Below are 72,040 nucleotides of genomic sequence, written 5' to 3' on the forward strand. Positions count from 1 at the left end.
TCGAACATCTCATTCCAAAATCATGGGAATGAATATGGAGTTGGTCCCCCCTTTGCAGCTATAACAGCCTCCACTCTTCTGGGTTGGCTTTACACTAGATGATGGAACATTGCTGAGGAGACTTGCTTCCCTTCAGCCACAAGAGCATTATTGAGGTTGGTACTGATGTTGGGCGATTTGGCCCGGCTCGCATTCGGCGTTCCAATTCAGTCCAAAGGTGTTTGATGTCAGGGCTCTGTGCAGGCCAGTCAAATTCTTCCACACCGATCTTGACAAACCATTTCTTTATGGACCTCTCTTTGTGCACAGGGGCATTGTCATGCTGAAACAGTAAAGGGCCTTCCCTAAACCGTTATCACAAAGTTGGAAGCATAGAATCATGTAGAATATGCTGTAGCGTTGAGATTTCCCTTCACTGGAACTAGGGGGCCTAGCCCGAACCATGAAAAACAGCCCCAGACCATTATTCCTCCTCCACCAAACTTTACAGTTGGGACTATGCATTCGGGCAGGTAGCGTTCTCCTGGCATCCGGCAAGTCCAGGTTCGTCCGTCAGACTGCCAGATGGAAACCCATTTCATGAAGCTCTCAACAAACAGTTATTGTGCTGACGTTGCTTCCAGAGGCAGTTTGGAACTGAGTAGTGAGCGTTGCAACCGAGGACAGATGATTTTTACGCGCTGTGCGCTTCAGCACTTGGTGGTCCCATTCTGTGAGCTTGTGTGGCCTACCACTTCGCGGCTTTCCACAATAACAGCACTTACTGTTGACCGGGGCAGCTCTAGCAGGGCAGAAAAATGTCCTTACTGACTTGTTGGAAAGGTAACATCCTATGATGGTGCCCGGCGATTTCACCCGGCCATTCTAACGCCAATGTTTATCTATGGAGATTGCATGGTTGTGTGCTCGATTTTATACACCTGTCAGCAATGGGTGTTGTTGAAATAGCTGAATCAACTAATTTGAAGGGGTGTCCACATACTTATGGCCATGTAGTGTATATTGTACTTTGACTTATGTTGTATTCATCCTTTTCAGTGCTTTAATTGTTGGTACTCTACTGTATTTACTGAGGTAAAAATTAAGTATGTGTTTGGTAAAATGTAACTGTTCTCATACCCACTGTCAAAGCCTGTTGCTTAGTGCTCTCCTGTTGGGCTTGGGAAACTAACAGAGATTTAGACATCCTCCTGACATTCAGAGAACGTTCAGAGAACACCCTTTAGTACAGTAGCATGTTCACTCATCATGAGCAGTACCTTACCCACTGGGCACAGACATCAGTTCAACATCTAGTTTTGAGTTACATTTGGTTGAGTTGTCAACTAATGTGAATTCCACACCAAATCTCACCATGTCATTGGATTTAGAATAAAAGTTGGGTGAAAAATCCACTCAGTTTTCCACGTTAATTCAACATCACGTGGAAACAACATTGATTTAACCAGTTCATGCCTACGTGGGTACCCACTTTGCTCAACGTTGAGAATTCTAGAAATTGTCTGGGAGGTACTCAGATCCAGACTCATTGAAATAAACTAACGTTTGAGGGCATGGCGTTGCGTTTGGCTGGAGCAAAGGGTTTGGGTAGCCAGGCAAGAAAATCTCCACAGACCTGCGACATTTGCATGCTAACTTGAACATGCACACTTTTTATGATTACATAAGACATTTGTTGTTACAGTAACCTCAATGTGGCCAGGGATGTGATACTCATTTTACTGTATTACAAAATAAATATAATTGTTTGGTTGACAATGCAAACAAATAAACATTTAAAGGAAATATCTGCTGCTTGTATAGTTCCATCTGAGCCATTGGCTTAAATCTATTCTCTAACTTCTATTTTCTGTTGACATGGAGACCTGAATCACACAATTAATTTGTTAACTGATCGACAAGTTAATAGGATATTTACTGTATTGCAAAAATATTTAATTGTGCTTGGTTGTCAACAACCAAAAATAGACATATGAAGGAGATGTGTCCTTAGTTTCATCCGTGCCACTATCTGGCTTTAATTCCAGTTTGTCTACAAATGTATACTTACAATTTGAATTAATAGGGCTAAATCAGATAACATTAAATGCACTTTAAATACAATTTGATTTAATTTAGTCATTGTTTAACTTACATTTTCGGTTGAGATGGAGACATGAATCCAACTTTATATTTTACTAACTTGTAGATTCCATTTGAAATCAACCAAAGCTTGAATCGTGTGTTGAATTGAAACAATAGCGGTTGATGACTTTAAATGCTATATAGGCCTAAATATCATCATTGATGATATATGGTCATATTTCATTTGCTCTGTTAAACCTACCCTTGACTTTGATAACGGTGAATATATCAACAATCATTCTCACAATAGGACATTAGTAACAGTTGATGACAAATATCAAAGTTTAGCAGGGCATGGTAAAAAAAAATCCTTAAGTGCGTCAATCTAATTAACAAACAAAAAAAATCCATCAGTTTCTGTTTTTTTGCATCTCTATCCGCCTATGTCTGCCTCCCGCCACTGCAGTAGAAAATGGCAGAGCTACGGTGCTGTTTGTCAGACCAGGACACATCTCAGAAATCTGTCTTCTTACAAAAACGTCTGAACGGTTTGGCTTACTAAGGAATATAACAACTCTATGGAAAGATTAAACACACTGGTTTTGCTCTATGATCCCCACAAGTGTCACAGGACTGGTCTGAATGTAAACCAGTACCAGTTTTAAAAAATGAACAGAAGGTTGGAGGTAGTTTTGTGCCAACAATAATAGGGGTTAAATGTGTGTTGAAAAAACAAAAATATTTCCTGAGCTTTCTTATATCTCCTATAAATAGAACAGACACATCAAAACCTTATTCCTTATGTCTGTTTTCCCACGTATGAATGCAATACTCAATGCACTATAGTGGTGAAGGCCAAAATCAAGGGGGGAAACCTACAGGGGTCCTAAAATTTCAAATCAAATAGTCAAATGATGGATCATTTAGCTAACTTAAAACAATTCCATATGTTCGCTTAGTAGAACCACCCCCTACAGTTGTTTTCTTATAGTGGATATTACGTTGAAGATCTGATGTTTCAAAAGGTATAAATTCAACATATTTTGAAAATTGGTTATGATATATTCCTGTGGTTGAAATTACAACAGTTGATTACTTTTTTCAAATCCAATGTATTTTCCACATCACAATTCGTTGACTTAACCAATTTGTGCCAAGTGGGTACAGAGTCTAGTGGTTATGGTGATACATGCGTGCCCACACAAAAAACGTCAGTGCATTGCAAAAAGAAAGTGTCAGAGGTGTTTCATGGATGCAGAGACAGACAGACAGAAGCCCTCCCTCTCAGTGTGTAAGCTTGGCTCAGGAGCACATTGTAAAGAGAAATCATACTCATCTTACTTTCAGTCCTATTCTAGTTTCATGGTGGAACTGTTATTGTTGTTGTAACTTTACACCGGTAAAAAAACATTGCAAAATAAACAAAAGTAGCATAACTTTACACTGTACAGTACGGTATAGACTGGAATGTAGGCAAGTTAATTTGAGAATCACATACGATAACATGATTTGATAATGAGAGACGGGGATGGTAGGAGTTTGAGAGTCTCTTCCAATTTCCGTCGGAGTGCTGAGCTTTACATTGAGATGGTTTGACCTCTCGGTGACCCCTCCCCTTTGAACCTTCTTCCTCAGTCTGATAGAGTCTCTGGTAAGGAGGGTTCAGAGGGTGATACCATAGTCCCATAGTCTGTCAGGGAGCTCAGTCCCTCAGTCCTATTATAGTCCCACATTTACAAGGAGAATCCCACTGAGTTATACGATGCAGAGGAACACATGAGGTTCAGCAGAGGGAGGGAGAGAGAGACAGCTTTGTTAGATTTGATAAAATATGGTAATTATATAGAGTAGCATAAACTATCAAAGGAACCTTAAATGGGAAGGAATTAACCATAAAAAATATTTGGAGGATGAAAACAAACCGGTTTGGTCATAAGTGCATCGCTTAATTAAACTCAAGTGCTCCGTGACAAACGTGTAGCCATCTAGAGGATGTCATGGTAGAGGAAACTCCAGGCCATTCTCGGCTATCCACGTCTTACGAAAAAGGTCATTTCTTACAACTGAATTACTGTATTACAATGCAGTTTTTTTTGTTTGTCAATTCACTTCTCTAGCTCATAATATGGTTGGGAACTAACATGCTTTCTACCTAAACTCAGATTCATTGGAAGACACACTTCGGACGCGAGTGTCACAAATTATACACTTGTTTGCACTTACATATGCAGTGTTTAGTCATATCTATTTGGTTTATATCAAGTGTCTCTAGATTGAACCCTAGAATGTACATAATGTATCACCTCATACCAAAAGTTCACCTTAGTCTTCCATTTCCTTTAAGCCTAGAGTTCACACAACATTCCTAATTTGATTGCCTAGAATTACATTAAGTAAATAAAAATAAAATATAAATATAAAAATAGTTGTGGACGTACACTTTTCATTCATCCCCCATTCAGAAACACAGTCCGAGCACGGTCAACACTTTAAAAGAGAAAGAAAAGCTGACAACACTATCAACAGATTTGGGGGGGGTGACCACAGCAGTGTTAGGCTTACCTGTTGTTGCCTCCTATGATGGGTTCTGAATAATGATTACATTTAAATGACATGGACTTTATGGCTATATACTGAAAATATACATTCCAATATTTATATAGAACTATCTTAAAGATACAAATGTGCAAAATTTGTAAACAAATGAGATCCTTGGTGTAATTGGTTGGAGGGAGCTCAGTCACAGCCTGGTGGGCTCCTCGTCACTGTCGCTGCAGTTCCCACAACAGTCCTGACAGGGGGTGATACAGAACAGATTTATCAGCAGGCCCAATAAGAAGTTAATGAGGGAAACATTAGAGCATAGATAGACAGGACACCAATATGTATGCTTCAGGAGCATGATGTACTACAGTACCCATACTGCTCGGTGTGAGATCTTACACGGTGGGTGCATGGTGGGTTATGTAGTACATAACAAATGCTAAAATAGGTGTATTCTGGTTTATTTAAAAAATCGCAGTCGTCAATAAGAATACATACACTTACAGCCAAAAACATGGAGAGTCAATGACAAACAATACTGTGGCTTTCTGTTTAATAAGGTTGAGAAGCTCACCTGTCTCCCAAAGAGCCTCTGCAGCAGCCCTTGTTTAGGTGGTGGCGAGGGCTGTCCTCTCCAGTCCAGGTCCGGGGGAACTGTCCCGTCTGTGTGAAACACATTGAGCTCCTGAAAGCACTCAGACTCGATCATCTGGAAACAGAAGAAACAACATTGATTGCAACGTCAAACCTAAAATCGTTTGATAAAGTGGCATATCAGGGTAAAGGGGACTTTGAGATGCGTACCAAATGGCACCCTATTCCCTACATTGTGCACTAATTTTGACCAGAGCCTTATGAGCCCTGGTCAAAAGTAGTGGACTACATAGGGAATATGGTGCTGTTTGGGGCAGAACCCAAGTGTTTTTTTGCCAGGCCACTGACCAGCACATTAGTATGATAAAGGTGAAGGCCATCTTGATAGGACAGGGAAGTGAAAGCATTTAAAAATAGAGCTGATTTGCCCAGTGTCTTTGTCTGACATAGCTGATAGGAAGATAAATAAATAACTAAAAGTGTTTTAAAACAGGCTGATGACAAATCAAACCACGGCAGTCATTTTTCCTTTTGGTGCATGCGTGTATGACCTCTGACCTCCATTTGCCAGGGGATGGACACGCTGCCTGTGGACACTTTACAGTAGAAGGAGTCATCTTTGGGCTCCAACTCCACCCCCTTGACCGTGGAGAACTGCTCGATGTCCAGTACGTCCTTACAGTAAATGGCCTGGGGCTGGGGAAGCAAACATTGTATGTCTACTGTATGCACTGTACATTTATGTGCTCTGACAATGCCTTCATTACTCTTGAGCGTATTAATGTCACATGGTATATACAGTGGGTATCATAAGTATGAATCTCCACTGAATTAACATTTATGTCAATCTACACAAAATACTCTGTATACTCTGGAAGATTGTTTTTTTAAAGGCTAATGAAAAATACAACACTAATATACAAAAGTATGTGGACACCACTTCAATTTAGCAGATTTGGCTATTTCAGCCACACCCATTGCTGACAGATGTATAAAATTGAGCACAAGCCACGCAATCTCCTTAGACATACATTGGCAGTAGAATGGCCTTACTGAAGAGCTCTGACTTTCAATGTGACAGTCACCTTTCCAACAAGTCAGTTCATCAAATTTCTGCCCTGCAAGAGCTGCCCCGGTCAACTGTAAGTGCTGTTATTGTGAAGTGGAAATGTCTAGGAGCAACAACAGCTCAGCCGTGAAGTGGTAGGCCACACAAGCTCAAAGAAAGAGACCGCTGAAGTGGGTAAAAATCATCTGTCCTCAGTTGCAACACTCACTACAGAGTTCCAAACGGCCTCTGGAAGCAACTTCAGCACAATAACTGTTTGTCGGGAGATTCATAAAATGGGTTTCCATAGCCGAGCAGCTGCACACAAGCCTAAGATCACCATGCACATTGCCAAGTGTTGGCTGGAGTGGTGTAAAGCTCACCGCCACTGGACTCTGGAGAAGTTTAAATGCGTTCTCTGGAGTGATGCCAGGAGAACGCTACCTGTCCGAATGCAGAGTTTGGTGGAGGAGAAATAATGGTTTGGGGCTATTTTTCATAGTTCGGGCTTTGCCCCTTAGTTCCAATGAAGGGAAATCTTAACCCTACAGCATACAATGACATTCTAGATGATTCTATGCTTCCAACTTGGCAAGGCCCTTTCCTGTTTCAGCATGACAATGCCCCCGTGCACAAATGCAAGGTCCATACAGAAACGATTTGTCAAGAATGTGTGGAAAAACTTGACATCCCTAGCCGCTTCCTCAGAGCAGGCGCAGACCAGCTGGCTGGTGTGTTTATACAGACATATTCAATCAATCCCTATCCCAGTGTGCTGTCCCGACATGCTTCAAAACGGCCACCGTTGTTCCTGTTACCAAGAAAGCAAAGGTAACTGAACTAAATATCGCCCTGTAGCACTCACTTCTGTCATCATGAAGTGCTTTGAGAGACTAGTCAAGGATCATATCACATCCACCTGACCTGTCACCCTAGACCCACTTAAATTTGCTTACCACCCCAATAGGTCCACAGACGATGCAATCCCACTGCCCTATCCCATCTGGACAAGAGAAATACCCTATGTAAGAATGCTGTTCATTGACTACAGCTCAGCATTCAACACCATAGTACCCTCCAAGCTCATCATTAAGCTTGAGACCCTGGGTCTCGATCCTGTCCTATGCAACTGGGTCCTGGACTTCCTGACGGGCCACCCCCAGGTGGTGAAGGTAGGAAACATCTCCACTCCACTGATCCTCAACACTGGGGCCCCACAAAGATGCGTTCTCAGCCCCCTCCTGTACTCCCTGTTCACCCATGACTGCGTGGCCATGGACACCTCCAACACAATCAACAAGTTTGCAGACGACACAACAGTGGTAGGCTTTATTACCAACAATGACGAGACAGCCTACAGGGAGGAGGTGAGGGCCCTCGGAGTGTGGTGTCAGGAAAATAACCTCTCACTCAATGTCAGCAAAACAAAAGAGATGATTGTGGACAGGAAACAGCAAAGAGAGCACCCCCCTATCCACATCGACACGACAGCAGTAGAGAAGGTGGAAAGTTAAGTTCCTCTGTGTTCATATCACAGACAAACTGAAATGGTCCACGCACACAGACAGTGTGGTGAAGAAGGCTCAACAGCGCCTCTTCAACCTCAGGAGGCTGAAGAAATGTGGCAAGTCACCAAAAACTCTCACTCACTTTTACAGATGCACAATTGAGAGCATCCTGTCGGGCTGTATCCCCACCTGGTACGGCAACGCCCACAACCGCAAGGCTCTCCAGAGAGTGGTGTGCACAACGCATCACCAGGGGCAAGCTACCTGCCCTCCAGGACACCGACAACACCCAATGTCATAGGAAGGCAAAAAGATCCAAGGACAATAACCACCCGAGCCACTGCCTGTTCACCCCACTTCCATCCAGAAGGCGAGGTCAGTACAGGTGCATCAAAGCTGGGAAAGAGATTGAAAAACCGCTTGTATCTCAAGGCCACCAGTTTGTTAAAAACAGACACCACCAGCACAGAGGCAGCTGCCTACCTACAGACTTGATATCATTGGCCACTTTAATAAAACGGAACACTAGTCACTTCAATGCCACTTTAAAAATGTTTACATATCCTGCATTACTCATCTCATATGTATATAATGTATCCTTCACTATCTATTCTTTACCATCTATTGCATCTTAGCTGCTCTGTCACTGCTCATCCATATATTTTATACTTATATATTCTTATCCCATTCCTTTACCAGATTGTGTGTATTCAGTTTTGTTGTGGAATTGTTAGATACTGCTGCACTGTCAGATCTAGAAGCAATGACATCTGCTAACCATGTGTATTTGACCAATAAAATTTGATTTGATTTGACTAGCCTGCACAGAGCCCTGATCTCAACCCCATCGAACACCTTTGGGATGAATTGGAACGCCGGATGCGAGCCAGGCCTAATAGCCCAACCTCACTAATGCTCTTGTGGCTGAATGGAAGCAAATCCCCACAGTAGTGTTCCAACATCTAGTGGAAAGCCTTCCCAGAAGAGTAGAGGCTGTTATAGCAGCAAAGGGGGGACCAACTCTATATTAATGCCCAAGATTTTGGAATGAGATGTTCGACGAGCAGGTGTCCACATACATTTGGACACTTACAGTGATTAGATAAGTATTCACCACCCTGAGTAACATGCTAGAAACACCATTGGCAGTGATTACAGCTGTGAGTCTTCATGGGTAAGTCTAAGAGCTTTGCACACCTGCAATATATATATATATATATATTCTTTTTCAAGCTTTGTCAAGGTGTTAGGGGTCATGCACCAACTCTGCACTGAAGTCATTTACCAATAAGACTGAATGTTCCTGAGTGGCTAAGTTAGTTTTGACTTAAATCTGCTTGAAAATGTCTGTCTTATCAAAATGAAAAGAATCAAATAAATACATTTACTCAATAAAATTGCATGTTTTAAATTGGCTTTCTCAAAAACATTTGTATATATTCCCATACAATAATCTGTTTTCTTAATATTCTTTTGTAGTTGAAATTTTGCTAACCCCAAAGCAGTTCTCCTGTCGCAAATCCCGACTTTGAATAACACTGCTTTGGAGAGACTGATGGCGTCGACGGAGATGGCAGCATCGTGACTAGCTCTTAGGAGACTTTGCAGTATTTTGTTTTCTTATGTACCATTTTTTTACGTTATTAGCTCAGGAAATGTGTCATACTACATACATGAAGGGCGCTTTTTGAGATTTGCTGTATGATCGATGAGAAACTCCATATGGCAAATGTACGGTCCCTTACTAGACGTCCACGAATGTTTGTAAAACAAGGCCGTGCACCGGGGCCAGATCTTCCGGAAAATCATCGAACGAAGTCTCTCGGACCTTCGGTTTCCGTTTGATACTTTTTTCAAATTTTGGTCATTTTTCCACCAGATGGCGAATGGAATCTTATTGCAAATGTACACAACATCACCAATCACGAAGTGGCTATTTCTCCTAAACGGAAGAGGCCTCGAAGACGAAACTTGGTGAGCATAGGTTTGGACTAATGGGCTGTTAGCCCCGAAAAAGATGGCGTCGAGGACTCAACGCTTTTTGAGTTAAGGCCATTTTTCTGGGATTAAAGGTCAAATGAAAATAGAACGCTAATTTGACTGCTTCACATCAAAGTACATGAACCAACGGTGTCAGGAAAAAAAGAAGCAGCCATTTATCTATTGTAATTTAAAAGAGAAATCGTACAATGTACAATTGGTGATGCTAAAAAAAATGTTCCCCCCCCCCCCAAAAAAAAAAAACTTAGATCCAGTTAGGCGTGTTCAGACGAATCTGTTAAGGTGGGTTTCGGAGCTCTGCGAGATTTCTGTGATTTTCTGAAATCACACTCATTCAACCCTCTGTAAATCAGTCAGTTAATATAGACTTAAAACTCAAAATTCTGTAAGAGCCTACCCCAAAGAGGATATGTGTTCACTTTCAGCTTCCTGTGTCAACCGGAAGTGCCTTAAATTGGGGTCATCGGGGCTGTTTCAAAGGGTTAAAAAGGTCACATCTTTTCAAAACTTCATGTGTGATTAGGCAACCCTCGAACTGTAAATCAGTAATTTCTCCCAACAGATGTCAAAGAAAAGCTCTCACACACAAACACAAAACAGCAAGGATGGAGTGACACAGTGAAGGGCTTAAAAGACACACAGAGGCTACAATGACATTACCATAATCTCTCGGCTGAGCCGAGTTCAACGAGATGCCCCGCTTGACCGTAGCTCGCTCGGTCTGAAGGCAGCGACCGTGAAAAAGTAGGCCCATAATGAAGCCTGGCTCCAAATGTCAGGTGCTTTTGGGTGACAGCGGGAGAACCGTTAGGGTTAGAAGCACAATTCAACCACAGGAATGTTCCTAAGGTCCTCCCGATCTGTGCAAGCCTAACCTTGACCGTGTGGCATATTACAGATTACAGATTACAATGACATCTCACCCCATAGGAATACATTGCCTGCTCCCTTAAATTCAACCTGGAGCCTAATTGGGTTATGAATGTCGTATGAACCTGTCTTCGATAACAATTCATCAGGCCACTATGAGCTCTACCTACGTTGATTCTAAGCTTCCTGGAGCAACCGGAAGTGGTTAAATTCACCCCGAAGGTGTTTCGATATACCCAACCTGCATATTCTGAAAACACTGCATTCAACCCTGTGTAAATCAGTCAATTCTTAACGTAAAGACTTTCACCAAATTGTCAGTCTGAAATCAACACCAACAAGCGATGGAGAGAAACCAGAATCACTGCCCGGCCATCCAGAGTTCATCGGGACAGTCAATTTCGCATTCCTGCAGGATTTTTGAGCATGTCAAATTCGTGATGGTAAATGCCCATTGAAACATATTGCAAATGGACAGCCGTGCGCCTGGTGAACGGAACAGATTACCAAGAGCACATTTAAAAAAATGTTTTTAAAAGAATTGCCTTTAGGGGGGTGCAAGGGGTTCATGGTTGGGTAGGTAGGTAGCCCCCAATAGGGGGCGCCCCTGGTCATTTTGTACGTTTTTCAAAAAGTAATAAGTCCCAATTCTCTCATGTCACCATCGAGCGACGGAGAGGAACCACTATCACTGCCCGGCCATCCCGAGTTCATCGGGCCAGTTAATTTAGCGTTTTTGAGCATTTCAAATTCGTGATGGTAAACGCACTTTGAAATGGACAGTACATTTGCAATAAGATTCAACAGTGAAAAAACATTACCAAATGGACATGACAAAATCAACCCAACGAGCGATGGAGAGGAACCACTATCACTGCCCGACCATCCTGAGTTCATTGGGCCAGTCAATTTTGCATTTATGCAGTATTTTTGAGCATGTCAAATTCGTGATGGTAAATGCCCATTGAAACATTGCAAATGGATAGCCGTGCGCCTGGTGATTAAAAATGTGCTCCTGGTAACCCATTACAAACCTTTTTTTAAATGCCTTTAGGGACGGGGTCTACGGTTTGGTAGGGAGCACGCCACACCTTTGCCCATCCAATAGGGGGCGACCCTGGTCATTTTGGACGTTTAAAAAAAAAAATCATAAACAAAACAACAGTCCCACTGCTCCCTCATCATACATGACAATTAGACCATCTAGGTTGATTCAAGGCTTAACATAGTGCTATATATCATTTGGGCAGTATACATGCCATTTGGACATGGTTCACTGACCTTTGGGTTTGTAAACTGACTTCCTATGATCGTACATGGCAAATGGACATAACATCCTGATTTGGCACTTTCAATACTTTCCTATTGCATTTGGACATTTATGGCATTTGGCAATGGTTCACTGACTTTTGACTTCCTATGAAATCATATTGCAAAAGGACAAAACATATGTCTTATGGACAATTAAAAGAAATATGACAGTATGTTCATACAGTTTTTATACATGTATAATTGACCAAATAAATAAAAAAATCAAAAGAATTTCTAAAAATGGTCCAGAAAGCACTTTAAGAGCAATAAGTTTTAGATTTTTTCTTCTTCTCAATTTTACCCTTTGGTCTTGACTTGATGTGCATTTGGAATATGAAAATTTACCGTGGAGCGCGCCCGCCATCTATTGGATTTTTGCTGTGTGACACTTGGCATTTGCAATAAGTTTTTGAATGAAACGACGTCCATTTGAGTGGTATTGTACATTGTGTATATGCTTCGTACGGTGCCAATAAGTTCCCATTCACTTTTGTCTATTTCATGGGAGTATTCCCTTACATACAGCCGGGAAGAACTATTGGATATTAGAGTGGTGGTAACTCACCAGAACTACCAGCATTATGATTTGAATGACATACCGCTTTCCCGAGAACAGGCTCAGATCCCTGTCATTTGCGTGAAGAGAAGGCAGAGAAAAAGGGTCCGGAGGGCCTTCTGAGAATTCATAGGCGATTGAATAAACCCTCACTGCCTTCCATCCTGCTAGCAAACGTGCAATCTTTGGAAAATAAAATCTATGACCTATGTGGAAAACGGGACATTAAACTGAAAAATCTTATGCTTCACGGAGTCATGGCTGAACAACAACATTATCAACATACAGCTGGCTGGTTATACGTTGTATCGGCAGGATATAACAGCGGCATCTGGTAAGACAAGGGGTGGCAGACGATGTAAATAACAGCTGATGCACAATATCTAAGGAAGTCTCAAGGTTTTCACCTGAGGTAGAGAATCTCATGATAAACTGTAGACCACACTATCTACCTAGAGTTTCTGTATTTTTCGTAGCTGTCTACATACCACCACAGACTGATCCTGGCACTAAGACCGCACTCAAAGAGCTGTATTCCGCCATAAGTAAACAGGAAAATGATCACCCAGAGGCAGAGCTCCTAGTGGCGGGGGACTTTAATGCAGGGAAACTTAAAGCCGTCTTATCAAATTTCTATCAGCATGTTAAATGTGCAACCAGAAGGAAAACAAACTCTGGACCACCTTTACTCCACACACAGTGACGCATACATTTGCAATTTGGCAAATCTGACCATAATTCTAGCCTCCTGATTCCTGCTTACAAGCAAGAATTATAGCAGTGACGAGATCAATCAAAGGTCAAATGAAGCAGATGCTAAGCTACACGACTGTTTTGCTAGCACAGACTGGAATATGTTCCGGGATTCCTCCAATGGCATTGAGGAGTACACCACATCAGTCATTGGCTTCATCAACAAGTGCATTGATGACGTCATCCCCACAGTGCCTGTACGTACATACCCCAACCAGAAACCATGGATTACAGGCAACATCTGCACTGAGCTAAAGGCTAGAGCTGCCGCTTTCAAGGAGGGGGTTCTAACCCGGAACCTTATAAGAAATCCTGCTATGCCCGCTGATGAACCATCAAACACGCAAAGCGGCAATACAGGACTAAGATTGAATCGTACTACACCAGCTCTGATGCTCGTTGGATGTGGCAGGGCTTGTAAACAATTAGACTACAAAGGGAAGCACAGCCGAGAGCTGCCCAGTGACAAGAGCCTACCAGACGAGCTAAACTACCTCTATGCTCGCTTCGAGGCAAATAACACTGAAACATGCATGAGAGCACCAGCTGTTCCGGAACACTGTGTGATCACCAGCCGATGTAAGAAAGACCTTTGTACAGGTCAAAATTCACAAGGACGCAGGGCTACCAGGACGTGTACTGCGAGCATGCGCTGACCAACTGGCAAGTGTCTTCACTGACATTTTCAACCTCCCTGCTCAAGTCTGTAATACCAACATGTTTCAAGCAGACCACCATAGTCCAAGAACACTAAGGTAACCTGCCTAAATGACTGTGCTTCCTCACCTGCATTGCTTGCTGTTTGGGGTTTTAGGCTGGGTTTCTATACAGCACTTTGAGATATCAGTTGATGTACGAAGGGCTATATAAATAAATTTGATTACTACCGACCCATGGCACTCACGTCTGTAGCCATGAAGTACTTTGAAAGGCTGGTCATGGCTCACTTCAACACCATTATCCTAGACCCACTCCAATTTGCATACCGCACCAACAGATCCACAGATTATGCTCTCTCTATTGCACTCGACACTGCCCTTTCACACCTGGACAAAAGGAACCCCTACACTGCCATTCAAAAGTTTGAGGTCACTTAGAAATGTCCCCGTTTTTTAAAGAAAAGCTTTTTTCCCCATTAACCTCTCTGGGATCGTTCGGGACGCTAGCGTCCCACCACGCCAACAGCCAGTGAAATTGCAGGGCGCCAAATTCAAAACAACAGAAATCTTATAATTAAAATTCCTCAACCATACAAGTATTTTACACCATTTTAAAGATACACTTCTCATTAATCCAACAACAGTGTCCGATTTCAAAAAGGCTTTTCAGCGAAAGCAGAACATATCATTATGTTAGGTCAGCAACTAGTCACAGAAAGCATTCAGCCATTTTCCAACCAAAGAGAGGTGTCACAAAAAGCTGAAATCACTAACCTTTGACGATCTTCATCAGATGACACTCCCAGGACTCAATGTTACACAATACATGCATGTTTTGTTCGATCAAGTTCATATTTATATCCAAAAACCTCAGTTTACATTGGCGCCATGTTCAGAAATGCCTCCAAAACATCCGGAGAGCCACATCAAATAACATAAATTACTCATCATAAACTTTGATGAGATGTTTTTCATTTTTCACTTGTTCTTAATGCAACCACTGTGTCAGATTTCGCAAAAGCACAATATTGAATCATCTGCGAACAGCGTTCAGCCACGAATGCAAGCCATACAGTTACCCGCCAAATTGTGGAGTCAACAAAAGTCATAAATAGCATTATAAATCTTCACTTACCTTTGCTGATCTTCGTCGGAATGCACTCCCACAAGAAATGTTTGTTTTGTTCGTGCGTTTAGTTCACTATTCCAAAGGCACAATGCTCGAGCACCAAATCCAGACAAAAAGTCAAGAGTTCCATTACAATTTGTAGAAACATGTCAAACGATGTTTACAATCAAGGGGCAATCAAGACCCTTAGACTATTTTTTATAATAAATCTTCAATAATATTCCAACCGGACAATAGCGTATTCATTAGAGGAAAAAGAAGGCACGGCGCACCCATGTGACCACGCAGTAAACAACTGATTGGCCTCAGCCTAGTCCACTTAGCTCTTATTCGACACCCTTCCACAATAGAAGCCTCAAACAATTTTCTAAAGACTGTTGACATCTGCTGGAAGCCTTGGGAAGTGCAATTTGGTCCCATAGACACAGCATATTGGATAGGCAATCAAGTAAATGAAACTACACTGCTCAAAAAATTAAAGGGAACACTAACATAACACATCCTAGATCGGAATGAATGAACTATTCTTATGAAATACTTTTTTCTTTACATAGTTGAATGTGCTGACAACAAAATCACACAAAAATGATCAATGGAAATCAAATGTATCAACCCATGGAGGTCTGGATTTGGAGTCACACTCAAAATTAAAGTGGAAAACCACACTACAGGCTGATCCAACTTTGATGTAATGTCCTTAAAACAAGTCAAAATGAGGCTCAGTCGTGTGTGTGGCCTCCACGTGCCTGTATGACCTCCCTACAACGCCTGGGCATGCTCCTGATGAGGTGGCGGATGGTCTCCTGAGGGATCTCCTCCCAGACCTGGACTAAAGCATCCGCCAACTCCTGGACAGTCTGTAGTGCAACGTGGCGTTGGTGGATGGAGCGAGACATGATGATGTCCCTATAAGCACAACCCCCACCTGTGGACGTCGGGCCCTCATACCACCCTCATGGAGTCTGTTTGTGACCGTTTGAGCAGACACATGCACATTTGTGGCCTGCTGGAGGTCATTTTGCAGGGCTCTGGCAGTGCTCCTCCTGCTCCTGCTTGCACAAAGGTGGAGGTAGCGGTCCGGCTGCTGGGTTGTTGCCCTCCTACAGCCTCCTCCACGTCTCCTGATGTACTGGCCTGTCTCCTGGTAGCGCCTCCATGCTCTGGACACTACGCTGACAGACACAGCAAACCTTCTTGCCCAAGCTCGCATTGATGTGCCATCCTGGATGAGCTGCACTACCTGAGCCACTTGTGTGGGTTGTAGACTCCGTCTCATGCTACCACTAGAGTGAAAGCACCGCCAGCATTCAAAAGTGACCAAAACATCAGCCAGGAAGCATAGGAACTGAGAAGTTCACCACCTGCAGAACCACTCCTTTATTGGGGGTGTCTTGCTAATTGCCTATAATTTCCACCTGTTGTCTATTCCATTTGCACAACAGCATGTGAAATGTATTGTCAATCAGTGTTGCTTCCTAAGTTGACAGTTTGATTTCACAGAAGTGTGATGGACTTAGATGTTACATTGTGTTGTTAAAGGGAACACTTATTTTTTTTGAGCAGTGTACAAACCTCAGATTTCCCACTTCCTGGTTGGATTTGTCTCAGGTTTTCGCCTGCCATATGAGTTCTGTTATACTCACAGACATCATTCAAACTGTTTTAGAAACTCCAGAGTGTTTTCTATCCAATACTACTAATAATATGCATATATTAGCATCTGGGGCAGAGTAGCAGGCAGTTTACCCTGGGCACCTTAGTCATCCAAGTTACTCAATACTGCCCCCGTCACCAAGAAGTTAAAATAACAGCAAATTGTTTAGAAATACAGTGTAGACATTGATAATGTTGTAAATGACTATTGTAGCTGAAAACGGCAGATTTTTTATGGAATATCTACATAGGCGTACAGAGGCCCATTATCAGCAACCATCACTTCTGTTCCAATGGCACGTTGTGTTAGCTAATCCAAGTTTATAATTTTAAAAGGCTAATTGATCATTAGAAAACCCTTTTGCAATTATGTTAGCACGGTGAAAAGAGAAGCAATAAAACTGGCCTTCTTTAAACTAATTGAGTATCTGGAGCATCAGCATTTGTGGGTTCGATAATAGGCTCAAAATGGCCAGAAACAAAGATCTTTCTTCTGAAACTCAGTCTATTTTTGTTCTGATAAATGAAGGCTATTGCATGCGAGAAATTGCCAAGAAACTAAAATTCTCGTACAGCGCTGTGTACTACTCCCTTCACAGAACAGCGCAAACTGGCTCTAGCCAGAATAGAAAGAGGAGTGGGAGGCCCCGGTGCACAACTGAGCAAGAGGACAAGTACATTAGTGTCTAGTTTGAGAAACAGACACCTCACAAGACCTCAACTGGCAGCTTTATTAGATAGTACCCGCAAAACACCAGTCTCAATGTCAACAGTGAAGAGGCAGCTCCGGGATGCTGGTCTTATAGGCAGAGTTGCAAAGAAAAAGCCATCTCAGACTGGCCAGTAAAAAGAAAAGATTAAGATGGGCAAAATAACAGACACGGAAAGAGGAACTCTGCCTAGAAGGACAGCATCACAGAGTCGCCTCTTCACCATTGACGTTGAGATGGGTGTTTTGCAGGTACTATTTAATGAAGCTGTCAGTTCAGGACTTTTGAGGCATCTGTTTCTCAAACTAGACATTATATTCTTCGCGTCAGACTCATTAAAAAACAAATCTTCGACCAGGTCGATGTGAGTAATCGCTGTTCTGATTTCCAGAAGCTCTTTTTGGTCATAAGAGAAGGTAGCATCAACATATTGTACAAAATAAGTTACAAACCATGCAAAAAAAACACAAAATAGCACAATGGGTTAGGTGCCCGTAAAACGGCTGCCATCCCCCCTCCGTCACCATTCTTCAGGTTGAAACTACAAGATCTGTACACCTGTATTTGAGGATTTTCTCCCATCCTTCTCAAGCTCTGTCAGTTTATTTCCCACAATGAGGTTATGAAATTGTGAAAATGATAATGTTCTTTTAGTGGAAGAGTGGATTGTAAAGACCACCTGAAATGTAATTCTGTTTTGGTGGGATGGAGTTTTGGCCTGCCTGGCGACATCACCAGGCAGTATAAATTAATAGACCAATAAAAGAGTTTCCAATAACAGCTTGTTTTCAGATTACATATCCCTCCCATAATCTTGGCCAATTAAGCCCCTCAATCAGGCCACTCCTGGCGAAATTCTTGCTTGAGAAATTGCTCTTTGCTAATAAGCTATTTGTCTCTTTTTAACCATTTAAAAAAATTAATTAATAAACAGTAAGGACCTTTATTGTTACCGAGATAGAAATTGCTGCCTTTAAAAGAGATATTCAATGACTGATTTGATCTACCAATCACTGCCCTTTATGAGGCTTCTGAAAAGTTCTCGGGTCTTTGTAGTTTAGTCTGTGCTTGAAATGCATTCGGAAAGTATTCAGACCCTTTGACTTTTTCCACATTTTGTTATAGCCTTATTCTACAATTGATTAAATCATTTCCCCCCCTCATCGATCTACACAAAATACCCAATTTTGACAAAGCAAAAACTGTTTTTTGGAAATGTATTTTTTTAAACTGATTTTTACATTTACATAAATATTCAAACCCTTTACTCAGTACTATGTTGAAGCACCTTTTCAGCGATTACAGTCTCTTGTCTTCTTGGGTATGATACTACAAGCTTGGCATACATGTATTTGAGGAGTTTCTCCCATTCTTCTCTGCAGAGCCACTCAAACTCTGTCAGGTTGGATGGGGAGCGTCACTGCACAGCTATTTTCAGGTCTCTCCAGAAATGTTAGATCGGGTTCAGGTCCGGGCTCTGGCAGGGCCACTCAAGGACATTCAGAGACTTGTCCCGTAGCCACTCCTGCGTTGTCTTGGCTGTGTGCCTAGAGTCATTGTCCTGTTGGAAGGTGAACCTTTGCTCCAGTTTAAGGTCCTGAGCGCTCTGGAGCAGGTTTCCATCAAGGATCTCTCTACTTCGCTCTGTTCATCTTTTCTTCATTCCTGACTAGTCTCCCAGTCCCTGCCGCTGAAAAACATCCCCACAACATGATGCTGCCACCACGCTTCACCGTAGGGATGGTACCATGTTCCCTACAGACGTGATACTTGGCATTCAGGCCAAATAGTTACATTTCTTATTTTATTCAACCTTTATTTAACTAAGCAAGTCAGTGAAGAACCAATTATTATTTACAATGACAGCCTACAACAGCCAAACCCGGCAATCATGGATTCATCAGACCAGAAAATCTTGTTTCTCATGGTCAGAGTCCTTTAGGTGCCTTTTGGCAAACTCAAATTGGGCTGTCAATGTGCCATTTACTGAGGAGTAGCTTCCGTCTGGCCACTCTACTATTAAGGCCTGAATGGTGGAGTGCTGCAGAGATGGTTGTCCTTCTGGAAGGTTCTCCTCTCCACAGAGATCTCCACTGGAGCTCTGTCAGAGTCACCATCGGGTTCTTGGTCACCTCCCTGACCAAGGCCTTCTCCCTCGATAGTTCAGCTCTAGGAAGTCTTGGTGGTTCCAAACTTCTTCCATTTAAGAATTATGTAGGCCACTCTGTTCATGGGGACCTTCAATGCTGCATAATGTTTTTGGTACCCTTCCCCAGCTCTGTTCCGCAACACAATCCGGTCTTGAAGCGCAACAGACAATTTCTTCGACTTGTTGGGTTCTGAGAATATACTTATTCATGTCACTGATGGAATGCTGAGGTTGAGGGTTTTTACATCAGAAGTGAATAGTTATCTCTAGGAGCCTGATGGCGCTGGGTGGACAGGAAGAAGACACAGGATTGCTATAGGGGAAATGGGTGGACATCTGTGGATTAGGCAAATGAGGTGTTGAGGCCAGGTCAGATCCCCTTAAGGGAGAAATTATGGTTTATTACCCTATTACTTTGTCTTCCTGTCGAACCATACTAGATGTAAGGATTGGAGAGAAGGAGGAGTGTCTAAATTGGAGTATATATATACTTGTGGTGGTGGAAACATGTTTTGTCTGAATGCAGCTATATTGACCCACTGGGCAGAATAAACTTGGTTAAGCTTTCATAATGTCCATTGAGTGTTTTACTCTTAGAATTGGAACCTAATAGACACCATAGCTTGGTTTTTGCTCTGACATGCACTGTCAACTGTGGGACCTTATGGTGTGTGCTAAATTTTGAGTCTCATAGCAAAGGGCCTGAATACTTATGTAAATAAAGTAGTGTCATATCCAAGAAGACTCGAGGCTGTAATCGCTGCCAAAGGTGCTTCAACAAAGTACTAAGTAAAGGTTCTGATTTCAGATTTTCTTTTTGTGCACAAATTTCAAAAAAGCAGTTTTTGTATTGTAGATTGAGGCAAAATATATATTTTATCCATTTGTAACATAACAAAATGTGAAAAAAGGGAAGGGGTCTGAATACTTTCCGAATGCATATGGCATTTAGTAACTGCTTTTATCCAAAGTGACTTGGGGTCATGCGGGACCTTACAGATGTTGTATGTATGGCAGACAGAGTTATTTAATTTGTAAAAAATATATATATATATTTTCACTTTTAAGGGATACCTTGGGATTTTCTCAATGAGGCCATTATCTACTTCCCCAACTCATGGATACAATTTTTGTGTGTCTGTGTCCAGTATGAAGGAAGTTAAAGGTAGTTTTGTGAGCCAATGCTAACTAGCATTAGCGCAATGACTGGAAGTCTATGGGTATCGGCTAGCAGACTTAAAAATGGTATCCACAAGTTCATCTGACTCTGGGGAAGTAGATAAAGGGCCTCATTGTAAAAATCCTGAAGTATCCCTTTGACATTATGGAGTATTTTGTATAGATCAATGACCGAATTACATCTATTTCAATCCTACTTTTTAATGCACTAAACACATGCACGCAGTCACATCAAGTGGAGGCAGCTCATTCATTCTAACCAAGACGACTACCATATAAAGACAAAAAGGCTAGATGTTTCATGTCATGACAGCATCACTACATGTGCCACTTAATCTAAATGATGCATTATGAAGGATGACGTCTGTACAGTGAACAGATTGGACCACAGTGTGTTTCCTTACATCAGGGGTGAAGGGGGCCTTCAGCCTGCCAGCCTTCAGCCTTTTAAAGTTGATGGATCGGAAGATGTGGTGGGCCTTCACCTCTGTAGCACCCTCCCCCTGGCAGCCCAGCCTCTCACTGGGCTCTTTGGCCAGCAGCTGGGCGGAGACAAGAGTGAGAGATAGCAGTGTTACTTGGCAACAAAGTAAATATGTTATGCTGTTAAATTGATGAATGATTGACTGATCTGCTGTATAGACCCAGTCGGTAATAGATACAAATGTTGCAACCATGCCCATCTGTGGGGAAAACAACACCTAAGTTACCCCATTGGCTCACAGCAAAAAACTTGACATTTTCAAAGCAATTTTCTTGTCTGCTTGTTTTAGTTCATTAAAAAACTACATTTAAAGAAAAGTGTGTCTAAAGATTCAACATTGCCTGCTCCCTAGCATTCTCCCTACTTAGAAAACCGTAATATTGTACGGCTTCCCTCATGCCCCTTTTCATGACGATGCTAGCAGCCACTTGAGAGTGTGAGTGCTAGTTAGCTACCGACCGGAACATTAGAAAAGCCAAGACCAACAACACAAACAAACGGACTATACAGCTACAAGTAGTGAGTGGAGTTACAAACGGGCTGTACAAGTTAAATGTCTTACCTGTGATTAAATGTTTTCCACACACACACACACATAGCTACGTGTAGCCTACGCATCCCCACATTTACCACACCGAATAGCCTCAAGCCACAGGGCTCTTCTCGCAGGCTCCATTTCCTTACATGGGAGCATTGCAAACTATGGGTTGGGATTTTTGACCTGTTTACATGTACATTTGAACAACACAGCAGCTTCTCGGCATATTTGGTTGTTTCTGTATAACATCGACGACAAAGTTGCCTCTTACAATGAGGGTCAATAGGAAAGAATGTTGGTTTTCCCCAATTTATGGGCATGGTCGAGGAAAATTCCTTATTATTATGTGGATACTGACTGGGACTATGTGTTTGGAGTTCGTTTTCAAATCATCAAAGACAACCTTCTGTGCTTATATTAGAAGTCATAAAAAAACGGAATAAAAGCGTCCTTCATCCACGTACGTCACGAATGCAAATGTTTTTTTAAACATGACGCTGCCTTCACAAATAAAAGTCACTACTATAAAGATATATTTTGATATGCAAAGCAAATGCCTGTGCCAACAGACAAAGCATGATCTCATGTTGTTGATAATATGTCCGGTACCATTTTGCAGAGGGACTTGGTGTCCTCTGAGAACTTGTCTGAGTACTCCTCCTCCACGTCTCTGACCAGCCTCTCCACGTCCTCACGTTTAATCTTCTTCTTGCGCTGCTGGAAGGGAGACTGGCCCTCGATCATCTCATACAGCAGACAGCCCAGCGCCCACCAGTCTGGGCTGAATGTGTAGCGCTCATTCTTAACCACCTCCGGAGCTGACACACACACACATTAGGATGACAGGCAAGCATACATACGTATGCGCACACAAACAGACACATGATTACAAATCATTTTAGAAGCATTTACGTAGTACTTATGACTTTATGAATGTCGTTGTTAATTTATACTGAACAAAAATATAAATACAACACGCAACAATTTCAAAGATTTTACTGAGTTACAGCTCATATAAGGAAATCAGTCAATTTAAATAATTTCATTAGGCCCTAATCTATGGATTTCACATGACTGGGCAGAGGGGGGGAGTCATGGGTGGGCATAAGAGGGTAAAGGCCCACCCACTTGGCATTCAGGCCCTACCACTGGGGAACCAGGCCCAGCCAATCAGAATACGCTTTTCCAACAAAAGGGCTTTATTACAGACAGAAATACTCCTCAGCACAACCCCAGCACCCCTCAGACGATCCCGCAGGTGAAGAAGCCGGATGTGGAGATCAAGGTCTAGCGTGGTTATACGTTGTCTGCGGTTGTGAGGCCTGTTGGACGTACTGCCAAATTCTCTAAAACGAGATTGGAGGCAGCTTATGGTAGCAACAGCTCTGGTGGACATTCCTGCAATCAGCATGCCAATTGCACTCTCCCTCAAAATTAGAGACATCTGTTGCATTGTGTTCTGTGACAAAACTGCACATTTTAGAGTGCCCTTTTATTGTCCACAGCACAAGGTGCATCTGTGTAACGATCATGCTGTTTTATCAGCTTCTTGATATGCCACACCTGTCAGGTGGATGGATTATCTTGGAAAATGCTCAATAACAGGGATGTAAAAGAATTTGCACAACATTTGAGAGAAATAAGCTTTTTGTGCGTATGGAACATTTTGGGGATTTTTTATTTCAGCTCATGAAACATGGGACCAACACTTTACATGTTGAGTTTTTTTGTTCTGTGTATATTGGTACTGTTCATTATACAGTACAGGAACAGTATATGAAAACAATATGTTGAATATCTTTTATTGAATGTTGTTGAATGTACTTACCCATGTACCCAACGGTGCCAACCCGACCCTTGATAGTCTCTCCCTCGGGCACATGGACAGCCAAGCCCAGGTCTGATATCCGGATATGGCCTAAAGGAACACAACACACACTGTGTTACAGTACACTGCCTAATGCTGGAACAGTTAACCTTATGTCAAATGACATGCTATCCCACAGACGATGCATACCAATGGAGTTCCCCGGGTACGGCCAATCACGACACAACACAACAAGACACATACAGTATTACTTAGCATACCCTTCAATCCGATGTCATTTGACAGGCTATCTCCAGTCTGGAGTCTGGACAAGAGACTATGTATATCAATAGAGGGCTTCCTTTGGTCAAAGCAGATCTCATGAAAGCTATGTACTGTGGAAACCTTATCTATTTTGTTTTGCTAAAGAGCACCATTCAGTGGTAGCAGGCTTCACTGACAACCTTGAGAAAGCAGGAGCCCCTATCTTGAGACAAGTCTTTTCATAGACAATCTGCTCCCTCTATTGGTGAATAACAGAATGGCAGCATTGGTTCACACAAGCAGTAAGAGAGAGCTACAGTGTGTGTGCAGGCTTTTGTTCCAGCCCATCACTAACACACCAGATATATTAATCAATTAATCATCAAGACCTAGATTAGTTGAATAAATTATTTTAAAGTAGTGCTCAGCTGGAACAACAAGGTATACAGGCTATTGTTCCAGGACCATGGTTGGTCTCTAAGACCAGGGTTGGTCCATTAGAATATTTATTTACTTGTATACAAGTGGGCATTCATATTATTGCTATCTCTACTCACCATGGTCGTCCAATAGTATGTTCTCAGGCTTCAGGTCCCTGGAAGAAGAGATAAATACCAGGAGTTATGAAACTAAGAACTAACTTTTATCGCCTCCAACAGCATTGTGAGCAGCTGAGGGACAGATTTACAAAACTTTGACAAGCTCTCCATCGCTCCTTCTCTCTACATCTTACTACTTATTGTTCTCCATCTCCCCCCCTTTCTTTCAATCTACATCTTGCTAGCCATCATTCTCCATCTCTCTCTCTCCCTTTTGAAAACATGAAGCGCTCTCTCTCTTTCTCTCCATCCTCCCTTGTAAGCTGATACTTGTGTAAACACTAAATATGCTCCATAAAGTTCCTGCAGTCTTGTAAGCAGAAAGCTGAGTACCCGCTAAACCATTCCCCTAGAACAGCCTTGTGTGTGAGTGAGTGAGTGAGTGGTGAGTGAGTGAGTGAGTGAGTGAGTGAGTGAGTGAGTGAGTGTGTGTGCAGCCTGACCTGTATACGATCCTCTCTCTGTGCAGGTCCTCAAGGCCACAGGCCAGCTCGGCAGAGTAGAACACAGCCCTCTTCTCCTCAAAGCCGGCGTCTCCCATGTGGTAGATGTGGAACTTGAGGTCTCCTCCGTTCATCAGGGTGAGCACCAGACACAGAGCGTCCTTCGTCTCATAGGCGTACGCTAGACTCACCTCCATGAGAGACAGACAACACGGTCATATTCATTAGGCACCAAACAAAAGAAAACAGACTTAAACAGGGAGGGACTACCTGAACTTGTACAATAAGCGCTTGTTTTCGCTACATTCTGTTATGGTGTGCCCTAATGAATACGACCCTGGGCTTAGAGACCAGTTTGAAGCTATGAGTTAAGAGAAGTAGAGGAGTGTGTGTGGGAAACAGAATGAACATCTAAGTCTACTTTTGGCCAGAACATTGGATCACTGACTGATGGATGTCCAAATAAAATAAGTCTAAAATGGATTGTGTGGGGTCACTTGAAATGAAAACAAACCCCACTGAACCAAGCCCTGGTGTTATCTTTTAATTACTAGTGTTGTTTTTATTATTATTATTACGAGCTATCACACAGTCGTCTGGAAGAGCCATCTAGACTCAACTGGTCAAAAGTGTTTATGTTTCGGTCAACAGTTGAATTCGATGAGTTCAGACATCTTGACATCTTTGGTCGAAATATGAGTAAGTGGTGCAGCATAATATATGCAGTAGATAATGTACTGTATACATTAAATATATTACATATAGTGTACATACAAATAGGATTTTTAGCCCAATTTATTATTATTTTTTTTCAAACTTATGAGCGACTCAATCTATTTTGTTCATCTTTTCTCTAAATAAGCTTTGTTGGACAATTTAAGGTCAATACACTGCATTTCAAACAGTTAGGAATAACATAATGTAATCTAAATCAGGGCTTGAAAAATTATACCAAGGCTAAATATAAGCCACCACAAACAAGGCCTACTAATAATTACATTATTTTATCAAAATATACTGAACAAAAATATAAACGCAACATGTAAAGTGTTGGTCCCATGCTTTATGAGCTGAAATAAAAGATCCCTGAAATTTTCCATCCACACAAAAAATATGATTTCTCTCAAATGTTGTGCAAAAATGTGTTTACATCCCTGTTAGTGAGCATTTCTCTTTTGCCAAGGTAATCCATCCACTTGACAGGTGTAGCATTTCAAGAAGTTGATTAAACAGCATGATCATTACACAGGTGCACCTTGTGATGGGGACAATAAAATGCCACTCTAAAATGTGCAGTTTTATCACATAACACAATGCCACAGATGTCTCAAGTTTTGAGTGTGCAATTGGCATGCTGACTGCAGGAATGTCCATCAGAGTTGTTGCCTGAGAATTTAATGTTAATTTCTCTACCATAAGCCACCACCAATGTCATTTTAGAGAATTTTGCAGTACGTCCAACAGGCCTCACAACCACATACCACGTTTTCCCATGCCAGCCCATTATTTCCATATCCTGCTTCTTCACCTGTGGGATCGTCAGACCAGCCACCTGGACAACTGATGAAACTGAGGAGTATTGTTGTCTGTAATAAAGCCATTTTGTGGGGAAAAACTAATTATGATTGGCTGAGCTTGGCTCCCCAGGGGGTATATTCTTGTTCGGTATAGTTTAACATGCTTTTTTTGTTGTTGCAATAATCACTGATCTGGCTTTCATGTCTGTCAATGAAAATGCTCTTTTTGTTACAAATTTAACCAGAACCATGCACATCCACTAATAATGACCAACTACTTGTAGCAGGCATTACAGAAAATGAACACAGATTTCAAATAATCTCTAGTGAGTAGCCAGCTAATCTTTGTATTTCAAGTCTAGCCAACTTGGATCTATATGCTCGCTAACAAGGTAGAACAGCTGAACTATTATGAACACACGCTCCTGTCCGTCTCCAACTGTTTGAACAGCAGCCTGTTCACTTTGTTTAGATCAAATCAAGTGGCTAACCTGGATAAGATGCTTACTTCTCAGAATGAGAACAGTTGCCAATTCCTTACATAAATGCTTATTTTTATGCTCATTGCACATTTATAAAACACAGACTAGAGAGCTAGCACATAATAGTATGTTGCTAAAATGCTGCTTATGGTACTGCAGAAACTGAGCATTCATTTTCCACAATCATGTTCATTGATAACTCCCGTTTTAGTAGGGTCTACTCTATTCTACATTTTGGAAGTTGAGACATAAAAAGGGTATCGTTAGAAGGGAAAATCGACCAAACCTCAAATGCAAATAGCGAGTTGAAACTGTTTGTTTTCAGACAGGAAGAAGTGATCTTTTATCTTTGTTGCTGTGAGTGGCAAAGGGCGGGGCTTGGTGTCTGTGTGCGAGTGGGAAGGTGCACAGTGCACACAGCACAGAAGGAGCGAATGAGACAAGACCAAATAAAAAAACCTAGAGACTTGCAATAAAGGCATTTGGAACATTTCGCTAAAACATATATTCAAATTATTTTGATATCGCACAACCCTACATACAGTGCATATCTTATACATACGTGACAAATGGAATGTGGTAAATAGGTAGCTCGAATACTTACTACAAACCTACTGTTGACTTTCTCCAAAATCTGCTTCTCGTTCAAGGCCATGGACTCTCCTTTCCTCTTCTTAATCCTCTTCTTCTCCAACTTCTTACACGCATACATCTTTCCTGTGGCTCGCACCTGGCAAGCACACACCTGATGAGAGAAGTGGATGAGAGAGAGAAAGGGAGAGGAGGAGGGTAGTAAATACAATGTAATGGTGGCATGACTCATTTCACACCACAAGATGACACCAGCTAAATGGCAGTTATTTCCCAAACACACAGTTTATAATTTTATAGGCCCATCAAATTACATCCAGACTGAGATCCTTGTTGGACCTTGTTGATCATTTACAAATTGATGAAGAGACTAACTTTGATGAAGAGACTAACTTTAGACTAACTTCACTTCTAAAATCTCCTTGTAAATGAAAGTATGCTTTAGTTAAAGAGAGAAACAGAGAGAGTCCTTACCTCACCAAAGCCTCCCTTTCCTAATACCCTGTACTGTCGGAATGTGTTCTTGGTGACTGGCTGCCTATGAGGACACAGAGAAGAGGGTCAATACAATAGAAAACAACTTTATTGTCCAATGTGGGGGAAATTTGCTCAACTTCATGGACATACACTGACTGTACAGCAGCAATGCACAGGAACATACACACCTGACTTTGTAAGTAAACGGCTTGACCATTACACTTTAACAATGTTTTTGCTTTAAAAATACTATTCTGTCAAATGTTCTGTTTTATCTTGTAGAGAAAGACTTGAGTTTGGCCCAGCACCAAAGACAAGATGAGACAACTTTCTTAAGGCCTTTAACATGTGTTGGCATATTTACTGTGAGTCAAAGGATGCGTCCCAAATGGCACTCTATTCCCTACATAGTGCACTACTTTTGACCAGAACTCTATGGGCCCTGGTCAAAAGTAGTGCACTAAAGGTGCCATTTACAAAACAGCCAAAGTGATGAAAGTGTGTGGGTAAACTTAATCTATGACTATTATGGGAAAGGCATTGCACAAGCCTTGCCACTCTGCTAGGCTGATGAGTGGAGACATGTTCTGTTTGCAAATATAAATAAATATAGAGACCATTCCATGTATGATAGGCCTGCTGGGCTAAAGGTCTTTAAATGGCCCATATAGGACCAGACGGAGAGAACGTATTACACCAGTTTTAAGGTGTCTGCACTGGCTGCCTGTGAGTTTTAGAATACATTTTAAGATTCTTCTATTGGTTTTTAAAATCAATCCATGATTGTGCACCCCAATACATGTCAGACATGAGTTTAAGTTGTGCCCAGTAGGTCTCTCAGGTCCTCTGGCACTAACTATCACAAAGCCTAGGACCACGAGGCAGGGAAAGGCAGCCTTTAGTTATTACGCCCCCAGCATCTGGAATAGCCTGCCAGAGAACCCGAGGGTGGCCGAAACTGTAGTTATATTTATATGATATCTTAAAACTTAGCTTTGCTTTTGCTTAGGGTGCTTTTTAGTTTCAGTCTCTATTGTTATTATTTTGCTTTTCATCCTCTTAGGTGAATTATGTAGTAAATATTTCAGTTGAGTTTTTTCCTGTGAAGCACATTGTTAATCATTCCATGTCTGAAATGTGCTGTATAAATAAAGCTTGATTTGAAGTATGAGTACGAATGTAAATGAAACCAGAAGTGTAGGTTATACAGTACATCACAATGCCACTATCCTGAACACTATCAATCGCTTCATAACATTGTATGTGCGTTGTGTAGAGCTTTTAACAAATACTTTTGTCACAAAGCTCTTAACGGTAAACTGGCCTAAAAACCCATGAGACCAAGTTGAGGAACAGTTGATAAGAATAACTCTAGATAGGAGGAAACCTTGAGAGCCGCTAATATATATATAAATCACATCAATATTAGAGAATTAACAGCAGAGCATATCAAAAACACAGCCCCATTGAGAGTTGAGTACACGTGACTAGGAGGATACTATGGAGCGGTGTGAAGTTACTGTAACATGTAATCACTCGTGCTGTGTTGAGGTGAGGTTCTCAGGCTGATAAGAGTGTGTGTGTGTGTGTGTGTGTGTGTGTGTGTGTGTGTGTGTGTGTGTGTGTGTGTGTGTGTGTGTGTGTGTGTGTGTGTGTGTGTGTGTGTGTGTGTGTGTGTGTGTGTGTGTGTGCTATAAGTGTGGGAAGCAGCAAAAGGGTGTGTATGAGTATTTGTCATTTTTACTTTGATTTCAACTAGTAGGCTACCATACCTCTCCAGCCACTTCCACTGCAGGAATCGGTTATAGTACATGCTGTCGAGGTAGTCTGCGAAGGGAGCCACACTCAGGTAGTCATGGATCAGTCTACAACAGAGGACAGAACAGTCAGAACACATACAGCCCACTACATGACCTAAACAGGAAATACTCTGGTCCCTCCCTAAGGCCTTGAGTTTTTTATGGTCAGGTCACATGGCCAGGAAAATCTCCAGGCCCTACACATGTACCATGCTGCCATGGGCCCATCTCTCTGTCTACTATTCCCAAACATCAGTTCACATCTAAACATTCATTAACCCCAACCAGATGGAGGAATGACAAAGAGTCTGTTCATGTTGTGAGAATGTTCTAGAATATAAATGTTGCTGAATGGAATGGCGGGTGATTGAAGTTGCTAGGGTTGATTGATTAGAACTATTTTCATCAGCCGCCACATACACTCAATGCTGTTGACATGCCCATACAACAAGTGTGAACAACCTTTCACAGGATGTTGCACAATGTAGGAGACAATTTAAATGAAAACTCAGAGATTCTGCCTCTTGGCATATTTTATCACTGAAAATGACCCTTTATTCTTAACTGACTTCCTTCGTTGAATAATGGTGTGATGATCATAAAAATAAAAAATAACCACCTTTTCCAATCTTGAATATATCCCATATGTTAAGTATTGATGTTAGTTTATTCTCTGTGACTGGGTTTCTATGTTAACAGACTCACTTGGTGCACTCGTTGAAGAGTTCTTTACAGGGCTCCTGCTCTTGCTCCAGTCTCTCTGTAAACTGACCCATCATTTCCTCCCCCAACTCGGGGACATGATCCTCTGACTACAGGGGGATGGAACACAATACAGCGTGAATTTCATATATATGACATCATAGGCCCAGATTAAGCCCTCTCCTGAATTAAAAAGCATGCTCGATGGAGTATCTTAATTAAAATAGATTTTTAGACCGTGAATAGTTTTAATCTGGGTCCGGGAAACCACACGTCACCATTATTGAATAGTTGACATCAAATCACTCGTTGGCTGAAAATAGGGGTTCTTCTACTGTACCTTTGGGCTGAAGTACTTGTCTAGGAGCTCCTGAGCACACTCCCTCCTCTTCTCATCTGGACTGACCTCATACTCTGCCTGTGGGGGGAAGAAACAGTAACATACATCATTCAACATACACCTGCTCTAACAGGTCAGTTCTACTATTTCCACATAACAGTAGCCTACAATCTAGTACTTTCTGTACAACCTCTGATGGTACCAAATTACCACATCACTGCAACCACAGGGTCGTGTTCAGTAGGCACGCAGCCGTAGAACACTATTTGAAACGGAAGAAATACTACCGGAGTATGTTCATTAAACAAGTTTAATATGCATATTGAACACAACCCAGTCCTACTGTAAGTAGTACATCCCTTCACTAAGGCACAGGTCTACAGAGCCACATGCCTGGGTCCCACTCCCAAAATCATTTTTATTTTAATATTTCTCTGTTGTTGATTCCTGAATCCTGCTAAGTACAAAAGCATCAAGCCCATGTGCCATGCCATCATCCAGCCATCCAGCAGCATGACTTACAGTAAGCTAAGAGCCTCACTCTAAAGTGCTTCCGATGGACTCTCAGCACAACTTGTCCATAATGGTTAATGACAGTTGAGAAGGTTCAAATCTCATTTGCTCCTTCTCATGTAGCCCAGGCTCTGTGCGAGGCAGGAAGGAGACAGTGCAGTAAAAGGACATGATCACTACTTACAAAGTTTGAGAAGACTGCTTGATAAAAGCTGTTATGACTGTCTGCTCTCTCTTAATTCAGAAAGTCAGCCACCTATTCATAATTTTACTGCCATTGACTATCTTCATTATGCTACTAGCTATCATCCCATTGAGCCTTTTTCTACTTGGCTTTTGCGTTTGTTAAATCAACCAGAGAGGATCTAGCTACAAGGACACTTCCTCATATCAATATTAGCGTGTGTGAGTAATAACGTGTTAGAGAGAAGGAGATAAAGTGGGTGGCTCAACTGAGTGTGCGTGTGCTTTAGTTGGATCTGTCTGAAATGGATCCATGGTTTCCCACCCAACCAGATATAAATACGAATTTAAAAAAGGAAAACAGAGACCTGTTCAAATGGACCCAAAGACAATCAGACCCGTTTGGAAAAGGCCTGTGGAAAAACAGACCCAAACAGACCAGTGCCGGTTCGCATTTGAGAGAACCGTTCATATCCAAGAGTAGACAGAGAGATAAAGAAACCCTCCGACTAGGCAGCGCCATCAATCAACAAGCAATATTGGCCAAGTATGTGTTCTTAACTGCCTATAACAAATGACAGAAAAAACTATTCGTTGTATAGCATAATCAACATTTTGTAGCCTATTGTTTTATTGGTTTCTACTTTTCAAAAACAATATTTGTCCACTTCACAGATCAGCAGTCGGAGATGAGAGCTAAATGCATCATGTCATTCCTATAGGCCTAGATGTCCACTGTATGATTTGAATATTTAAACAAATGTATATATAAAAAGGAAGAAGCTTAGGCCTAACCCTAGAGAGACAGATATGTCGGTACCATGTTCACATTCTACATTTGAGTTCTGACACAGATATACATTTCTTTGTACTTGTCTTTGTAATGCTGTACAGATAGAACCCCACAGGAGAGGTGTCATAATATTGAACAGAGGCTGGGAAACACACAGTATTAAAATAGAGCCATGAATACATGGAACACTGCCACAACAGGTAACTCAAGCTAGCAACAAAAAAACAAAAGAAAAACAGTTTAAAAAACACCTTACTGCACAAAGGGAACTGTGAAGAGACACAGCCATTTTAAATATCCTGTATTGTAATTTACACTGTACTATGTACTAGACATTGTGTGTATGTTCTGGAATGTCGGCTGTGTGTGGTGTTTTTAAATGTATGTATTTCAGTCCTTGGCTAATGCATTATGTCATGTTTCATATGGAACCACAGTAATAGTATCTGATGCTTTTACAGCGGCTAATGTGGATCCTAATAAATACCAAAATATCAAATATCCATCAAATCTAGCGGTCAAAGCGTGAAATGGTTCCAATTGTTGTTCCACCATTCTTTTTTCCCACGTGGTATTTTATAAAAACTTAAAAGAAAGGGCTGTGTTTCGTAGGCCTACCCTGGCATGACGTTTTGATAACCATGTAAATTTCTCTCAGACAAAGTGACTTTTATCAATATATTCGGCTCTATTTATTCCGATTCGAAAATGCTAATTAGCATCAAAGTAGACATCATGCATGGCTATAAATCCCTGCAAGCTCCTGCATGTCATCTTGCTGATACCTTTGCTAACGTCATCTAGCTGATACCTTTGCTAACAGGTATTGTGTCAACTTAAAACTTGCACAACATAATTCAAAGAATTGTCAATTTAAAGAAATATAGACCATTTATTCATTACTATATGTAGCTCAAATTAGACAGTTAATCCTGCCTCAATGGCAGTCTCGTCCAGATCATGGCATTTGCAGTTCTTTATGATAGCCACATTAGCATTTAATTTTGGGGGTAAATACGGGAGAATATATTGATGTCACCTTAACCGTGTAAATCTCTCTAGGACATCAAAACATCATACCACGGTAAGCCTACATGAAACAGCCATTATTTTAAGTGTTTATAAAATCCCCTATGGGAAAAATGTATGGTGGAAAAACGATTGGAACCATTTCCTTGTTTGACCGCTAGGTTTTATGGGTATTATGACATACGGTGATACTCTATAGGCGTACAGACAGAGGCTAATTCGTACATTTTTTATAAAGATAAGCATTATATTGTTAGATTAAAGGGGTAACTCTGTTGCCTGGCTACCCAGACTCCTTGCTCTGGCCAAACGCTGCACCACTCCAATGGACGTTAGTTTCTTCTCCGCAATAAGTCTGGACCCGAGTACCTCCTCCAACATTCACCGAATGCGAACACATTCAGCGCCGTCTGATTGGTCCAGAAACCCATGGGTTGGGCCAGAGCCAGAACACAGGTGAAAGTAAAGCGGCACAGGTAAAGCGGCAGTTTGAAAATGTGGCTTTGATATTCAGATTGGTTAGAGATAATTTATTCTGAGTCGACAGACTGGTAACCCTCGTAGGCCCAAAACATACCTCAGTTGGAACGCTGGTGTGCTCTGCCTTCATAGGCCTGCATAGCTAAGCCTAATAATAGCCACACCCCACCATACCTTCAAAAGTTTGACTTTAGTAGTAATATCAAAAGTAATTCAAATCATTGTTTATAAGGAAAATACAAACATGTTATTATATTGTGGCATTAAAAATAAGTTTTGCATCTTGCCCTCTTTGGTTTTTCCTCTTCGTGGTTTGAGTGCGAGTAGCACTACCGGTAATTCTATTATTATATTGCGGAAAACACAACATTAACTTAATTTGGCCAAAGAAAATGTCTCAACAGAAAGAAATAAACACCCATATCAACCTTCACAAAAGTTTTGAACAGGCTTATATTGCAGAAATTACCAACAAAAGTGAGTGCCTACCAAAAGCCCACCCAACAAATTACCGCAAGAGTCTAATCCTACAACAGGCCTACTTTTAATCTATCTTTAATTAAATACATAGCACAAACATAAAAAGATAGTTTGAACTTCATTTAGCCAAAAAAAAATATCTCAGCAAAATGAAACAAAAAACACTTTTTGCCTCATTTAAAAGAACTGGCTTATATTTATTAAATAGGCCTACAATAATAATGATATACAAAAACAAATAACAAATATGAAAATGAATGAATGTTAGAAAATTGCATCAAACCTGAAAAGCGAGTTGCACACAGTCCATTTGACTGCGCCAACATTCTTCTCATCTTTGTTCACTAAAACTTGTCCTTGAAGACATTCCCCTTGTTGGCTTCTTTAACAGAGGACACTGTCCAATCAGGTCCAGTCAGTATACATTTCAATTGCACATACCCGAGATCCGTGGCAATTACAGTGGGGCAAAAAAGTATTTAGTCAGCCACCAATTGTGCAAGTTCTCCCACTTAAAAAGATGAGGCCTGTAATTTTCATCATAGGTACCCTTCAACTATGACACAAAATGAGAGAGAAAAAAAATCCAGAAAATTACATTGTAGGATTTTTAATGACTTTATTTGCAAATTATGGTGGGAAAATAAGTATTTGGTCAATAACAAAAGTTTCTCAATACTTTGTTATATACCCTTTGTTGGCAATGACAGAGGTCAAACGTTTTCTGTAAGTCTTCACAAGGTTTTCACACACTGTTGCTGGTATTTTAGCCCATTCCTCCATGCAGATCTCCTCTAGAGCAGTGATGTTTTGGGGCGGTTGCTGGGCAACACGGACTTTCAACTCCCTCCAAAGATTTTCTATGGGGTTGAGATCTGGAGACTGGCTAGGCCACTCCAGGACCTTGAAATGGTTTTTACGAAGCCACTCCTTCGTTGCCCGGGTGGTGTGTTTGGGATCATTGCCATGCTGAAAGACCCAGCCACGTTTGATCTTCAATGCCCTTGCTGATGGAAGGAGGTTTTCACTCAAAATCTCACGATACATGGCCCCATTCATTCTTTCCTTTACATGGATCAGTCGTCCTGGTCCCTTTGCAGAAAACAGCCCCAAAGCATGATGTTTCCACCCCCATGCTTCACAGTAGGTATGGTGTTCTTTGCATGCAACTCAGCACTCTTTGTCCTCCAAACACGACGAGTTGAGTTTTTACCAAAAAGTTCTATCTTGGTTTCATCTGACCATATGACATTCTCCCAATCTTCTTCAGACGGGCCTGGACATGTACTGGCTTAATTTACTCATTTTGACCCCACGGGGTGAGATCTTACGTGGAGCCCCAGATCGAGAGAGATTATCAGTGGTCTTGTATGTCATCCATTTCCTAATAATTGCTCCCACAGTTGATTTCTTCAAACCAAGCTGCTTACCTATTGCAGATTCAGTCTTCCCAGCCTGGTGCAGGTCTACAATTTTGTTTCTGGTGTCCTTTGACAGCTCTTTGGTCTTGGCCATAGTGGAGTTTGGAGTGTGACTGTTTGAGGTTGTGGACAGGTGTCTTTTATACTGATAACAAGTTCAAACAGGTGCCATTAATACAGATAACGAGTGGAGGACAGAGGAGCCTCTTAAAGAAGTTACAGGTCTGTGAGAGCCAGACATCTTGCTTGTTTGTAGGTGACCAAATACTTATTTTCCACCATAATTTGCAAATAAATTCATTACAAATCCTACAATGTTATTTTCTGGATTTTTTTCCTAATTTTGTCTGTCATAGTTGAAGTGTACCTATGATGAAAATTACAGGCCTCATCTTTTTAAGTGGGAGAATTTGCACAATTGGTGGATGACTAAATACTTTTTTTGCCCCACTGTATATCAGACCCAACCCAAATCAAAGACAAAAGTCATAATTTAGGATTGCACTGGTCCCGGGTCAGATCTCAGAATTTTAGGCCTGTTGGACACGTGAAGACCTCTAGCGTGCATGCATGCGCGAGTGTGAGTGTGAGTGTGAGTGTGAGTGTGAGTGTGAGTGTGAGTGTGTGTGTGTGTGTGTGTACCAGAACAATATTTTAGAAGAATGCCACACAATGCTATGGGGGTAAGCCAGGGTGGAGAGAGAAAGATCAGGTTTATCATTGAGTCAACAGGTAGGGGCTCTGAACAACACACTGGTAGGCTAGCTAACCTGCTGCCCCCCCTGCACCTCCACCTAACACTGCCCCTTCCCTCGCGGGACTGGGTGGGTAGAACCTAAACATTATTATACAAGAGCGTAGTGCGGGGCATATTCGCTGAAAAAGTAGAGGAGAGGGAGGGTGGATTGCAAACCTTTGCTCCCAGAACTCAAGAGATCCTGTATTTCATGAGGGAAAGGAAAGGTGGATACCAAGTCAGTTGTACAACTGAATGCCTTCAAATGAATGATTTCCCCTCTCCTCTCCTTCCCCCTAACACATGAGAACACATGAGAACTTGATACATTTGGACAAGCTCATTCAGAGTCCTTCAGAAGATGTGCATCTCGAGGAAAAACAAACACAAGCGTTTTAATCCTGCCTATCTGTCTTTCTTGCTTACCACAGTGTCCAGGAATTTGACACAGCGCCTCAGCTCAACCCGGGTTTCACAGAACTGGCGAAAGAGCATGCGTCCGATTGGCTGCCGCTCACAAAGGCTGTTGTAGTATTTCTCTGTGGAAGAACACAAGACAGGGATGTCAATGAGGGCCTCTCTCAGGGTATAATGAAAACACTCAAGCACAAAAACACGTTAGAAGTAAACAAATATATACTGTACTGTGCATAACGCACATGCTCATGCCTACTCAAAGGCGTGTGCACTTAAACATCTTGTATAGACAGGGCACATTAGCAAATGTACTGTGAGTACTATCAGTATCAAACTATTCCCACACACCTCTGCCTAACCACCCTTTGTAGACAGAGAAAGGGTTATGAATGAGGTCTAGACGTACCCTACACACAGCACAATCTCATCTTCAACTAATTAATCAGAAACGGTCCATCGTCTCTCCACATGTGTAAATAGCTATGAAGAGGTATTTTACATTTATGTATCCAAGTTATTAGGCCCCATTTCCCTGTCTGTCTGTATGTGTGGTGAACAACAAATTGACAGAGGGAAACTGCGATTTGCAGCTGCGGCTCAGGTAGACGCAAGAGGACACAGGTGGCTGTATGACCCAAACAAAACAATGTGAGGATCCAGCCGAGCCTAAGGAGGACATGTGTAGGTGGCCGTTATTGAGTAAATACATTTGAGAGCTGCTGCAAGCTCCTCTCTGTAACCGGAGAGCAACTTTAGACACACACCAACGCACAAGCATGTGCACAGTGCACATACAGCTATTAGCTAGGTGTTACATTTTTCTGGAGCAGACATCATTTTGGAAGTGTTAGGCCTATGCATGTGCGGTATGGTACCTTACATGCTATCTGCTAGGGCTGTTGCGGTGACCTTATTACGGCCACACCGGAATCTCATTTTATGCACTCTGGACATGCTTTGGTAGTACACAACTGTCTAACTACCATCAGGTCCTAATGGGCTGGTACTCAGACATCTGTTGTCCCTCTCACTACTCTAATATCAATGCATATGCAATCGAAAAACCACATCAAACACATCATCAAAACAAGAAAAAATTATGATTGTGCGGTTATAGAATATATAGCCTACCGCATTTTAAGCATTGCAGAAAAAAGTATAAAATGTAAAACTGATTTAAGAAGTGTTAGGTACATAATTGGTATAGCTTTTGAATGTGGACTGTATTATTATGGATACTGGATGGACTGGTTACCTTATGCTATGCCCCAAAATGTATACCCATGAGTCTGGTAGAGAACGTATAGCCAGCCCTAGGCGATGCTGTTGGTTCACTGATTGTGCAGTGCAGGCTTACAATTAGTGAATTTGGATTTGATTTTCAATAGCCTAGTAATAGGGAATTTTTGTATCACCGGTCAGGCAGAGAGAACATGCGCCTCAAACAGATGTTGATGCGTGGAGTGAAGTAAATGTATTTCTCAGCTACTCATGAAGCACATGCTCTGCTATAGAACCGAAGTAGCCTACAAAATGGACCGGCGTGAAAGCACGCGGCCTCCATTCGCTATTCGAGGGCATATAGATTACATGTCTTTTTCCCCCTGCCCATTTGATCATTCTAATTTGGCCATTCCATTGGGCCATTCTAAATGGAAAGACAAGATTCAATTGTAATTTAGTCTGATGGATGAAAATATGATCACATGATGAAAGAACAGCTGTGCAGCCTGGGGCAAGGAACAGATCGCAAGCTTTTTTGCTACTTTCTCAATAGCCTATAGTCGCACCATGCTGCCCATATATGTGTTGATTTCTAAGACATTCAAAGGTTGGTATAGTTCACAACTAAAGTTGCCAAATACCTCAAAATGTAGCAAATCTAGTGTTTCGAATGATCACTTTTACGCTCAACATATTCTATAAAATCCTATAACATAATGGCATGTGACTTATAAACCGATCTTGTCAGCTAAATAAACAAGCCTAGAGCTTATGGTACTGATTTATTTTACTTTTTTAAATGTATTTATTCAAAAGGCACATCAGCAGCTTGTATGCATGGAGGCCTGGAGATGGTAACAAACACATTTAGCATGAGTCCGTAAGCTTTCGCATGATATTAAACAGGCTGACAACATTGCATAACAGCCACAGCCCTACTCTCTACTAAAAAAAACAAAAGCTCTACTGTGCCTTAACCGGTGGCGACCCATCATTCAAAACCTGTTTTGAGCCCCACCTGTTTAGCTAGAAAAAAGAAAAAAAATGTTAAGGTAAAAAAAACTAGTGTTGCCTGTTTTGCATGTTATTTTGGCATTAATATGTGTCACGTATCAGTTTGCAAACAATGTTAAAAATATATGTAATTGAGTTAATAATGCCACATACAAACATGGTCTCTTTTTGCTCTCTTGAGTAAGGCAGCTCTAAAATGCAGGTGGTGGTGGGGCAGCCAGCGTAACATAGAGCTAAGGTTTGCACTGTGATTGACTCAGTGTTCTATCAGTCATGGGACACTACTCACCACAAACTCTACAGGGAGAGCTCAAAATGTCAAGCCCCTTGGGGGCTGCCATGGATTTACATTGGAAGTGCCCATCCAAGAAGGCTAAAGGTCATTGGCCACAGATAAAATGACGTCAAATCACGCTATATCTACCGTAGCTTTAATTGGACTGATAATGTCAACATCATACTTTCAAAATCTTAGCTAGCAAGCTAGACAAGCACATTGACTATGTACCAATACCCCCCTGTATATAGTCTCGCTATTGTTATTTTACTGCTGCTCTTTAATTACTTGTTACTTTTATTTTTTATTCTTATCCGTATTTTTAAAAATTGCATTGTTGTTTAGGGGCTCGTAAAGTAAGCATTTCACTGTAAGGTCTACACCGGTTGTATTCGGCGCATGTGACTAAAATTTGATTAGAATAGTTATATTGACTACGTCCGTCTTAGCTCGCTCATTGCTGTCTTAATCTAAATTACGGATTGCCTCTTATCTTTCCCTTATGCCATAGTTTGTACATCTCAATTGTCAGTGGAAACCACATGTTTGTTTTTTTAGGCAGTAAATGAGCCAGAATGAACCGTTTTACTGCCAGACAAGGCTCTACTGATAGCCAGGTGTAGCAGTTGTAAGGATTCACTCAGTGGTGCTGAAAAGAAAGCTCTGTAGGCGCTAACAGTTTGTGGGCACCGTTTGTCACCATTATAGCGCAATTAATGCATTGTTTAGTGTTGTGTAGTGGCTTTGTGGCATGCATCTAAAACATGTTTGGGGGTTTGCCCCACCAAGATGTACTGCTAAAATCACCACTGGCCTTAACTAAATTAGTTGCTAGAAGTTTTATGCGCATGTTATGCGATAATAGTGTAGAGATTTCCAGTTACAGGTTGTAGCTTAATTTAGCAACATGCTTGTCTTATGTGTATCTCTTATTTGTCTATCATAAAATTGCAGATTTGCCCTTTAATGACACTAAAAACAGTAGTACTACCCATTTCTTTCCAATAAATCATTTTGATAGATTTTCATGAGCTGTCGGTTGTTGTGGGTCTGTTGTGTATCTATAGGGCCCTATGTGCTCTGCCAGTGGCCTATGCTAGGTGGTCTCTGATTGGGTTGTACAATGAAACGATGAGGAGGACAAACAAGATTTGACCCACTAATGGCCGTTTCATGGAGATAATCGCATTAGTTACAATGCAATTTCATTTAGTCCCTGACAGAGGCTCTATTGACAGGAAGACAGTCGGAAGAGATCATGCAGCTACCCCCTTTGAGCCCTGGCCTTTTCACATCTATTGTTGCATCCAATGGATGGATTGTTTTGGCCCCCGCTACAAGAGCACCTGATTCGACCAAAATGTGAGTCAGAAGATCGAGAGGTGAATTTAAGTCAGCCCCAAAAAATGTATCACTGTATTTGGTGTAATTTAATACATAAACATATACACTTGATTCCATGGGCTCTTAAACAATGTGTAGTGATGTTCCAATTGTGAAATTAATCCCACAAGATCACAGGCATTAAAACTAGGAAAACTGTAAGCTATTTGCATTCAGCAAATCTGTGCCATATTGCATTGGGGCTGATAGCCTGATACTGCACCCTGCCCTGTTCAATCTCCTCTCTCTCTCTCTCATCGCTGCTCTGACTGTCAATGGGGGCAATTCTCAGATAACAGTAACAAAATGTATGGAGAGAGGGAGGGAGGCAGTGAGCACAGGCGCTATATGTTAAACCTGAAGCCAGTGCTCATTAGCTAACACAGAGAGTGCACAAAGCTTTATTGACCACCGGACGATTGGACAGCCACTCCAGGCCGAGCATGAAGACCAGAGGGTCCCTCATTAGGGCTGAAGCCTGGGAGAAGGAGGGCAGTGGGGGAGAGGAAGAGGGGCGGCCTGGGCCTTTCTAAATAACCAGGTCATTCAGGAGATGAGAAAAGTCATTCAGTCAGTGACAGTCCAGTCATTCTTTGCCCCGTTGGGTGGCACAGTGGCGTGAGCTCCCTGGGAGACTGGAAGGAAACTGGGGGTGTACATAGCTTTTCTCCTGCCCCACTTTAACAGAGGGTAGCAGACAATTTCTCTGTCAGGCCTCGGCGGTAAACACGGAAGTTGAGGGTTTCCTGAACCCCACGCACTTCCCTCTCTCTAGACTCTCTTTGCAAACTGCAGGCAGAAGAAAAGCTTTGAGTTGGTGCTCAGACAACGACCTGTTTTTATCCTGCACAATCTCAGTGAGAGGTTGTCTTTCTCTGTCACTGTGTATCAGACAGCATCTGGTGAAGGTAACAAGCAGTAAACAATGAGAGATATCCAAATGTCAGCCGCTCAGGCCTGTAATGATGCCCCCTGTTGTAATGTGCCTTCTGAAAGTATTCAGACCTCTTGACTTTTTCCACATTTTGTTACATTACAGCCTTACTCTAAAATTGATTCAATAATTTTTCCCTCATCAATCTAAGCACAAAACACCATAATCACAAAGCAAAAAATAGTTTTTTCCAAATTATTTTAATTTACATTTACAAATGTATTCAGACACCTTTGGCAGTGATTGCAGCATTGAGTCTTCTTGGGTATGACGCCACAAGCTTGGCACACCTGTATTTGAGGAGTTTCTCCCATTCTTCTCTGCAGAACCTCTCAAGCTCCGTCAGGTTGGATGGGGAGCGTTGCTGCACAGATATTTTCAGGTATCTCCAGAGATGATCGATCGGGATCAAGTATGGGTTCTGTCTGGCCACTCAAGGACATTTCATCAAGGAACTATGTGCTGCCCTTACAGACTCTGTTCATCTTTGCCTCAATCATGACTAGTCTCCCAGTCCCTGCAACTGAAAAACATCCCCACAGCATGATGCTGCCACCACCATGCTTCACCGTAGGGATGGTGCTACATTTCCTCCAGATGTGACACTTGGCATTTAAACCAAATAGTTACATCTTGGTTTCATCAGACCAGAGAATCTGTGGGCTGTCATGTGCCTTTTACAAAGGAGTGTCTTCCGTCTGGCCACCCTACCATCAAGGCCTGATTGGTGGACATGGTTTTCCTTCTGGAAGGTTCTCCCATATCCACAGAGGAACTCTAGAGCTCGGTCATAGTGACCATCGGGTTCTTGGTCACCTCCCTGAGGGAGCATATAGCACTGGCTCCCGGGTCATCATCAGTTAATTGTTTAACTTCCGGATGTCTTTCCAACAACAGCCTCTCTGTGACAGCCTGGTCCGAGTTTGTAGCTTAAAGCATGAACATTATGGTGAGAATATGACACAAACAAGACCTCTTCGCAACACTGTCAAGCTTTGTGTTGTGCCATGCCTTTTTCCTAGAGGACAAAAAGAAGATTGCGTCGTCTGCATTGACCTCCCAATACGTGGGTCGTTTTAGTTTGGGGCAACATGAATACGACAAAGTGGATCTCAAGCGGAGCTTTAGAAAATAACACTTAAAGGAACGCTCCGAAGCCTTAGGAGTCGGTTTCAGCGTTGATAAAAAGCTAGTCAAATTTATATTTGCAATTCACCAGGTCATAACACTGTGACGATGTCCTTTGAAAAAATGTTCAAAACACGATGATTAAGAAGACTTTACTGAGCGTGTGTGTGTGTGTGTGTGTGTGTGTGTGTATGTATGTATGTATATGTGCGTATTAGAAGGAAAATAACATCTAGGAATCGGCCTAGCCATTGGGGTGAGTTTTTAAATAAACCAAAGACCTTAGGGCAGTCCTGTTATCTTCTAAGCTCATCTTAACAGCTTATTCCTGCTCACAATGTTTACATTGTTTGGCTCTTGACAACCATTATCGTTCATAACTTCATAAAGGGACATTTTCAAGAATTGTGAGAGCGTACAGAATGCCATTTTGAATGCTGTCTGAGGACCCATGACTATGATCGACATTAAGTGAATGAACAAACCAACAATTCAGAACCGTTTAAGCCTGTCCTTGTTTCCCCCGCCCCTAAATGCACCACTTGCACAAAGTGCTGTTTTCACTTCCTGATTGAAGCAAGTTGAGCCTCAGTTGAAGTGGAAAGCACTGTACCGTTAGACTCCAGTGGAGCACCAAGAGCCTAAGTGAACAATGCACCACTAGACTCAAGACTACTTCACCCTGCATGTTTCTACCACTACCATTCCCACGTTTCAGCACGACAACACTGTCTGACAATGCTGAGATGTAGGCCAAGCAGCCTAGTCTATAGAGCTAGCTGTTGTAGCTTCATTCAGAAAGCACAGTAAAGAAAAATGCATTTGTTCATAACCTCAGGGGAAAATAAAACATTTGAATGATCAGGGAACAATCAATGTGTCTATTGTATGTATGGAAGGCCACCATGGGAGCTGGAGTCATAACCCAGAAGGCCCTTGGCCAGATGGAGCCTCAGCCCAGTGGATGCATCTCAACAATGTATTATGGAGATAAATCATGACAATTAGGCAATCATATGATTCCATTTAACCTTAATAAGGGACTGTTTCTTTCTTTGTCCACCACCCAATACCCCCAACAACCTACTGAATGAAACCTGACTCAAATCCATACAATTGTGCTGCCCTTACAGACAAGATGGGTAAGAACTAGGAACAGGAACCACAATAATATTGTTTGCCCCTAGTTTCATGACACTTTCATGGACAGGAAGCGTAGTGAGATTTTGCAATGAGTAAATGGTGTCAACGTGGTGTTGTAACAAACTGCTCCAAACTGGGTGTAGGCCATCGACTGTACTGACACCCTTGAAAACAGTCATCTCATCCTAAAAGTTGGGCTTTGATCTTCCACTATATACAGTGGGGAGAACAAGTATTTGATACACTGCAGATGTTGCAGGTTGTCCTACTTACAAAGCATGTAGAGGTATGTCATTTTTATCATAGGTACACTTCAACTGAGACGGAATCTAAAACAAAAATCCAGAAAATCACATTGTATGATTTTTAAGTAATTCACTTGCATTTTATTGCATGACATAAGTATTTGACACATCAGAAAAGCAGAACTTAATATTTGGTACAGAAACCTTTGTTTGCAATTACAGAGATCATACGTTTCCTGTAGTTCTTGACCAGGTTTGCACACACTGCAGCAGGGATTTTGGCCCACTCCTCCATACAGACCTTCTCCAGATCCTTCAGGTTTCAGGGCTGTCGCTGGGCAATACGGACTTTCAGCCCCCTCCAAAGATTTTCTATTGGGTTCAGGTCTGGAGACTGGCTAGGCCACTCCAGGACCTTGAGATGCTTCTTACGGAGCCACTCCTTAGTTGCCCTGGCTGTGTGTTTAGGGTCGTTGTCATGCTGGAAGACCCAGCCACGACCCATCTTCAATGCTCTTGCTGAGGGAAGGAGGTTGTGGGCCAAGATCTTGCGATACATGGCCCCACCCATCCTCCCCTCAATACGGTGCAGTCGTCCTGTCCCCTTTGCAGAAAAGCATCCCCAAAGAATGATGTTTCCACCTCCATGCTTCACGGTTGGGATGGTGTTCTTGGGGTTGCACTCATCCTTCTTCCTCCAAACATGGCGAGTGGAGTTTAGACCAAAAAGCTCTATTTTTGTCTCATCAGACCACATGACCTTCTCTCATTCCTAAACTGGATCATCCAGATGGTCATTGGCAAACTTCAGACGGGCCTGGACATGCGTGCGCTGCAGGATTTTAATCCATGATGGCGTAGTATGTTACTAATGGTTTTCTTTGAGACTGTGGTCCCAGCTCTCTTCAGGTCATTGACCAGGTCCTGCCGTGTAGTTCTGGGCTGATCCCTCACCTTCCTCATGATCATTGATGCACCACAAGGTGAGATCTTGCATGGAGCCCCAGACTGAGGGTGATTGACCGTCATCTTGAACTTCTTTAATTTTCTAATAATTGCGCCAACAGTTGTTGCCTTCTCACCAAGCTGCTTGCCTATTGTCCTGTAGCCCATCCCAGCCTTGTGCAGGTCTACAATTCTATCCCTGATGTCCTTACACAGCTCTCTTGTCTTTGCCATTGTGGAGAGGTTAGAGTCTGTTTGATTGAGTGTGTGGACAGGTGTCTTTTATACAGGTAACGAGTTCAAACAGGTGCAGTTAATACAGGTAATGAGTGGAGAACAGGAGGGCTTCTTAAAGAAAAACTAATAGGTCTGTGAGAGCCGTAATTCTTACTGGTTGGTAGGTGATCAAATACTTGTGTCATGCAATAAAATGCAAATGAAATACTTAAAAATCATACAATGTGATTTTCTGGATTTTTGTTTTAGATTCTGTCTCTCACAGTTGAAGTGTACCTATGATAAAAATTACAGACCTCTACATGCTTTGTACGTAGGAAAATCAGCAAAATAGGCATTGTATCAAAGATATATATAGTGGAAGATCAAAGCCCAATATACACACACACACACACACACACACACACACACACACACACACACACACACACACACACACACACACACACACACACACACACACACACACACGGTTGAAGTCGGAAGTTCACATACACTTAGGTTGGAGTCATTAAAACTCATTTTTCAACCACTCAACAAATATCTTGTTAACAAACTATAGTTTTGTCAAGTCGGTTAGGACATCTACTTTGTGCATGACAGACAGATCATTTCACTTATTACTCACTCCATCACAATTCCAGTGGGTCAGAAGTTTACATACACTAAGTTGACTGTGCCTTTAAACAGCCTGGAAAATTCCAGAAAATGATGTCATGGGTTGAGAAGCTTCTGATGGGCTAATTGACACAATTTGAGTCAATTGGAGGTGTACCTGTGAATGTATTTCAAGGTCTATCTTCAAACTCAGTGCCTCTCTGCTTGACATGTTGAATATCAAAAGAAATCAGCCAAGTCCTCAGAAAGACAATTGTAGTCCTCCACAAGTCTGGTTCATCCTTGGAAGAAATTTCCAAATGCCTGAAGGTACCATGTTCATTTGTACAAACAATAGTACGCAAGTATAAACACCATGGGACCACGCAGCCACCATACCGCTCAGGAAGGAGACGCGTTCCGTCTCCTAGAGATTAACGTACTTTAGTGCAAATCAATCCCAGAACAACCTTATGAAGATACTGGAGGAAACCGGTACAAAAGTATCATTATCCACAGTAAAACGAGTCCTACGAGTCCATAACCTGAAAGGCCGCTCAGCAAGGAAGAAGCCATTGCTCCAAAACCGCCATAAAAAAAGCCAGACTATGGTTTGCAACTGCACATGGGGACAAAGATCATACTTTTTGGAGAAATGTCCTCTGGTCTGATGAAACAAGAATAGAACTGTTTGGCCATAATGACCATCATTATGTTTGGAGGAAAAAGGTGGACACACCTACTCATTCAGGGGTTTTTCTACATTGTAGAATAATAGTGAAAACATCAAAACTATGAAATAAAACATATGGAATCATGTAGTAACCAAAACAGTGTTAAACAAATAAAAATCTATTTTATATGAGATACTTAAAAGTAGCCACCCTTTGTCTTGATGACAGCTTTGCACACACTTGGAATTCTCTCAACCAGCTTCATGAAGTAGTCACCTGGAATGCATTTCAATTAACAGGTGTGCCTTGTTAAAAGTTCATTTGTGAAATGTATTCCCTTAATGTATTTGAGACAATCAGTTGTGTTTTGACAAGGGAGCGGTGGTACACAGAAAAAGGTATTTTACCAAATTGGGCTTAGCCCATATTATGGCAAGAACAGCTCAAACAAGCAAAGTGAAACAGTCCATCATTACTTTAAGACATGATGGTCAGTCAATACGGTACATTTAAAGAACCTTGAAAGTTTGTTCATGTGCAGTCGCAAAACCCATCAAGCACTATGTTGAACCTGGCTCTTATGAGGACCACCACAGTAAAGGAAGACCAAGAGTTACCTCTGCTGCAGAGGATAAGTTCATTAGAGAGTTACCAGCCTCAGAAATTGCTGCCCAAATAAAGGCTTCACAGAGCTCAAGTAACAGACACACCTGGAACATAAACTTTGAGGAGACTGCGTGAATCAGGCCTTCATGGTTGAATTGCTGCAAAGAAACCACTACTAAAGGACACCAATGAGAAGATACTTGCTTGGGCAAAGAAACACACGCAATGGATATTAGACCGGTGGAAATCTGTCTTTTGGTCTGATGAGTCCAAATTTTTGGTTCCAACCGCTGTGTCTTTGTGAGATGCAGAGTAGATGAACAGATGATCTCTGCATGTGTGGTTCCCACCATGAAGCATGGAGGAGGTGTGATGGTGTGGAGTTGCTTTGCTGGTGACACTGATTTATTTAGAATTCAAGGCACACTTAACCAGCATGCCATCCCATCTGGTTTGCACTTAGTATAATTTGTTTTTCAACAGGACAATGACCCAACACACCTCCATGCTGTGTAAGTGCTATTAGACCAAGAAATAGAGTAACGGAGTGCTGCATCAGATGACATGGCCTCCATAATCACCCAACCTCAACCCAATTGAGATGTTTTGGGACAAGTTGGACCGCAGAGTGAAGGAAAAGCAGCAAACAAGTGCTCAGCATATGTGGGAACTCCTTCAAGACTGTTGGAAAATCATTCCAGGTGAAGCTGGTTGAGAGAATGCCAAGATTGTGCAAAGCTATCATCAAGGAAAAGGGTAGCTACTTTGAAAAATATAAAATATCAAATCTATTTTGATTTGTTTAACACTTTTTTGGTTATGACATGAGTCCATGTGTTATACACACAGTGGGCTCCAAAATTACTGGCACCACTGACTGGTTACCCACAATAAAACAATACATTAAAAAATAAACAATATTATTAAAGAGAAACTCAAAATACCAACATGTGAGAAATACTGTACTTTATTAATGTTTCAATGGAACCCACCAAAATCATTTATTGATTTAATTCAAAATCAATGTCCTCCAAATCAAGGTTTCACAATGAATGGCACACTAAACGATTATAAACAAGGAATTAAATTTCCCTTATTTAAGTTTATCTAAGTCTTAAGGAACTATATTGAGCCATTACATCACTTCATGTTTCACTAGGGTATAAACATGCGGTAACACACATGCAATATCCCTTTGTCATCCAACACCATGAAGAAAACTAAAGAACTGGTGTTTCAAAAGAGACAGATGGTCGTAGACCTTCATAAATCTGGTAATGACAACAAGAAGATCCACAAGCAATTGAATATACCACTGAGCACTGTCAGGGAAATTATTTAAAAATTCAAAAGATATGGAACAGTTGAAATCCTCATGGGTAGAGGACGCAAATGCATTTTGTCCCCCAGGATAGGGAGGAGGATGGTGAGAGAAGAAGGTGCTCTGGTCAGATGAGACCAACATTTTGGTCAGATACAGCATCGGCATGTTTGGGTGTCAAAACAGAGATGCATACAAGGAGAGGCACCTCATACCCACTGTTAAATATGGTGGTGGGTCAGGGATGTTTTGGGGCTGTTTTAATTCCAGAGGTCCAGGGGCACTAGTTAAGATTGATGACATAATGAATTCCACCAAGTATCAGGCAATTTTGGCTGACAATCTGGTTGCCTCCGCCAGAAGTCTGGGACTTGGCCGTAGGTGGACTTTCCAAAAAGACAATGACCCAAAACATACCTCAAGATCCACACAGAAATCGTTCTGTGACAACAAAGTCAATGTTCTGCCATGGCCATCTCAGTAGCCGGACCTCAATCCAATCAAAAACCTGTGGCCCGAGTTGAAGAGGGCAGTTGATAAGCACAAACCCAAGAATGTGAAGGATCTTGAAAGGATCTGCATAGAGGAATGGTCCAAAATCCCTCCAAATGTGTTTCTTAAACCTGTCAAACATTACAGGAAAAGCCTCCATGCTGATATTATTGCCAGAGGTGTTTGCACAAAGTACTAAATGAGGAGTGCCAATAATGATGAAACCTTGATTTTGGTGTAATGTATTTTGTATTAAATATTTGTATGGTTTTGGTTAGTTCCATTGTAACATTAATAAAGTATAGTATTTCTCACGTTGGTAGACGCCTCACAAGTCCTCAACTGGCAGCTTCATTGAATAGTATCCGCAAAACACCAGTCTCAACATCAACAGTGAAGAGGAGACTCTGGGATGCTGACCTTCTTGGCAGAGTTGCAAAGAAAAAGTCATATCTCAGACTGGCCAATAAAAAGAAAAGATTAAGATGGGCAAAAGAACAGACACTGGACAGAGAGGAACTCTGCCTAGGCCAGCATCCCAGTTGGGGAACCCTGGTGTATGATGATTGGTGGTGGCGCTTGTGCTTTCTATCACTCAGAAGTTATTTAGCAAGCTATGGTGACAATGCCTGCCATGGACTATTCCCAGTTGCTTTGAATGTTCAAAATCATAGGGTAAGAACTCTTTTAAAATCCCTCAAAGGATAACAGGATAACATGCACAGCAGTCACCTGTCTAGCTAGGTAGCTGTTTAGCTTTCTAACACATTCACTAATTGGTTTGTAAACCATTAACAACAAGCTAGTTAGCTACCTACCACATGTTCTTGTCACAGAGTAGCTAGCAAGCAATAAGATGAATAACAGTCTAAAAACCACTAGTTTGCCAGTTTGTGACAAAACAAGCAGGTATAGTGTAGAAAATCATTGTACCATCTAAACCGCTGTGATATATTTTCCAGAACCAAAAGTATTGTATTTTCAGCTGTTTGAAGCATATAAATAGCGCACATAAAACAGATCTACCGTTTCTTAGACTTGTTTTCAATTAGAATGATAGATCTATAACTTACATTTCTATGATCATTTGGTTGGATCATCCAAAAAGTTCCATATTGCAGCTTTCAGGATCCCAATTTCATTTAAATATTTTAACATGTAAATGTTCACACCTCTACAGGCAACCCAATTCTGATATTTTGTCTCTAATTGGTATTTTGCCAATCAGATCAGATGTTTTGCCACTAATGGGGCAAAAGATCAGAATTGGGCTGCATTTACATGGTTTATAATAAAGGGAACTTCATTGAATATAACTGGCTCTTCAAATTCAATATTGGTGCACAACTTCTAATTGAGGCACTCATTTTAGAGGAACAACCCACCTTTGTTTCCTTAGTTTAATACAAAACACAATCTAAACTAATGCAATCTCTTCAAACTGCTGCAGAACATACACTCAAATATGCAACAAACCTATTTTGACCGTTCTAATGTCTAGTTATTGTACGAAACTTCAATAATCATGAGTGAAAACTCACAGTAAAACTGTGTGTGTGTTCTGTGCCTACTTTGTGTTCCAAACCAGTGATCTATAAACATTTGTGTCACCATGTTCTTTTTAAAACGACAGAGTGAATTAAAGTATACATGCGAGTCAGCTTCCTCTTTCTGCCCAGGCCGCAGTTTCCTCTGTGGTACAATTGAAGCACGAATACAGTATGTCTGCCTCTGCTTCATGGCTGAAGTCAATGATCAAATGCACTCAGCATTTACAGCGTAAACAGGATTCATTTCATAAACATCCCAAATAGGGCTGGTACAGTTACCATGTAACAGTTGGTTATGGATGATGACGGTCATGAAAATAAAATAACTGTCACGAACAGCTGACTGAAGACAGGATGGCATTCATGTGGTTGAGTCACAGAATGAATAGAACGGACCTCTAACCCAGACAATTTGACTGGTATACTCATGGGTACCGTCGCAATGGCTTACTGGTATTGTGACGCAATCATTTTCATGGTAATATAGAATGTTCATTCAAATTATTTTAAAGATGAACTATTTCCTGGTTGATAAAATTCTAATAGTTTGCTTAATTTTAGTTTATGTGACAAAACAAGCAAGCATAGTGTAGAGAATCATTGTACCATCTAAACCGCTGTGAAATACATTTTTCATAACCAAAAATAGTATTTTCAGCTGTTTGAAGCTTTGTACAAAACCAAAAGCAAAAGCTTTAACTGATGTGGCTCATGCAATGGAATATATTTTTGTAATGTCAGTTGAGTTGAATCAACAAATTACAGCACATATTGATGGGTACATTTCCTGCTTTTACTTCCTGCTTTGCTCCAATGGGTATAGTCCACCCATTATGCCCTCATTGACTTGAACGGGGATGCCCGTTCTATTCATTCTATTTCTATGGCAGCACATGAAGTCAGGAGCAGAGGAGAGGACAAAATGTGCGTCTTAAATGATCATTTGGCTGGCCAATAACTGTCATCCAAAATGCCATGACCATCACAGCCCTAATCCCAAACTCATCCATCTGAGAGAGTGATGGATGAGAGGGATTTATAAACCCTCTCTGTGCAGCTGTAGAGGAACAGCCGACAATGCCTCTAAATCATCGGGAAAGGTTGAGAAAAACAGAAGTTACCACAGCAGCCTATCTTCATCATTCACGTGTTCCACAGGATGCAATGCAAGCCCCATGATTACAAAAGACCATGCAGTGAGCTGATCTGCATTGGTGTGACTCCATGTTCAACAACTCCTGACTACCACCAGCAGCACCAGCCACAACTGCCAAAAAACACAAAGCCAATACATGTTGCTTTGTGCACAAACTTGACAATAACTGATGTACTTCCTAAGGAAATAATGGGATGATAGAATAATGACTCCTGATTAGACAATGAGATAACTGATGCATATTATACATATTATACAGACCTGCATTCCAACTGTACTAAATTATATATGCTTCTTGTCTTGAGAGGATGGGGTGGGGATTTGCTCCACCATTGAAAGGACAGTATGGTCAACTGCCATCAGACTACTTCATAACACAGTCTGTCACCACCAACCCCACCTTGACTTCTGTCAGACCACACCACAGTGAACGTCACATTGAATTGCATTTTATAAAGAATCTCAGTGCCTAGTTATTGTTTTGTGTGAATTTTCACCTCAAGTGTGGATTGCAGGTTCTCCCATCTTGTGTTTTTGTTCAGACTTTTAGTACCATGGTACACTATATATACACAAAGGTATGTGGACACCCCTTCAAATAGTGGATTTGGCTATTTCAGCCACAACCGTTGATGACCGGTGTAAAAAAAAAAATGGAACACACAGCCATGCAATCTCCATTGTCAAACATTGGCAGTATAACGGCCTTACTGAAGAGCTCAGTGACGTTCAACGTGGTACTGTCAGTCTGCAACCTTTCCAAAATGCCTCTGGAAGCAATGTCAGCACAAGACCTGTTCGTTGGGAGCTTCATGAAATGGGTTTCCATGGCCGAGCAGCCGCACACAAACCTAAGATCACCATGCGCAATGCCAAGCGTTGGCTGGAGTGGTTTAAAGCTCCCTGCCATTGGACTCTGCAGCAGTGGAAATACATTCTCTGGAGTGATGAATCACACTTCACCATCTGGCAGTCTGACGGACTAATGTGGGTTTGGCGGATGCCAGGAGAAAGCTACCTGCCCAATGTTTAGTGCCAACTGTAAAGTTTGGTGCAGGAGAAATAATGGTCTGGGGAAGTTTTTCATGGTTCGGGCTAGGCCCTTTAGCTCTAGTGAAGGGAAATGTTAAAGCTACAGCCTACAATGACACTCTAGACCATTCTGTGCTTGCAACTTCGGAATGATCTTGCGGCTGAACGAAAGCAAGTCCTCGCAGCAATGTTCCAACATCTAGTGGAAAGCCTTCCCAGAAGAGTGGAGGTTGTTATAGAAGCAAAGGGGGACCAACTCCATAATAATGCCCGTGATTTTGGAATGAGATGTTCGACAAGCAAGTGTCCACATACTTTTGGACATATAGTATATCTAGTCATGAGCAAGCGGTGAGCTAGCGGGCAGAGGAGAGGTAGCGTACCTGTAGTTTGCCGGAGCTCCTCACACAGGCTGATGTGGGGGAACTGAAGCATCTGTTTCCATTTCTTGCTCTTTCCTTTTCTGTTTCCACCACCTCCTGCAAAATAACAGTGGTTGATTAATCAAATAAAGGGAACATTTAACACATGGGGAAACACTAAATAATACCTGATACATACAGTAAATAGACAGACTTGAGCGATCCTTAAAATACATACAGCTCTCCTAAAAACACTCAGAACAAAAGTGCTGTTGTACATTGGCCAAGATAAAGAGGAGGGTCAGGGTGATTAAAATAATGGATGTCCTGGAGTGTGTTTCAAGAAGACAGTGCTCCATTGTTGACATAGAAAAAGCATATTTACTTTATTACTGTCTATGAGATAGGGTTAGTAATACCCAACCACAATGCTAACAAATAGCCTACAGCTTTTGAATTTCTTTAAGGTCTTGACACAAACATTGACCTTGAATGGTGACCTGGTGAGACCCTGACCCACACCAAGGTCATGGGGTCTGAAAGAGCCAGGGGGACTACAAAATCCAGATGCCAATCTTCCAATAGATGATAGAAAACAGTACGACATAAAAGTACAACTTTGCGCAACTCCACAAAGGTTACTGGAGAGAGAGTGAACTGTTTCTGTTTTCCTCAAGGGAGACTGCCCAGCCTAAGGCTCCACTATTCCCTTCCCTCCCACCACCTTCCCTCCCACAGGCCTATGGACTGCAGGCGTCCTGGAGTGGCTTCAGGAAAAGAATCATGTCAATGCCATGAGAATGCCCCGCTGTCCTAACGTCTGTGAGACCCACGTCACACGCTGCAGCATTCACACACAGCAAGCAGGCAGAATGGCTGGTCCAGGTGGGAGGCCCTGCTGCTCCCTCCTTATTAGAAAAGCTGGCTTGTCAACATGCCGTCCAGGGAAAGGTCACAGGGCTGACTGTGTGTGTGTAAACTGGAGCCTACAGTACACACTGAGGCAGGAGGGCTGAGGCCCTTTGTCTTTAGTGGTAGAGGAAGGCAGAGGAAGGGAATGGGGAGGGAGGGTTTTAGTGTAGTGATATATAGCTTAGCTAGCATACATGGACTCAGGGCAGCAATGAGGAACTTGTTAACGTCTGTCCCGCAGACAAAGAACATAAGGAGAGAAAATTAAGTCAGTTCCTCATCTTCGTTTCAACTAAGTGCCAGTTAAAAAGCTAGGGGTTAACTTGTTGCCCTATGGTAATGGTGTGCACCTTAAAAAAAAAAAAATCAACAGAACCCAGATTCAAAACAAGGCTTTGCACAGCTGACCATTATCCTGCTTTAACTTTCACCAGTGCAAATAAAGGACACCAACTATCCAAACATCCTCACCCAATCTGACATTGGTCAAGGGTAGCTACAGTATGACAACAAACAAACTGACATGCAGAATATGCCTGCTGCCTATGATGTAAAGTTTCCCATCTTGGTTGGATGGGAAACCAACTCTATAAGGGGCACGAGGAGGAACTGGATGCCATGCAAAGTAACATTTGCTATTCAAATAGTAGTTGGCAGAGAACATATTGACACTATGTGTGGCTAACAATGTTTTATCACAATGGGAAGTGGACAGGATGCAAATAACACGCCGAGTACATTGTTTATGCCTGGCAAATAGATGTACAAGAATGACAAATGACTGTGTACAGTATATTATCACTAACCCAGTATTGTTTGATGGAGATATACTCACTGGTGTTGAAAGAATGAGATCCGACCTATTCACATCCTGCATTAGTGCAAATGCAAAGACAAAATGGAAAACACAGCCATGCAATCTCCATTGTCAAACATTGGCAGTAGAATGGCCTTACTGAAGAGCTCAGTGACATTCAATGTGGTACTGTCAGTCTGCAACCTTTCCAACAAGTCAGTCAAATTTCTACCCTGGTCAACTGTAAATGCTGTGATTGTGAAGTGGAAACATCTAGGAGCAACAAAAGCTCATCCACGAAGTGGTAGGCCACACAAGCTCACAGAATGGGACTGCCGAGTACTGAAGCAAGCAGTGTGTAAAAAAAATCATTTCTCCTCAGTCCCAAGACTCAACACCAGGTTCCAAAATGCCTCTGGAAGCAATGTCAGCACAAGAACTGTTCGTCGGGAGTTTCATGAAATGGGTTTGGTGTAAAGTGGTGTAAAGCTTGCCGCCATTGGACTCTGCAGCAGTGGAAACACGTTCTCTGGAGTGATGAATCACACTTCACCATCTGGCAGTCTGACGGACTAATGTGGGTTTGGCGGATGCCAGGAGAACGCTACCTGCCCAATGTTTAGTGCCAACTGTAAAGTTTGGTGGATGAGAAATAATGGTCTGGGGAAGTTTTTCATGGTTCGGGCTAGGCCCTTTAGCTCTAGTGAAGGGAAATGTTAACGCTACGGCCTACAATGACATTCTAGACCATTCTGTGCTTCCAACTTCGGAATGCTCTTGCGGCTGAACGAAAGCAAGTCCTCGCAGCAATGTTCCAACATCTAGTGGAAAGCCTTCCCAGAAGAGTGGAGGTTGTTATAGAAGCAAAGGGGGACCAACTCCATATTAATGCCCATGATTTTGGAATGAGATGTTCGACATACAGGTGTCCACATACATCCTGCATTAGTGCAAATGCAAAGACAGACAAACAGTATGGAAATAATATTGCAAATCAGAGACTCTTATTCTTTCACTCTACCGCCCTTTTCCATTTTAAACTGTTGTTTGTGACCGAAAGTATAAAGCTATTATGAACTACTTTATCACTATTTGATAATAATAAGATACTTGCAGTGTTATTACCACCACCATAAACAACAAGAGTGGAAATAAAGTAGAGGAGCTTCTATTAGAACACCATATTGGGGTGTAGCAGATACAACATGGCTGGTTTGCAGTAATAACTCGTGTTATTCTCCTTGTGGAGTTGATCATACCACTTCACTTGGCTACTGAGTAGGGCTCGGTCTCTTAGATAACTACTTTGATCATTTAGAATTAATTGATTCATCTTTCTACATTCTGCTACAAAACACATCCTCTTTAGTCCCTGATGGCTGAAATAAGACTTGCAATCTTAAGAGATTGTAAGTAAAACTTAGTGTTGAGGTGTACTATTCCCGAACTATAATAACACTACACAGTGGCATTGGATGTAGATTTCAATTGCATACAACCTGACCAGAGAGAGGCGACATGACAACAGAAGTCTGTAATGTCCATGGCTGATTCAATACTTCTCCTCTATCAAACAGAGCCAGCACAGTAGACAGAGCCAGCACAATGGTTCATTACTGATCCTACCACAGGACAATAACATTTTGAACCCTGGGTTTTGCTATAGACTACCACAGTACAATTTTTTTTTTTGCCATTATAAAACATTTAACTAATGAAAAACTGATTGATTGATTGATTGATTGGAAATAAACACATTTACAGATCAGTATGAAAAGTTATTATATTACTTTCTATTCTACTTTATATATCCACTACTGTCAAGATCTGCTAGAAAGCTGTGCACGCCATGAGACTGATACAGCCAGAGTGAGGTTCATGAGATTGGGGTCTACCACCCTGTAAACCGAATGGTTCTGTAAATAGTTTGAAGGAAAAACATTCCTTAGTTCTAAAACAAGATATTTGTTTATTGTGTTTGCACTAATTGATTTAGTAGGAAAGAGTTACAACAGATACATCAATGTCTTACTTTTGCAGATAATCTGTGATTGGGTGGTAAATTGATATACATTGTTGCAATTTGTGTTTCAGATGGACACATTATACAGTTATTCGAAATGTGCATCCTGCCTGTTACAGTTAGATAGTACGCTAGAGCCTATAGTGCTGCTTAATCAGTCATAATCTTTGTTGTCGTTTCACAAATTGACAATGTTGACACCCTTGTCAACACCACTATAATATTCTTGCAACCATGGAGTGCACTGACATACGCTATCAATGCCAAAAAGAGGTCCACAAATGCTTGTGTACTGGCATGAGTGATGAGTGTTGCTCTTTTTATTCTCATTGAATATGGTATTCTGTTCAACATCCTGTATAAATAAAAATACCGAAGGACGCTGTAGTGTACAAAGCGGAATAAGGGGAATCAAACGTCTCGCGCAGTCAGATTGACACTCGCATCTTTTCTGTAGCCTACCACTGTCCAAGGTTAAACTCGGATAAATATTGTGTGACGAAGGCCACAACGAGCATATGTGATGTTAATATTTATCTTAACGCTTCAGAGGATTTGCAAATAATAAAGAGGGGCAGCAATCATCCAGTGCCTATCTCTATGGCCTGGACTTCCTGGGGGAATCCCCGGATTCAGAGTTGGTTCTGGCGGTGCAGAGAGAGGAGCTGTCAAGCTTGTCACCCGTCCCTGCCCTTCGACGTCTCTTACCTTCTCTTGCTTTCAACAGGACTGTGTTGGCCACGATATTCTCGAGCTCCATGTTTTCCTGGGTTGCAGGTACCGCAGACCCAACCTTGTCACTGAGTTGGCAGTGAAGTATGTCCTCCCCCACCCCCCAAGGCGGAATATTTTAACCCTGAATGACTCTCCGCTCCGTTGTTCTCTCCCCGTAGTACCGCCACCCCCGAAGCGTCAAACTGCGTCGATTCCAACTGGGACTATTTTGTGTTTACCACTAGACCCCGCCCACACGTGAACTATTGGTGTATTCTGACAGTGTAAATAGTTGTGTTTTTTTCATTGGACTCTAGTGACATAACCACTCCCATTTAATACCAAACTTGGATAACATCTTCATATTCATATTCAGTTATTCAACGCATGACGTAAGAAGCGTAAACCAATGCTGCATTCATAACCAAGTGGACGGTGGTATTTACCACATATGACTGGGAACCATACACATGAACGCCCCTCCAAATCGTAAATACAAGTGGGAAACTCCACAATCATTCCTGAGCTTCGACTTCTCCCACATCCTGACCTCTGACGTCACCTACTAAGGAAATGACCTAGATTACACACTTGTCAGCAGTTAAATTTAACACAAAACATTATTTATGAAAAGCAATCTAATAAGTTATTTTTTTATTCATTTTTTTGTGTGTACTTTTTAGCCAATTTCGTGATATCCAATTGGTAGTTACAGTCTTGTCCCATTGCTGCAACTCCCATACTGACAAGGTAGAGGTGAAGGTCGAGAGCCATGCGTCCTCCGAAACACGACCCCACCAACCTGCACTGCTTCTTGACACACTGCTCGCTTGAACCAGAAGCCACCCACACCACTGGTGACCGTGTCCGCGTGCATGTGCCCGGCCCGCCACAAGAAGTCTCTAGAGCGCGATGGGACAAAGACAGCCAGCCGGCCAAACCCTCCTCTAACCCGGACAACGCTGGGCCAATTGTGCGCCGCCTCATGGGTCTCCCGTCATGGCCGGCTGTGACCCAGGTCTGTAGTAATGCCTCTAGCACTGCCGATGCAGTGCCTTAGACCGCTGCGCCACTTGGGAGGCACATAATATTTTTTACACCATAATCTGTTTAAAAGCATGATAACTGTACTTTTTGTTTAGGGTTGATGCAGCTTGTTGGCCAGTCAGCGTTTCGAGTTCAAATCACTGGAATGCATCCAATTGGTATTTACGACTTCACAACTGGTAATTACCACTTCCTCACTTGGTTATGAATGCAGCATAGTCTCAAACGAAGGCCAACTAGTAACAAAATGTTGCCATTCACATTTTAGGGGAGGCAATATAACACTTTTCACCTGATGACCATTCAGTTGAATGCAATGTCTGAATAAAGAAAATGAGCATGAAGAATGGATTCTACAGTAAACTGATATTTTGCTTGGTTACAGGGACATCTAGAGGCATGTCATTGCATTAACAAGAATCCCCCTGTCCCATCTGCTCCTGCTACACCCCCTAGTGGACATCTGGAGTCTCATTGACCTGCAGCCATTCCCCCAGTTCTCTCCCTCTTCTTCGCTCTCTCTGTGTGCGATTGTGTGGTTGGAGACCTGTGTGCTGGAGTCAAAGCAGTTCCCCACCACCTGCAACCCGTTCCATAATCAAGACCTCTATAAATACTCAGTCCTGCCACTGCCACTCTGCCAGATCGTAATCGCCGTTCAGTCAGTCATGCTTCTAGCAATTTGTTGTTATTTAATATCCTGCTGTGCCTATTTCCTTGCGTGACACTGTTTCTCCTCTCGCTGCTGTTTTGCCATTCTGGTTCCTGTCTCCTGTTACACATCTCACTACCCTGTTCAGTACTCAACACGCCACCACTCCCTTGGATTCCCCTACAGACCTGTTTACCCTGTCCCAACCCAGCTCACTCCAACCTCAGCCTCCACATCTGGTTTGCTACAACTCATCCAAGCCTCCCTGGATCTGCAACTCAGCTCTCCATGTGTTACAATAAATATCTTGGTTCATTAATCCCTGTTTCCTGGTCTGAGTCTGCTCTTGGGTTCCCCTGTGCTGCGCCGCTTAACACCCCCTTGACCATTGCGTGTCTTTTTTTTTTGTCATGCACAGAGTCTGGCGAGAGAGACTATTTGTCTCTCTGAGATTAAAATATGGTTACCAACGTTTTTTTAAACGAACACATTCATAGATAATGTAATAGCATAAACTATGTATAGATGTGTAATAGCATTGGGTCTTGTTTCTCATATTGGCTCTCGGGTTGATATGCTTTATAAAACTAGATATCGTAGTCTATGCTGAAAAAAAGTGTGAATGGATAGAAAGAAAAAGGAATTGAAAGAAATGTTCTTTCACATCCAAAGAAAAGCTCTCTTTTGGTAACCTAGTTGTTACAGTCTCAGTGAATGTGGGTTGTTATGATGGACATAAGAGATCTCCTCTGAGAGTAGTAGAATCCTCCATTAAGATGAAGGAAATGGAAACAGTCATATACCAAAGTCCATTTGGAGAGTATGAAATCGAATCAACCCTCCTGAGAACACACTAATCCAACGGTTCAAAAAAGTGAGATCTCTCCTCCTCAGTAAAATATGTGTGCCCTTACACCCCTGAATGCGGTTTGATGCTGGCAGCCTGGTTACCATGGTCCCCAGAAGACAAGGAATAAAAAAATAATGATACCACTACAAGCATCATTTTATTTTTGTCCTCAGAATGAGATGTAGAAATCCTCTTGGATGTTCTTATCTTTGAGGCTATTGTCATCTGGAATAGATTTTGCACAGAGGTGGTGAACTCACTCTCTCCTCTTCCTCTCTCTCTTTCTCCAATGCTTGTGTACATCCTTTCTAATTTGTTAAGAAATATATTCTGAAAATAAGACAACCAATTTCAACTCAATCGTTGCTAAAAGTCCTTGCCATGTTTGTCATTGTCTATCAATTGAAATGAACCCAGATGGACAAGTATAGCTTTCTGATGTTTGCACAGTAGGCTAGGTGGTTGGAACCTTTGTGTTGACACTGATGAAGAATGACAACTCTTGGGTTATATTACAGTGCCTTGCGAAAGTATTCGGCCCCCTTGAACTTTGCGACCTTTTGCCACATTTCAGGCTTCAAACATGAAGATATAAAACTATTTTTTTGTGAAGAATCAACAACAAGTGGGACACAATCATGAAGTGGAACGACATTTATTGGATATTTCAAACTTTTTTAACAAATCAAAAACTGAAAAATTGCGCGTGCAAAATTATTCAGCCCCCTTAAGTTAATACTTTGTAGCGCCACCTTTTGCTGCGATTACAGCTGTAAGTCGCTTGGGGCATGTCTCTATCAGTTTTGCACATTGAGAGACTGACATCTTTTCCCATTCCTCCTTGCAAAACAGCTCGAGCTCAGTGGGGTTGGATGGAGAGCATTTGTGAACAGTAGTTTTCAGTTCTTTCCACAGATTCTCGATTGGATTCAGGTCTGGACTTTGACTTGGCCATTCTAACACCTGGATATGTTTATTTTTGAACCATTCCATTGTAGATTTTGCTTTATGTTTTGGATTATTGTCTTGTTGGAAGACAAGTGGTTTGATACTCCTTCCATTTCAATATTATCGCTTGCACAGTGCTCCTTGGGATGTTTAAAGCTTGGGAAATCTTTTTGTATCCAAACCCGGCTTTAAACTTCTTCACAACAGTATCTCGGACCTGCCTGGTGTGTTCCTTGTTCTTCATGATGCTCTCTGCACTTTTAACGGACCTCTGAGACTATCACAGTGTAGGTGCATTTATACTGAGACTTGATTACACACAGGTGGATTGTATTTATCATCATTAGTCATTTAGGTCAACATTGGATCATTCAGAGATCCTCACTGAACTTCTGGAGAGAGTTTGCTGTACTGAAAGTAAAGGGGCTGAATCATTTTACACGCCCAATTTTTCAGTTTTTGATTTGTTAAAATAGTTTGAAATATCCAATAAATGTTGTTCCACTTCATGATTGTGTCCCACTTGTTGATTCTTCACAAAAAATACAGTTTTATATCTTTATGTTTGAAGCCTGAAATGTGGCAAAAGGTCGCAAAGTTCAAGGGGGCCGAATACTTTCGCAAGGCACTGTACTTGCAAATTAATCTATAATTGTATTTCATAATGAATCCCTCATCATTCATCATAATCATCACCAAAAACAGCAAGATCAGCACCACCAGAAGCAGAATAGGTCATTGTCACACCTTCCCTGTTATCAAATTATCGCCCATAATTGAATGGATTTAAATTCGATTTTAATAGTAATATTGTCTTGATACTTTTATTTAATCTGCTACTACTGTAATAATATTTATTTCTTATTTTCTTTACTACAGAAAGGTCAAAGATAAAGGGGCGATTATTCCACCCACGTGACACCAAACACCAGGCGTCCGAACTCGGAAGAGAGGAGGAGGGATGTAACGGATGTGGGAAATGGAAGATGGCGGAAACTGAGGTTTTGTTTGAAACTGCTAGTGAGTAGAGTGACGCTATGGGTACAGCGAGTGAGAATGAGTGGGTTATAGTGGCGAAGAAAATGTTAAAACAAGAATAGTCAAGCTATGTTGGAAAATAGGAACCACTAGACTTGAGTCAGAGTATTGGATCAACGCTACTTGGGAAATCCGCTTAATAAAATCGGGATTTGTTTTTATTTAACTAGGCAAGTCAGTTGGCAAGTCAGTATTTACAATGACGGCCTACACCGGCCAAACCCAGACGACGATGTGCCAATTGTGCGCCGCCCTATGGGACTCCCAATCACGGTCGGTTGTGATACAGCCTGGAATCGAACTGGAGTGTCTGTAGTGATGCCTCAAGCACTGGGATGCAGTGCCTAAAACAGCTGCGCCATTCGGGAGCCCGAATGTATTGTAAGTAAGTGTGGATTCGGTGAGCGTCACAAGAAGTAGTCTTATTTTGATGTTTGTGTCTGCGGAGCAGAAGAAACGTGTTTTAAGACACAGAATAATATCCGAGTGGAATGTTTCCTGCATGGATTTTCGTAGCAGGGCGCATATCAACGGTGATATGTCTGGGATGGCGCGAGATATAAAGGCAGAAGATGTAACTGAAGACCTGTGCACATCTATAGGCCTGTACGGTGGACGGAGAAAAGAGTTAACTTCATTCATGCTACTGTTCTTTGATGAAGTCTCTCCCTTCTCATATAAAGTTAGGATTCATGAGATACGTTGTAAAAGCTTTCGTGCACAAGCCCCTTCAGTGTTATAAATGTAACATATTTGGTCATGTGTTAAGTGTGTGCAGAAGTGACGAATATTGTTATGCCAGGTGAAGGGAGATGCTGCAACTGTGGAGGTCCAACGTGTCGCCTATCTGGAGGCGGTGTGAAAATTGGAAGGAACAAGGACGAATCAATGGTAGTGACATTAGAGCCACCACGACCAGTGACGTTTACTCATCAATTGAGGGATAGTTGAATGCTACATGCTGAAAAGGTGGACTTTGTATTTATTGCAATACTCAAACTGTACAGCACAAGCGGAGAAGAAGGCTATAACAAAATCGGAATCTTTGTGAATGCTGATGTTTTTGGGGGTCTAAGTCATTTCACAGCCGAGGCTGTGCAATAAATCCTGTCTGTGAATGTAGCCCCATCACAGGCCCCTGAGGCTGTGTGAGGTTGTATTTTGGAGTGAACTGTGATTTAAGAACTATGATATTTTATTTAGTAAACATTTTTTGCAGGTCGTTTTCCCCCTTTCACGGAAAGTGTTTATTTTTTATTATTCAATACCCCGTCCAGCTGGTGGCGGTAATGCTCCATTAACATTGTATGTCAACCGCCGCTAAACCCTATCGAAGAAGAATTAGAACACATGCGTCCACACTTGCTTCCTGCTCAGTTCCACGCGTTGTTCAGAATCAAAAGGTAGCTCGTTTTTAAAACAAAACTAACAATGCCTAAAGCCAAAAAGAAAAGGAAAGGAAACACGTTTGACTACAGTAAAGACAGAAAGAAACTTAAAAAGCAGTTTAAGAAAAGGGAAACCCCGAGAATAGAGTGGTAAGTCGAATATTGTTGATGAAAAACAAACTATGCTAGTAATGCTAACGTTAGCTCATCTATCCTGTGTGGTTGTTTCTATTAACGTTAGGTTTGCTAGCAATCAAAGCAAACTATATAGATCGGTAACTACTAGCTAGCGAATCGTTATAATTTGAATTAGTGTATGTAGTCTATTTTCTTATTTTATGGCAGTTTGCTAGTCCTGCAGTGGTTTAGCTGATTAAACAAAATCACGATTTTACAATGGCGTTGAGCGGCGACTATTGTCGGTGGACAGGACCTCGAAGTCACGTAAAATTACCTTATCAAAAAAGATTGATTTAAACACCCGCAATTATACGTTTTTGATCATGTCATTTTATGTGAATTCGGAAATCCTGAGTGGGCTCCCGAGTAGCGCAGCGGTCTACGGCACTGCATCTCAGTGCAAGAGGCGTCACTACAGTCCCTGGTTCGAATCCAGGGAGAATCACATCCGGCCGTGATTGGAAGGCCCATATGGCGGCGCACAATTGATCCATCGTCGTTCGGGGTTGGCCGTGGCAGGCCATCTTTGTAAATAATAATTGGTTTTTTATTAACTGACATACCTAGTTGAATAACAACATTCCCCCCACATTAGTCTCCATCATAAATCGTGAGTTTAGTCTGCTAGATGTGTACATGCAGTGGAAAGCATAGCCATATCACATTGGGACTATGTGATAAGTGTTCCATGAAATAATCATAGGGGAATTTTGTTTAATGGTAGCACAAAGGTTGGCAGATGGTGATCTGGTATTGATGGTTTCATCTTACTGACCAAATGCATTCTATGCAGCCAGGAATATTTTGTTACTTCTACCAGATGGGTGCAGTGAAATGTGTTGTTCTACAGGGTCAACCACAGTAGTACAGTGCCCCTGGAGCAAATTGGGGTTAAGTGCCTAACTCAAGGGCACATCAGATTTTTCACCTTGTCGGCTCGGGTATTTGAACCAGAGACCTTTGGGTTACTGGTGGCTAGGCTACCTGCCGCCAATACTCTTGTCTCTGTGGACGGGTTCGTACCCAAAACATTCTCCGTTCAGGCTGCAACGGCATTGATTTCCTCAACGAGATTTAATGGCTAGAAGGCAGAAAAAAACGGGAAATATTAGTAATTTCTTCATGCCAAGAATGTGCAAAGCTGTTAAAGGCAAAGGGTGGCTACTCTCCAGACATACAATACTTCACCCACTTATCAGAATCATATGGGTAGATGGCTATAGTTGTGTAACAAATGTTCATTCCAAGTCCTCAGATCCGAAATGCCTGGAGTGACAAAAAGTCTGTGGCAAGAAACTTGCGAGACATGGGTCTGGCATTTGACCCAAACCGCGCCCTCCCAATTAAGACACCAGCTGTGAGTATATCCTGTCCATCGTGGTGATATGCTATACTTTCAATAATTAATTAATCAAATTGAGTCACTTATAATTGATATGTCTGCAGATTGCTGCTGTGGGGAGAACTGAAGATGCTCCCGCTCCCAAACTTGTAAGGAAGCCATATGTACTCAATGGTAAGGCACCAATCATATTTTCTTGTTTGACATAATGTTTGTGTTCTTCACCCAGCAGGATGTTAATGTGCCATTTAGCAGACACTCTTATCCAAAGCGACTAAGTCATGCGTGCATACATAATGCATATGGGTGGTCCTGCAAGTGCCATGCATGCTCTACCAACTGAGCTACAGAGGATCATTACACCTACTGTATACACATTCCCTGTGACAGTAATATGACTAGTCATATTAGTCAACGCATACTAGTCAACGCTTCACCTATTACATTTGATCAGAAGATCTGTTCATGTGAACTCATGTGTCTTCTTGTTTTCAACAGAGCTGGTGGCTGAGGCCAGTCTCCCAGAGAAAGACACAAAGACCTTATCCACAGACTTGATCGAGTATGTGCAGTACATGGTCAGGGAACACAGTGAGAACTACAAGGTAAGAACAGCTGAGGAGTTTCACCTTACTTGACAACTCTTTACAGTAGTACTATTTCAAAGGTTGCGCTGGTATTATTGTAGTTGCAGTATATTGCCTTTTGGGTCATTGCAATAATTACTGTATGTTCTTCTGGGCATTGTGAGACAAGATTTTTCTCTTTCTGTAGGCTATGGCCAGAGATGAGAAGAACTATTACCAGGACACTCCCTCGCAGATCAGGAGGAAAGTGGACCAGTATAAACGCTGCCATCCAGAGGAATACACCACCTTCATGGAGTCTCTCAAAGGGGGGAAAGCAGTTTCCACATAACTGGCTGTCTGTGGTGGGAAAAGACTTTCAATGTGAAGGGGGGAAGAAACCACTCCTCTTCAGCAAGTATTCTGTGACTGTGGCGAAGATGAACAGGAGATGGGGGTCAAAGTGCACCCAGAAACAAGCTTTCTTAATTTAGAATAGACGTTGAGTTGGGATTTTAAAGAACTGTAAACATTTGAGAAAGACAAGATTTAACATGCATAAAATAATATTTTTTTTCCTTCATACTTCTAGTATGTTTCCCCAAAATACAGTTACAAATTATATACAGTAAGAACATTTAAGTCTGCTTTTGTAATGATGTCAACGTATGTTTGTAAGTCTCATTAAAGCATTTCCTCTTTTGATTTTTTTTTTGGAAGATGTATAAGCATAGTCATTTGCCAAGCTTGTACAAAAGGTTGTAACAATGTCACTAAAAAATAAAAGTGAGAAACCTTACAGCAGCATGTAAAAGTATTACAACTCAACACAAAAAAAAATAAGAACTGAAGAACATGCTCTAGGGCGGCTATTTCCAAACTGGAGTACGCCTAAAATGCTGTCGAGGGTACGCAAAATAAAAATGTGAGATTGACATTTTCAAAAAGTCTATTTAGATTTTCCAACGGGACTATACATTTCGGTGATTTTTTTTCTCGCCTGAGTAACCTCGTTTCACTGCCAAAAATAAAATTAGACTATCTACTGTTCAGCGGAATAACCACACAATGTCAAATACGGGTAGCATAGTCAAATAATTAACATCAATCACATTAACCGTTGCTCTCACGGGAATTCTACTAATGGTCCGTATGTAGCCAAACGTAGCTGCAGCTCATTCCGTTTGGTTGACATGGCAGGAGATGTTTTGAAACAATTACTGCTTCGTATACAAGCCAGTGAATTATAATGCGTTACAGCTGGATGAGTCAACAGTTGTGGTAGGCCTGGCACAGCTCCTGGTATATGTCCGTTACGTTTATGGGGGGCAATTAAGGAAGACATCCTCTTCTGCAAACCAGGACAACATGAGGATATTTTTAAAAGTACTGTACTGCTTTGTGACATCAAATGGACTGGTCAAGATGTGTTTCTGTACTGATGGCACAAAAGCCGTATGACAGGGAGACATAGTGGAGGGGTAACGCGCGTGCAAGCAGTTGCTCCTGACACCACTTGGGTACACTGCGGCATCCACCAAGAGGCTCTTACTGCAAAGGAAATGCCTGACAGCTTGAAAGACGTTTTGGACACTACAGTGAAAATGATTAACTTTGTTAAAGCAAGGTCCCTGGGCGCTCGTATTTTCTGCATTATGCAATGATATAGTTCTCGACCATTAACGATTTTACGACCAGGCCCACCACTGTTGACTCATCCAGCTGTAACGCATAGAATTCACTTCGCTGGTTATCAAAGGGCAAAGTATTAACACGTTTTAAATTGAGAGATGAGCTTAAAGTTGTCTTCACTGACCATTTTCATTTGTCTGACCGCTTGCATGATGACGAGTTTCTCACACGACTGGCCTATCTGGGTAAGGCTTTTTTCTCGCTTGAATGATCTCTAGGATTACAGGGACTCTGCAACTATATTCAATGTGCGGCACAAAATTTAGGCTATGATTAAGAAGTTGTAGATCATCTCTCTGCATTAACAAGAGCAACACAGGTCTTTCGATCATTGATTTTTTTTGTGTGTGTGCATGTAACCGGTGCTATACAGCACCGCTGTAACTGCGTTGTGTGTGGTTGATTGAGACAATAGACGTGGACTTTGGAGATCAAGTAGTTTTAATCAAGCAGAACTCACTCTGCATCTGCATCCAAAAGGAAATACAACATTTGTAGAGCACATATGTTCTGAGAATCGTTGCCTCTTTCTACAACAGATGCACAATAGGAGGGACTGGGATCATTCGAGGAGCTAGCCATGGTTTACATACAATAGCCTGCTAATACCTTAGCTAGCTATTAACCACATGTTGAATTCAGAATGTTGATATCCTAAAAAGTACAATTACATCATAACAATACCATCCACTTATGAGTAACCTCTAAATATACATCATTATTCATGAACAAAACACTGTATGACTTTGTACTTAAAATAATCAAACTTTTCTGAAGACAGAAAAAGCGTTCCTACCTCTCAGTGCATCAAAATGATTTGAGCACGCAGGGCAAAACGAAAGTACACACTCCCCTTCTCCCAGGATGCAGGCATGCATAACAAATCAACACGATTTATTAATATATAAACCTGGTGAAATTCAAATAGTACTTTAGCAACTGTTACATTCACCCCTCCTGAATTTCACCAACCTTGTAAAACAACAAAATAACCTACAAACCCAATGCTTAATTCTGAATTCAGCTCAAAGCTACCGATAGGGTTCAGGGCAAGTGAAAGTTGGTCAGGCCTTCAACTGCCCCTAGATGCATAGTGCCTCTTACACTATACCTACATTCTTAGCTTTAAAAAAAAAAATCCTGTACTAAATCATCTCTCTGTACTATGTTAAATTGACACCTTCTGGTGGATTGACTTAGTCTCTTGACTGGTTTAACTACCTTCCCCGCCCTTGGGCGACCTGCCACTGGGCTAGAGGCCATGGTGACTAACAGTGGCTCTGGCCTTAGATCATTGATCAGAGGTGGGTTTGAAGGAATCAGCTCCAGAATCTCAGAGGTGCTTCCCTGGTCATTTTCCTCAAGCAAACAAGGTTCTTCTGGCTCTGACTTTCCATCCGATGTCCAGAGCTCGGAGTAATCGCTTGAATCCTCCGCCAGCCAGGATGCACTTTCCTCCCCAGAGTCCTCCATGTCTTCCCTGTCCAGTCCATCGCCGGAGTGGGTGACCTCTCCTGCATCTACATTGATTGAAGCATCACTGTCATTGAAGTGCACTGAATCATCCATTTCAAATGGCAAGAAATTCACCTGCAGCAGTAGATTCCTGTGAACCACTTTCTCTCTGCCGTAACAGTCTTGGATTATGTACGAGTGAGTTTGTGGATTGACTGAAGTCACTGTGAAAATCTCGGGGTTCCACTTGTCAGCCAGTTTACGGCGGCCCCTTTCACCCTCATGCCCCTTAAGCCAGTGACTGAATTTCTCAGACACACTCCATTTCAGTGCTAGAAATTCTAGTCTGTGTGCCGGATACCTTCTCTGCGACTTACTCAGAGTCTTGCTCGCAAATGCTATGGGCCTTGCCTTATCTTCACCTTCAGGTACTTGGCAAAGCACAGCTCCAAAACCATCCAAGGAAGCGTCAGTGAAGAGAATGAACGGCCTCTCGAAATCAGGGTGAGCTAGCACGACACAATTCAAAAGAGCATCCTTCAGCTTCTGGAATGCAACGACACACTCCTCAGTCCAATCCGATAGCGCCAGTTTCCGGAAAATCCCACTGTTGCCCTTCTTCCCATCTCTTCCTCTTCTCTTTTGACCCCCAGTGAGTGCAAACAAAGGTCTGGCTATAGCAGAACAGTCAGGAATGAAGTGCTGGTAATATAATACCAAACCCAAGAAGGATTTCAGCATCCGAGCAGAGGGAGTGCATCCGTCTGCCTCCATCAGCTGAGCTTGGCTCATCTTGGCAATGGCCTCCACCTTCTCAGGATCCACTGACACACCGTCCGCTTTAATGATATGTCTGAGGAATTTCACTGTTTTTCGTAGGAAGTGGCATTTTTTGGGTGCTAGTTTGAGATTGATGGCTCTTAGACGGCTAAACACAGCTTCAAGTCGCTGTAGAGCCTGTTCCTCGGTGGGTGCAAAGACCAACAAGTCATCTAGGTAACAAAGGAGATTTGAGAAGTTTAGGTCCCCAAATATACTTAACATCATTCTCATGAAAGAGGCCGGGCTGTTACACAGACCTTGTGGCATGTGATTGTACTCATAAAGTCCCATCTGTGTGGTAAAGGCTGTGTACTTCTTGTCCTCTTCGTGAACTGGAATGTTATAAAATCCTGAGGTCAAGTCCATGGTGCTGAAAAATGCACTGCCACCAAGGGCTGCGAGGCAATCTGCTTGATGAGGAAGGGGATGAGCGTCCTTCACCGTTTGTGCATTCATCCACCTGAAGTCAGTGCATAACCTCAGACTCCCGTCTTTCTTCCATACCATGACTAAAGGGGAGGCATACTCACTAACTGACTTGCGTATAAGACCTACTTCTTCCATGTCTGTCAATACCTTCCTCAGCTTCAGGTAATGAGCAGGTGGAACTCTTCTGTATGGTAACCGGAAGGGTCTGTCATCAACCAGGTGGATACGGTGAACACAACTTGCAGACTTGTTTACGTGTTGCTGTGCGTTTTGTAGCCAACCTATTTTGCTACCTGACAACTTTACGTTTTTTACTTTTTAATTACCATTTATATTTTTGTTTTTTCCCTCAACTTTTTCACTCCGGACGCTTTATCTGGACATGGTTCGTCAGGACCTCCAACAGCCAAAACTAAGTAGTAACATTAACATGATGCCTTCTAATTGCAGTCGCTGTACTCATAATATACAGGAGAACGATCGCCTTACGGCGAGGATAGCTGTGCTACAAGCCCAGCTTCAGACGCAATCGTTAGGCAAGGGTAATTTCAGTGTAGGAAAGGATGACTGTACTTACTGTGCCACCAGTAAGTACAGATAGTAGTATAAATCCCCTGGCACAGTCCCCGCAGCCGGACAACTTTCTCACGGTTTCTGGAAGGAAATGCTGTAGGAATGCTCAACCGGTGTCGCTCATTCAGCCGACAGAAACTTTCAACCAGTTTTCCCCATTATTAAGCAGCGAGTCGGAGTCAGAGGCCGAGCCTTCTCTTGTCTCTACTCCTTCCGATACGGGGTCTGAGACGCCGAAGCTTCCCACCATTAGCTCTGACAAATTGAAAACTCTAGTCATTGGCGACTCCATTACCCGCAGTATTAGACTTAAAACGAATCATCCAGCGATCATACACTGTTTACCAGGGGGCAGGGCTACCGACGTTAAGGCTAATCTGAAGATGGTGCTGGCTAAAACTGGCGAGTGTATAGAGATATTGTTATCCACGTCAGCACCAACGATTTTAGGATGAAACAGTCAGAGATCACCAAGCGCAACATAGCTTCTGCGTGTAAATCAGCTAGAAAGATGTGTCGGCATCGAGGAATTGTCTCTGGCCCCCTCCCAGTTAGGGGGAGTGATGAGCTCTACAGCAGAGTCTCACAACTCAATCGCTGGTTGAAAACTGTTTTCTGCCCCTCCCAAAAGATAGAATTTGTAGATAATTGGCCCTCTTTCTGGGACTCACCCACAAACAGTTATATCCTTCCTGTTTGACCTGCTGAGGAGTGACGGACTCCATCCTAGCTGGAGGGGTGCTCTCATCTTATCTACCAACATAGACAGGGCTCTAACTCCTCTAGCTCCACAATGAAATAGGGTGCAGGCCAGGCAGCAGGCTGTTAGCCAGCCTGCCAGCATAGTGGAGTCTGCCACTAGCACAGTCAGTGTAGTCAGCTCAGCTATCACCATTGAGACCGTGTCTGTGCCTCGACCTAGGTTGGGCAAAACTAAACATGGCGGTGTTCGCCTTAGCAATCTCACTAGGATAAAGACCTCCCCATTCCTGTCATTATTGAAAGAGATCATGATACCTCACATCTCAAAATAGGGCTACTTAATGTTAGATCCCTTACTTCAAAGGCAATTATAGTCAATGAACTAATCACTGATCATAATCTTGATGTGATTCGCCTGACTGAAACATGGCTTAAGCCTGATGAATTTACTGTGTTAAATGAGGCCTCACCTCCTGGCTACACTAGTGACCATATCCCCCGTGCATCCCGCAAAGGCGGAGGTGTTGCTGACATTTACGATAGCAAATTTCAATTTACCAACAAAAAAATGACGTTTTCGTCTTTTGAGCTTCTAGTCATGAAATCTATGCAGCCTACTCAATCACATTTTATAGCTACTGTTTACAGGCCTCCTGGGCCATATACAGCGTACCGCATTGAGTTCCATGAATTCCTATCGGACCTTGTAGTCATAGCAGATAATATTCTAATCTTTGGTGACTTTAATATACACATGGAAACGTCCAC

The 72,040-nt window shown here is 42.0% G+C and overlaps 2 protein-coding genes and 1 long non-coding RNA gene across 3 annotated transcripts; 2 read left to right on the plus strand and 1 right to left on the minus strand.

Annotated features, from left to right (window-relative positions):
* Window positions 1–1,902: 1,902 nt before the first annotated feature.
* On the minus strand, window positions 1,903–57,786 carry grk6 (G protein-coupled receptor kinase 6). Its single transcript, XM_046307561.1, has 16 exons — window positions 57,583–57,786; window positions 53,165–53,260; window positions 36,833–36,945; window positions 30,772–30,849; window positions 30,435–30,541; window positions 29,703–29,795; window positions 27,928–27,991; window positions 27,467–27,607; window positions 24,864–25,054; window positions 24,379–24,416; window positions 23,579–23,668; window positions 22,360–22,568; window positions 21,133–21,270; window positions 5,761–5,898; window positions 5,183–5,317; window positions 1,903–4,855 (listed from the first exon to the last, which is right to left on the minus strand). Exons 1-16 carry the CDS (start codon window positions 57,632–57,634, stop codon window positions 4,805–4,807), a joined length of 1,734 nt encoding a protein of 577 aa, XP_046163517.1. The 5' UTR covers window positions 57,635–57,786; the 3' UTR covers window positions 1,903–4,804.
* Window positions 57,787–58,356: 570 nt separating this feature from the next.
* LOC123998774 lies at window positions 58,357–59,599 on the plus strand. The gene is made up of 3 exons (XR_006832331.1): window positions 58,357–58,606; window positions 58,731–58,814; window positions 59,021–59,599. It is a non-coding gene; the product is annotated as an uncharacterized LOC123998774 (long non-coding RNA).
* A 3,854-nt stretch (window positions 59,600–63,453) lies between these two features.
* On the plus strand, window positions 63,454–66,398 carry nop16 (NOP16 nucleolar protein homolog (yeast)). The gene is made up of 5 exons (XM_046305216.1): window positions 63,454–63,661; window positions 64,940–65,048; window positions 65,138–65,207; window positions 65,532–65,638; window positions 65,808–66,398. The coding sequence occupies exons 1-5, from the start codon at window positions 63,555–63,557 to the stop codon at window positions 65,949–65,951; spliced, it is 537 nt and encodes a 178-aa protein (XP_046161172.1). The 5' UTR covers window positions 63,454–63,554; the 3' UTR covers window positions 65,952–66,398.
* The last annotated feature ends 5,642 nt before the right edge of the window (window positions 66,399–72,040 follow it).

This window comes from Oncorhynchus gorbuscha, linkage group LG16 (assembly GCF_021184085.1).
Source record: "Oncorhynchus gorbuscha isolate QuinsamMale2020 ecotype Even-year linkage group LG16, OgorEven_v1.0, whole genome shotgun sequence".
NCBI lineage: Eukaryota > Metazoa > Chordata > Actinopteri > Salmoniformes > Salmonidae > Oncorhynchus > Oncorhynchus gorbuscha.

Coding starts and splice junctions, on each gene's coding strand:
- grk6 (XM_046307561.1), bottom strand. CDS start 57,634: ATGGAGCTCGAGAATATCGTGGCCAACACAGTCCTGTTGAAAGCAAGA. Junction 23,669..24,378: donor CATACTATTGGACGACCATG/GTGAGTAGAGAT, acceptor GTGTTCCTTTAG/GCCATATCCGGATATCAGAC. Junction 21,271..22,359: donor CCAAGTCCCTCTGCAAAATG/GTACCGGACATA, acceptor GTCTCCGCCCAG/CTGCTGGCCAAAGAGCCCAG.
- nop16 (XM_046305216.1), top strand. CDS start 63,555: ATGCCTAAAGCCAAAAAGAAAAGGAAAGGAAACACGTTTGACTACAGT. Junction 63,662..64,939: donor GAAACCCCGAGAATAGAGTG/GTAAGTCGAATA, acceptor GTTCATTCCAAG/TCCTCAGATCCGAAATGCCT. Junction 65,639..65,807: donor AACACAGTGAGAACTACAAG/GTAAGAACAGCT, acceptor CTCTTTCTGTAG/GCTATGGCCAGAGATGAGAA.